Source organism: Rhamphochromis sp. 'chilingali' (assembly GCF_963969265.1).
Source record: "Rhamphochromis sp. 'chilingali' genome assembly, chromosome: 7".
In the NCBI taxonomy this organism is placed as follows: domain Eukaryota; kingdom Metazoa; phylum Chordata; class Actinopteri; order Cichliformes; family Cichlidae; genus Rhamphochromis; species Rhamphochromis sp. 'chilingali'.
The window spans coordinates 35,643,887-35,715,975 of record NC_137934.1 but is presented as its reverse complement, the minus strand read 5'-3'; the positions used below and the strand labels follow the sequence as shown (position 1 = coordinate 35,715,975).

General features: G+C 40.9%; 2 protein-coding genes and 1 pseudogene across 3 annotated transcripts in view; all 3 read left to right on the top strand.

Moving 5' to 3' along the window:
* The first annotated feature begins 24,138 nt into the window (after positions 1-24,138).
* Positions 24,139-28,142, top strand: LOC308399208 (uncharacterized protein). Its single transcript, XM_080886301.1, has 4 exons — positions 24,139-24,980; positions 25,674-25,830; positions 25,992-26,068; positions 26,546-28,142. Exons 2-4 carry the CDS (start codon positions 25,695-25,697, stop codon positions 26,840-26,842), a joined length of 510 nt encoding a protein of 169 aa, XP_080742427.1. The 5' UTR covers positions 24,139-24,980; positions 25,674-25,694; the 3' UTR covers positions 26,843-28,142.
* An 8,247-nt stretch (positions 28,143-36,389) lies between these two features.
* Positions 36,390-47,097, top strand: LOC308399965 (inactive tyrosine-protein kinase transmembrane receptor ROR1-like). Its single transcript, XM_080887419.1, has 6 exons — positions 36,390-36,454; positions 36,807-36,934; positions 38,134-38,451; positions 38,533-38,778; positions 38,883-39,085; positions 46,987-47,097. Exons 1-6 carry the CDS (start codon positions 36,405-36,407, stop codon positions 47,080-47,082), a joined length of 1,041 nt encoding a protein of 346 aa, XP_080743545.1. The 5' UTR covers positions 36,390-36,404; the 3' UTR covers positions 47,083-47,097.
* Positions 47,098-71,383: 24,286 nt separating this feature from the next.
* The window catches only part of LOC308399942 (prestin-like), a 58,669-nt pseudogene continuing 57,963 nt past the window's right edge, over positions 71,384-72,089 (top strand). The window contains exon 1 of the transcript XR_013974813.1: positions 71,384-71,518. The product of XR_013974813.1 is annotated as a prestin-like (transcript). The remainder of the gene's footprint in view (positions 71,519-72,089) is intronic.

The following is a 72,089-nucleotide window of genomic DNA, read 5'->3' as shown; positions in this document are numbered from 1 at the left end:
TTATAAAAAGAAAAGGTTTTCCACATATGCAAAAAGTGCCCTTTTTTCCCCCTGGAGCACTTGCCCCCCAAAATGTCTGTGCACGCCACTGCTAATTGTTATAGTCACTGTGCACGACAAGAAAGCATTTGACATGGTGAACTGCTGCCACGGTTTTAGAGAGACGTCTGTTTGTAATTAGAAGTAGTTGTTCTGTTTAATTTGGGGTTTTTCTCCTTTGCTTCTGCGTAGAAGACGACCAATCTGCACATCGAGAAGCTGTCCTGTCTTCAGCTAGGAGTCCTTCTCCAGCTGCTGCACATGCTAACAGGCAAAACATCAGGGAGTAATACAAGCTTTTAATGCTTATGTGAACCACAGGCGTGCTTATAATGTATCAACCTGCAGTGAGACTGTAAAAGCAAAATCTTTCTTGATTTAATTTTCATTGCACAAATAATAACAGATTCAGGAATGTATTCAAGGAAGAGACTGGCAAAGAAAGAGTGGGATAGTCAGGGAGCTGAAGGAAGGAGTACTAAAAGGCTAGGTGCACAGCAAAGAGAGAGGTGTCACTGGCACAGGAAAAGGCTTGTAGTGAGTTGTATGTGAGGCTGGACACTAAGGAGAAAATGATTTTTAATGAATGGCAAGGCACATAAATTGTCCTGGAAGAGAGTAACCAAGTATAGAGATGGAAATGTGCTAATGTGAAGAATGTGTGTTGAGAAGAGAGAAGGAGTACTTTGGATGAAAATTGAATTAGAGAAGGAAGCGAGGCAACTCTGAAGAGGATGGAGACGGGAGGCATAGAGAGGGTAGGAGTGAAGGCTATGATAAGGTGCGAAGAGAGTAACTGTGGTGCTGGATTTGTGGATGTAGTGAAGGTGGACATGCAGGGGGTTGGTGTGACTGAGGAGGATGCTAGAAATAGAGAGATGGAGGCGGATGATCCACTGTAGCGACCTCTAAAGGGAGCAGCCGAAAGAAGAAGAAGCACAAATAATTCTAATCATGCTTTTCTTTTATTCTCAGTACTAAGCTATGTAAAGGAAGTCAAGGTTGTTTCCTCCTACAATCACTTTGTAGATGGTTTAGACTTGTTTAGATTGGTGCTCTGTCTCCCTTTATCCAAACTAAAACTTTGATGGGTTTTTTTTTATCTTCACTAAACATTTTTTTGCTTTGTGTTTATTATTGTGCTACTGCAAGTATTTCATATATTAGTCAGTTGATTGTTACTGTAGGGCAGCTCTAGGACAATCCCTGATGTGATGTAGCTTGCTTTTATCCAGCAGATACGACATCTCATGAGGAGGTTCGAACCCTGTACCCTGACCTTCCCACTGACGCACAAAGTCTGGACATCCAGAAGCAGGCCCTTCTACGTGAACAACAGCACAACAGTTTCTATTTCTTTTAATATTAGAAGTCAGTTATTCATTAATGAATACAAATGGTGACTGAAGTTATTTAGACAGGACATTAAACAATAAACTTCCAATAAATTATGAACAATGTGTGACTGAATGTGTTCAGTGAAAGACTTTGAAAATATCGCAGCATAAAACCAGTGTAAAAGTACTCAGACTACTTTTGGGGGTATTTATTTGATGATGCAACCAGAAAATGTGCAGGTTGTGAGTTTAACATTTTCAACACTGGAGAAGAAGTACATGTACACAGACTAGCTAATGACAAACTTTTTTTTTAAATTAACCTTTATTTAAACAGGTTGTTCATTTTTCTGAGCTTACCTGGTGTCTAGTTTCGGTGGCAGTAGCATAAGCAGAGAAGACCCAGACCTTACTCTCCCGAGCCAGCTCCTCCATTATTTGGGGGACACTGAGGCATTCTCTGCTGAGTGCTGTGATCTCCCCAACATGTCCTGGGTGTGTCCTGTCTGTCCTGGTGGGACATGCCTGGAACATCTCACCCAGGAGGCGCTCAAGAGGCACCCTTGTCAGATGCCTGAACCTCCTCAACTGGCTCGTTTAGATGTAGAGGAGTAGCAGTTAACTCGGAATGAGACAGACAGCACCTACTGCTGGGGTGGGCCTACAGGAGGGAGAGCTCATGTCGTCTCTTCAGGACACATCACTGGACCCCAAGAAGCTCTCCCCTGAGCTCCCTTTGGCTGCTGGGGTCGGCATACGTTCAACTTTAAAATCACTCTTGGTTCTTGGCTAGCTTTGTGTTAGCATCCTTTGTGTACTGATGCTTGCAAGAAGCTAAAGTTGCTTTGGCAGAATTTTCTTTCTCATATATGCACACATAAGGAGAGAGATGTTTTATAAGCTTTAGTCATCACCGTGCACTTTTCCTGATTCACACAAAATACAGCAATCTGGCACCTTCCCGCAGGGTCTTGCACGAGTATTAAACATGTTCATTTGTGCTTTGGACTGTCACCAGATTTCTTCTAGAAGTTTCTTGCCAGTCATCAACTATCTTGGCAACACCACTTGAGTTTGTGTGTTGCATGCTAACACCATTATCATATGTGTAATAATACTAAAGCTTCATCTTATGCACACACAAAAAACAAATATGGCTCCTTCGTGCAGGGTTTTCTGGTATGTTCATTTATGCTTCCCAATTTAAAAAAAAGAAAAAAAAAAGAAAAAGCAAACTTCTTGCTTCTCAGCCACTGCGGCCACATCCTCACTGTTTTTTAGACAGTTATATAAACATACTGTGAGTGAGTCATAAGCTTAAATACAATAGTTGAAGGAACAAAAACTTAATGTTTAAAAATACCAGTCAAATCTGATTAAAGTAAATAAATAATAAGTATACAATGTAGTTTTAAGACTTATCTCAATGTTTCGTAACATTAATGTTCTATGAACTCGTGAGTCCAGAAATCTGAATGTCATGAAAAGTATTTATTATTCGTGTATTATTATTTTACAATACAAGGTTGTTTTTCTCCTGATACTTCATGCAAACCACATTTCTCCAGGCCGGTCCTAATCAGCTTACTCAGTATCACTAGATCCAATGCTGCTCCTCCAGCACAGCACACAAAAGTAGGAGAGACCGGAGATGCCATGGCTTAGTTAGGAGACTGTTTGCTTCAAGGCCACTAGAAGGTGCTGCCATAAAACTACAATAAATGAATTGACCTTTTGACCTGCTCACACTCTTTTATGCAAAACCCTGCTGATGTTACACACACACACACACACACATAAAGAGATTCTAGGTCTGACCAACCGTCTCCGCCGTGGGCAAAAAGATGACAGTCAATAAAATTCTAAAATTTTATTTATAAACACAATGAATAATAGTTAAAAGTCCAGTGTCCCATTTAGGTACAAAGTAAAAACACACAGTCCAAGGCCAGAGCCAGCTATGCCACAAAGCCAGTTGCACTCCACACGTTGTTCACTTCAACAGGGGTAGCAATTGTCCTCTGAGACCCACCACCCTGTAAGTAGAAAGCCAGTGATCACTCCATCCTCTGCAACTCAGCTGCCTTCAGGCTACAGCATATAATAGGCCCTAGCCTGCACAGAGCGACAAAATAAGACAATTCACTATATAATTCACAGCCCATCCATCCCAAACATATCAGATCATTAGAGGTTTTGTCACATTACATACCTGCACTGAGAGACAAAATAAGACTAATGACGCTAAATTTAATTACGGGTCATGGACAGCCTTCATAAATGCTCATATTACTCACCCACACTGAATTCCAGCACAGGTTCATCTGGGTCCTGACTATTTCCTGCAAAATAACACAAACGTCATCAGAACATTAAGTCAGAGAAACAACATTTGGAGCTTTTGTACATGATAAATTATACTGCAGTAGTAAAACAAAGTCAAGCAGCAGTACATTTATTAAAATCACCTTCAGCTGTAATATTTAAACTGATTTAGTGTCAATTTAGATTATGTTTAGATTAAAATGAAACTAGTACCCTTGTAATGTCTTTTTAAATTAGAGGTAAATATTTGTATATTTTTTTACATAATATAATTATATTTACTGGATTTTCTCTCTATTGTAGTTTAATATTATAGTTATTACTTGTTTTTTATTGACTTGTCTTGGCACAGCGATAGAAGGTCCTGAGGATGCGGGGGCTCATGCCGAATCTTTTCAGTCTCCTGAGAAAGAAGAGGCGCTGCTGCGCCTTCTTCACTGTTTTGTTTGTGTGTACTGACCACGTAAGATCCTCAGCCAGGTGTACGCCAAGGAACCGGAAGCTGCTCACTCTCTCCACAGCAGCGCCGTTGATGGTGATGGGGGTGTGTACTTCTCTGCACCTCCGGAAGTCCACTATCAACTCCTTTGTCTTTGCGACGTTGAGGGTGAGATGGTTGTCTTGACACCAGTGGGTCAGGGCGCTGACCTCCTCCCTGTAAGCGCGAACATCTCCGTTAATCCAGGGTTTTTCCACGTTGGCCTTAGGTGTTGGCGCGGATACGCTGCAGCCCCTGAGCCATTAATGGCCCAGCACACTACAGTAAAAACAAAACAACAGCCATCTCTCCAACTAGGAAAGGAAAATAATAAACTGCCTCCTTGGAGGCAACCTGACTCAAAACAGTTGCAGTCCAACTCAGACCGACTGCAATCACTCTCAGGCAGATTGATGAAGATCTGCAAATAACTGTTGTCTAATTTATAAACGCAGACAGATTGCCAACACGTCTGTTTACAATAGAGGACTGTACTTACATGGTTGCAAACTGGTTGTTGTCTTGCTTATATGAAAACATTGCTTTGGAGCAATGAAACTCAAACACATTCATTTTTAAAATGCCTCAAAATGAAATTTTGAAATATTTGGCTTTATGCTTTGAAAGTGCCGTTGTGAGTGGGAGTGTGAAATCCTTACTTGATGTGTTCCCTTTGCCTTTACTGTTTTCAGTTTTATTTGTCATATGCAAGTTAGCACAGGGTCAACATTGCAATGAAATGTGTTTGACGAGCAGCAGTCACTCAGCAGCATGGTACAGTAGAAATATAATAAAATATAATAAAATAAAAAATAGAAAAATAGTAAAGAGCAAAATATTAGAGAGACGTGGTAAAAGAGAAAAGATGACTAAATATATATGTATCTATAAATATAAATATATGTACACTAGTGATTAAATAAGAAAATCTTGAAAAGAAATATGACGGGAGGCCAAATGGGATGTTGCACAGGAATGAGCAGCAGAAAATTACAGTATTACTCAGACTTTTAATAGTCATATTGTCAGTTTTGGCCGACGGTCATGGGTCACTTCCACTAAAATAGCACGAGACTGGAGTAAAATGTACTTTATTAATGAGAACACATGGTGATACAGCAAAGAATCCAACCCTTCTGAAAAGCAAATGGCTTCCTGTCATACTCTACCTGATTCAGGTGAGCATCTGGAATAGACCAAGTCTGGGGGTCAGCAAACCAAAGGAAAACAAAACCCTCCCCATAAGAAAACCACTACAATATAACCAACACGTTCTCACTCCCAAAGCGTAACATTTTACGCTAGGTGACAAATCGTCACCATATTACGTTACATTTTACGCTAGGTGACAAATCGTCACCATATTACGTTTTTGGCTACCCACCACGTTCCTAAATGACGACCTCGGAAAAAAGAGGAAATATGAGAACCGTCTGGACTGAATCTACACGTTTGCTCTTTTTCTTCAAATCGCTTAGAAACACGCTATTTAACATCATTAAAGTCCTGGTTAAGGTCAGGAATAAGGTTATGGTCAGGGCTAGGGATAAGGTTAGGTTTAGGGCTGGAATACAGGGCTGGAACGTCTATTACCGCGGGAGCGTCATTGCACTGGATTCCAGCCATAGCCCGCCGCGTACCATAAGAACGCCGAAGGTCTCCTTTCGCGTTCCTCAGGAACGCTGCGGGACGTGACAAAACGTCGACATGTTACGCCTCGGGAGTGAGAATGGGCTGATATAGCACATCATAGACATATGAAGATTTGGAACAAGTCCTATAAATAATTCCATAACATATAAACTTCAGTCTCTTCTATATACATTAAAACAGCGGTCCCCAACCTTTTTTGCGCCACGGACCGGTTTATGCCCGACAATATTTTCATGGACCGGCCTTTAAGGTGTCACAGATAAATACAACAAAATAAAACTAGTACCGGTACCGGAAAAAAAGAAGATTTATTCATAACACACGTGAAAGACCCAGGAAAACAGAGTTAACGATAAAAACGATAACAAAATAACGATAAAAACTCTGAAAACCATACATTTCACACCCGAGCCTCATCTCTCGACCAAACGACGGTCCGTGGCCCGGCGGTTGGGGACCGCTGCATTAAAACACCTTAACCACACAGTTAGGTTTCAGCCCTCGCTGACTCAGAACAAAGTAAGACAATCAGAGTTCGATTGGTTTTTACTTGTGCAGGGGAAGCCTGGTCAGATTCTCAGAGTTGCAAGCTCTACACCCAAACTCAGACAACTCCAACTCCAGCCTTTTATTGAATGAAAACAGTTACACAACCGCCCATTGTAAACCCCATATGTTGTGTGGTAAAAGCTAAGGCACTGTGTGTGTGCGCGCGTGTGTGTGTGTGTGAGAGAGAGTGTATGTGTGTCTGTATACGTGACTTCCTGGTTACAAACGTTTTAACCGCATCTCTAGTCATAAAAGGGCATCTCCCCTCAACCTCGTATATGGCTTAACCTCTTTAACAGTCCACCATTTACATGGTGAGCCCATACTGTAAAGGGCAGGAAGTGAACATTCCTTACCAGATAAGGAAACCAGAATCTTACATAGATCGTGCCTGCAGTTGAAAACTATAGCTAGTAACATCCCCAACATCCTACATGTGGGGGAGGAACAGAAAAATATCTGAACATACAGTTCAAGACAAGGTCCAAGCACAATAATGACAACTTTTAACAAAATCACTCCAACACACACTCCCCTAGCCTGGCACATTGGTTTGCTCCAGGAGCTCATAAGCAGGTGATTGAGCTGCTTTTACTCTTTACAAAGTGAGTACTGTTAACACTTCTCTTTTTACATATACAACTAATTTAGGTTACAGACAAATGATTAAATGTGAACAGCTCTAACACGGGTTCTTTTCCTGACACAGGTAGGATGGCCAGTCCCCCTGTCTCTTCACCTTTCACGAGTCACTTAAATAACAACCCAAAAAACCTAATAAAGATCACAATCAACCAGTGTGTTTTTCTTCATTATGGTTTTTAAATACAAATCAGTCAGTCAATTAATAAAAATACAAGTAAGGGTAATGGAACCCCTGGTCTCCATTATACACATAAATACCATAAAGACACTAAGTCGTAGAGCTCTGAACTCCTTGCTTTTATGATATTTACACTTCTTCTTGGCCTTCTCCTTCACTCTGAGTCACTGCAGGATAAACGCATCAGCTCAGACATTCAATAATTAAAATATGTGTAGGTGACCGTTTGGCAGAAGACGATGTCGAGGCGGTACTGCAGTGACACGTCCGTGGCTATCGTCGGGGCGGTGTCCTGCATCAGCAGGAAGTCCATAGACTTCTTGGCTTTGTTGCTCATCGTGGCTCTGTAGTCCGTGGGCGTGGCCTGCAAAAAGTGTAAATAAACCATCAGAGACCAAACACAAATATGCCTTCCAACCACTAGTTTAGACAACATCTTGCAAAGAGTGTGTATTTCAGAGTGCAGTTGTTTTTAAATTTGACAGAAACAGAAAAAAAGACGGAACAGAATGACAACAGGGAAAGCAGAAGCACCGACACACTGAAATCTTTTAGGGTCAAGCTCCAGAACTAGCCACAAATCCTGCTGGAAAGAACCTAAAAATACTTAAAAATACTTGCAGAGATCTAATGGAGCCGTTAACTCAAAAGCCTGGTGTCAGGCATGTTCTTTAATAAATAAGAAACGAGCTGATATGTTACAGACCCCAGTCTTTACGTAAAGAAAAAGCTGACATTTAGAGCGGTCTCGCAGCAGATTTTAAAACAGTGACACTGATTTGTGGGGTTTTTGTGCACAAATTTGAACCTTTTTGTTTTATCCATGTCCTTGAACACAGCTTGTGACTTGGGCGCTTTCATATGTACCGATTCATTTAGGTTTGTGCACTGAGGCCAGATTTAGGTATTAAAAACGAGTCAGTCATAACACTTCTTACATTAGTTAAAAAGCTGAGCTTACACTAAACCAACATTTAAATTTCCCCTTGTGGGACTAATAAAGGTATATCATATCATATCATTACTACAGTATTGCTGCAACATTGTAAAGACAAAGATGACACACGGACCAGACATAAAACACTGAACACTTTTTAAAGAAGAGTCATTTAAGAGTATTTTCTCTAGAATAAAGTCGGCTGATATGGTGAAGGAAAAATCTGCTCACGAATCCTCCAACTTCTTAAAAGTAAGGAGTGACCTGAGCTGGAAATCAACATGAGAGGGATGACTCAAGAAGAAGAAGAAGCAACAAGAAAAGAAAAACAGAGTTCAGAGTCTAGTTAAGATATTAAGCTGTATCCACAATGTGTGCCAAGAAACTAAGCTTGTCTGTTCTCATGCTAAAGAAATAAAAAATCTGGAATCAGAAAACAGCCAATAACTGCTGATCAACTCACCCACTCCTCTTCGTGCCAGTCCACGTGCAGTGACGACTGGCTGTTGTGACTGCTGTACTTTGCTCTCAGCGTATCCTGGTCATTGCGGAGCACTACTTGTTCAGACTCAGCGGAAGGAGAAGCTTTGGTTGCGATGTACTCGCCCCGTACTGCGTTCAGGGCCTAAATAGCTGAAGCTAGCAGCTTGCAGCCGCACACTGTCACCAGCTGACGGGTCTGAAAGGAAGAGGGTATGAATGAAATATGAAGCGTCCCCACGTAACGTCAAACACTTTTAGTACCTTGTCAGCCAGACTGGCGAGCGATTGGTCTTTGGCAGCTTGAGATAGCCTCTGCATAATAGCTGACCTGAGTCTTCTGCGTGTTGACGTGGGCGATGATCTCTTTGGCTCGGACAGTGTCCTGGGGTATGTGGATGATGACTGAGCTGGAGAGGGCACTACTGCAGGGAACAAAGACACACAGACACGTCTTTATCCAAGCTGGGACTGAGGATACTCTTACACTCACCAGCCACTTTATTAGGTACATGTGTTCAAAAGCTTGTGGCAGCAATTTAGTGCATTTAGTCAAATAAAGACAATAGAGTGGCCTGCAGGTGTATATTTTTGTAATGTTTCTGTCTTATGCCTGAAATATGCTTCAGCAGGAAATATACGCTGTAACTGGAAACAACAGTGTGGAATGGACCGGTTTAGTGTTAAGAGGTGTTACATCTGAAGTTAGAACGTAAATTTCCTGCAGAAATCTAAATCAAGCTTCAGAGGTACTGTTCCAAAAATATAGGGAGGGACGTTACCCACCAGATGTAAAAACAAACACTGTCTGCATGCACATGCCTGCTCTCAACGAGCCTAATCGTGGCTTAGAAAAAACAAGGAGGAGCCGACTGCCGGGGACGGAGAGCGATACCACTCGCTTCACAAATTCAGACCATCTGTGTAGAAGAATTTTAGAAACGTCTCATTAATATTGTCAGGATTTGACTTGTTTTTGATAGACTTTAAAATGACTGAATTTATACAATGAGCAGTATTCATATACAACTTTGTGACAAAGGATTTGCTCATTTTAAGGTAACACACATTTTAGTTCTATATTAGTGAACACATCACCGATGCGCTACGTGCCCTTTTTTCCTTGCATTAACATGATAAGCTGTGCAAAACCCCATTCTTCCAGCTTAAAACTGAAAATACTTTGTTGTACAAATCTTAAGGATAAGATAAGAACTTTATTTATCCCGAGGGAAATTCTTTAGTCATACACATACTCAATGCAGCAAGAGAGACAGAGGAACAGAGGAATAAGATATACCATATATACAATAAGAATACTACTATTACAGTAATATACAGTAGGATAGTGCAAAATACAATATCAAATAACTCTAATAAAGTTAGTTCAGTCAAATGAAAACAAGCAAAGCAGTGCAAGGACTCACCATTCCTCCTCATTTACGCTGATTGGAAAAGTAACAAAAGCAAAATTAAGAGGAAGCCATAAAATGGGAACTGAAGTATTAATGCAGAAATTGAAGAAACAAGATGACCAAAAACGACTGTTTAAATACAAATCACAAGACGAATAAAGCAAAATATAAAAACCCAAAACAGGAGCAGAGGTCATCGCTATGCCATTGCATTTGTCCCTAACCACCAGAATCCCTCACGTTAACTTTTATCAAGTGGAAAAAAGTGAAGCTGGCGTTCATCCTCCAGCTTCACTGTGCTAATGTTATGCTAACAAACCTGTGTCGCTAGCAATCACGTAGCACAACATTATATACCAGGTAGTCCAACTTCAGTAACCCTGCAAACGCCACTGCTGTTTACTTTTCTGTCTTCATTTATGTTGGAAGTGGTAGCAGAGCTGTACGTTTTAATTAGTTTAAAAAATCTCTCAGTCAGAACATGGTATGAAATGTTTAGGTGGAAACTAGCAAGCTAACTTCCTGTTAACTTGTAACTCCGTTAAATTTAATAAATTCTGTTTTCATTGATGCATGGATGTTAAACTTAATTGTTACACCTGGTAAAGCAGCAAGGTTGATGATTTTATTAAAGATGAAAGAATTTAGACCGTTTTTAACTCTCAGTGTTCATCCAACTTTGGGAGCTGAAGCCCACGGAGTTTTGGACCCAGATTACTCCATGAAGCTCCTCACTACGGCAGCCGTAATGCTCTGACAATCCATCAAGCAGTGCAGCTTACCAAAGTAGTACTAAAACATTTTTTAACAGATGTCTGCACGCCAAAATCGGTTCGAGGTCAGTAAGCACAACCAGAATTCATACATAGGCACTCTTTCGATTTTTGAGAAAATTAATTAAGTGTGCCATATAGTGTGGAAAATATGTTATACAGAAGAAAAGAATATTTCCCGATATATATCATTACCGCACGTGCTTCAAATTATACAGCGATATGGATTTTAGGCCATATCGCCCAGCCCTAATGTGACGCCCGACTTTACTCTCAACTTACTGTTTCTTTGCTTCCTCAAACTTCTGGATGAGCTTCCTCAGAACGCCATTTTTAGAAACCCTGGCAGTGAGAGGCCGGTGCTCCGACAGTTACGACATCATATGTCTGTTCTGGAAAGACAAACGAGGATGTTTTAGAGGCACAAAAAGAAGTATGTGTGATCACAAGAAGCGGATAGATTTGAAAACACAGTTTTTGTGTCACATTGTGGCCATCGAACCGGAGCCTTGAAAACGATGACACATTTTAGTCATGTGATGCAGTCATGTGACCAATTAAACTAAGGTAGCGGAGGGCATTAAACAGCAGTTGTTTTCTTTGCTCTCAAATTTTTTCAGCCCTATTAAAGATTAATATCAGTGCGGTGGATTTCTAACATGCAACACTTCTGAGCTTCACTAAATGCTACAGGTTTGATGACTTCACAGTAGTAAACAGTGAGACACAAGGCTACCTCTATGCTACCCCTCCTAACCCAAAATATATTTGATCTGAAATACTTCAAGCCAATCCGTCAGTGATGCCTGTTCAGTGTCCCACTTTATGTTGGTGCAGGATACAAGTACTGTATATTGATATATCTATATATATATCTACACCTTAATGTAGAGTAGTGAATGTACAATGAATTGAAGGCCAATGCATTTTCAAAGCTGCCCTAAGGGATTGTGCAGATGTCCATCCTTGTGTGTGAAATGGAACAGTCCACCTCCTCCTACCTTACATCATTCAGTTTCCCATTTCATCCTCCCATGCCGTTTAAATCTAGACTATTTTCTATACACAAGAGTTGAACTGAAACTGCCAAAAACAAAGAAGAAAAACAAACAAGAATGTATGCAAAACATTCTGATGCTTTCTGTACAATTCTCGGCCAGACCGCCATCTGCACCTACAGTAAACTGATGAACACCTTTTTCCTATTTACGAACCACTTCCTCAGACATTGCTTCTCTTCATTTTGAGTGACTGTTGCTCTTTTTGTACTTTGTCCATTTGTAAAATTGTTTTTAAATGTTTATACTTGATTTTCAGACTGCCTTTTTTGTACATTTAAATTTATAATCAAACAGTTTAAGCTTTCCCTATGGTGTCTTGAAGACCATATTGTTTAAAAGTCTGCAACTGTGTGCTAGCTTTATGATAAGAATTATCAGCCTATATTGATGGTTACAAATTATTGTGTGGGTGTGCATGTGCAATCTTTTATATAAAAAAAAAATTGATATTTTGTAATGTAATATTGGACTGACTTGCTTTGAAATGCCAGGAATTACAAACTCAGATTTATTGATTTGTGAGTAAATGATTATAGATACTCAACAAATACAGACATTTCCCATCACTTAAACCCAAACAGATCCTCAAAGTATAACTGATCAAACTATTGCATTCAATTTGCCTCAGAAACAACAACAACTAAGCTCGAACAACAACTAAGCTCAAACAACAAAAATGAGTAAATAAGATTTTCTATGCAAACTGGGCCTTTTTATCTTTAAAGAAACACCAGTTTTTGGGACAGTGCCCAGCTACATTATAATACACTTATTTTTCCTTTTTTTAAATGAAAATATAATTGGTACCAGGAGTTCTTTGCTATGGATATGAGCAGTTGCTCTAAGAAAAGGCTGGATAGAAAACATACAACTAAAACTATTGCTAAACAGCACACAGGATTCAGTGCCATGGTCCTAGAGTTTTGAGTTGTGTTTGAGTTTCAAATTTGTGTTCTGAAGATCTTCCTTAGCTTCTATTTTTATTATTTATTACCTGTTTTTACTGTTCATCTTATTTTGAATTTTTCCTCTGTCAAAAGAAAAGAAATCCAAAATATTGAAAGGAATCTATGCTCTTTATTTTGTTCTCATTTTTATGATGATGGGTATGTTGACAGTTGAGGTCAGGCAGGAGTCTCTGGTCTATTATGTTTGTGGACAACATTAAGAAACAGGTGAAAGACGGCCTGTAGCGGTGGAGGAGTGTTCTGGAGAGATGTTGTGTGAATGAGAGGGAGACAGATTTAACAGAGATGCTGCAGGAAGTAGAAGTAATATAGGTGGAGAAATTCAAATACCTGAGGTCAATGAGCCAAAGCAACATTTATGATGTTATTATCATTGTGTAACCACATCATTTCTTTAGGGATTAATACATTTTTCTGATTCTGATTATGTTTTGTTTTTGTCGTCCAGCCACTGATCAGCAACATCAACTCAGCAGAGAAAACTGCTGTTATATTATCAATGTCATCTCATCTGGTTTTATAGGTAAATATAAACTAGATGAGAACTTTAAAGCAATGTTAACAGTTTTTGATATTCACGCTGTTGTTATTTTAAATAAATATGTAGGCCAATAAGTACAAAATCCAGAGAGCTACACAACATGGGACGGTTCATTTACAAAGAAGTGGACAATTTTACAGAGCTTCATTAACTCTTCCAGTCACATATCCTGAAAAGGTTGAGTTAAATTGATTGTCCCCGGTGAATGGGAGGTGTCTGTTTACCTCGGAGATTGAGTGGCAGTCCACAGAGAAAAACGTTGGTCAGATCTGTCTTCATCTAATCCCAGCTAACTGAATTTTGTGTTTCTTCAGTGTTTGGCGGCATGATGTCGAGGATGTGCCGCTTCCCAACCACTGATGGGAACCACCTACGAGTGCTGGAGCAGATGGCTGAGAGTGTCCTGTCTCTAAACATTCCCAGACAGCCTTAGATGTAAACTGGGATGGTTTGCATCAAAGAGTGAAGTTGCAGGAAGGACAGTGAGCACCTTCAAGTCAAGGGCCGTGGTCTTCAGCAAAGAAAGAGCAGAGTCCTGTCTCCAGGTCAGGGATGACTCGCTGCATCAAATGGAGAATTTTGGTACCTCAAGGTCTTATTCACAAATGAAGGGAGAACAGAGCGGGAGGTTGACAGACAGATTGGGGCTCTGTTGTTTTGAAGTAAGAGTTAAGCATAAAAGTGAAGCTGTTGATTTATCTGTCAATCTACCTCCCCACCATCAACTATGGTCGTGAGCTTTAGATAGTGACAGAAAGAATGAGATGGCAGATATAAGTGACAAAATAACCCTTCTCTGAAGGGTAGGCAGCCTTTGCCTTTGTGATAGGATGAAGAGTTCAGTCATTGGGGAGGCATTTGGATTAGAGACACTGCTCCTTCACATCGAAAGGAGGCAGCTGATGTGATTCTGGCATGTGATTTGGATGCCTTCTGGACACCACCTGCATGAGGTGTTTTAGGCATGTCCTGGAGGTAGGAGGCCCCAGGGCAAACTGAGGGCTCGGTGGAGAGATTACATTTCACAGTTGGCTTGGAAATAATTCAGTTTTCCCCCAGATGAGCTGGAAGAGGTGGCTGGCAAAAGGGAGGTCTAAGTTTCTCTCCTTAGATTGACCAAACCCATGACTTTGAACGTGGATATATAGGACAGGGAGGATAAATAAAAGGATGTTACATTAAACCAGTGGTTTCCAAACCTTTTTTTTTTTTTTTTGCTAGGCCCCTGTTTGTTTTACAAGAAAATCTTCGCAGCCCCCCGGCACAAACACATTCTCAAACCACACACAGCCATTTATTGTTTTCAAACTCCACTGCAGTTTCTTTCACACCTCAAACCTTTAAAAAACCAAAAGCAAACAAATAAAAGTAAACTACAATAAATTACAGGTTGGAACAAAATAAACTAATACCATCTTTATTTTAAGCGTAGTTGTTTCATTCCCCGTTTGTAAGAATAATTTTTCAAAACATGCCTCTCTGTGCAAAGTGGGTTTAAAAACATAAAACGTGATTTGGACAGGGGAAATGGGTTTTGGTTTAGACACAAATACATATGATTTTAAAAAAATCTTCTTGTGATCACACATACTTCTTTTTGTGCCTCTAAAACATCCTCGTTTGTCTTTCCAGAACAGACATATGATGTCGTAACTGTCGGAGCACCGGCCTCTCACTGCCAGGGTTTCTAAAAATGGCGTTCTGAGGAAGCTCATCCAGAAGTTTGAGGAAGCAAAGAAACAGTAAGTTGAGAGTAAAGTCGGGCGTCACATTAGGGCTGGGCGATATGGCCTAAAATCCATATCGCTGTATAATTTGAAGCACGTGCGGTAATGATATATATCGGGAAATATTCTTTTCTTCTGTATAACATATTTTCCACACTATATGGCACACTTAATTAATTTTCTCAAAAATCGAAAGAGTGCCTATGTATGAATTCTGGTTGTGCTTACTGACCTCGAACCGATTTTGGCGTGCAGACATCTGTTAAAAAATGTTTTAGTACTACTTTGGTAAGCTGCACTGCTTGATGGATTGTCATTACGGCTGCCGTAGTGAGGAGCTTCATGGAGTAATCTGGGTCCAAAACTCCGTGGGCTTCAGCTCCCAAAGTTGGATGAACACTGAGAGTTAAAAACGGTCTAAATTCTTTCATCTTTAATAAAATCATCAACCTTGCTGCTTTACCAGGTGTAACAATTAAGTTTAACATCCATGCATCAATGAAAACAGAATTTATTAAATTTAACGGAGTTACAAGTTAACAGGAAGTTAGCTTGCTAGTTTCCACCTAAACATTTCATACCATGTTCTGACTGAGAGAAATAATTGAGGACTAGCTAAGTAATTTAGCTTTGCTAGTTTTGCTAACACTGCTATCAACCCGTCCAAAATGCTATACAATAAACTTACCAAGTGCTGCGGCGTTTGTGAGGTCGAGGGTGCATTACCGCTGAATCGTTGGATGGCCGACAAAACGGCTCTTCCAATGTTTTCAGCTAAATCGCTGGACATGCTGGTAGGGAATAGTCGAAGCAGCTCATGGCAGTCAAAAGTGACCGTAAGAGGAGCACAAACACAGAACCTGACCGCGACCGGCACACTTTAGCGCGGGAGGTTTTCTTGAAGCTTTTATTTTGGTATTTCCGTTGACCCGTACAATAAATTTGCATATTAGCTAAATATTTAGTTTCCCGTAACATTTAGATTTAACATTTAACATTTAGATTTATATATAACATTTAGATTTAACATTTAACATTTAGATTTATATATAACATTTAGATTTAACATTTAACATTTAGATTTATATATAACATTTAGATTTAACATTTAACATTTAGATTTATATATAACATTTAGATTTAACATTTAACATTTAGATTTATATATAATATTTAGATTTAACATTTAGATTTATATATAACATTTAGATTTAACATTTAACATTTAGATTTATATATAACATTTACATTTAACATTTAACATTTAGATTTATATATAACATTTAGATTTAACATTTAACATTTAGATTTATATATAATATTTAGATTTAACATTTAACATTTAGATTTATATATAACATTTAGATTTAACATTTAACATTTAGATTTATATATAATATTTACATTTAACATTTAACATTTACATTTAAATATAATATTTACATTTAACATTTACATTTAAATATAATATTTACATTTAACATTTAGCATTTAGATTTAACATTTAAAATCCTGTTTTAAATATGAAAAGTTACAAATATTTTACTAAATGTTGTAAAAAATGACTCGAAAAAACATGTTTTTGTAAGATTTAGAGCTAAATGTGGAAAAATGTTGCTGTTAATTTCGGCATGTTTCAGTTTACAAACGGCGCGCCATAGCCTGCTGCTGTCCAAAGTAAACAAAATCCAAACTGTTTGTTTAGTCCATTGAAAACACTGAAATGTATCAACTGCCTTCAGGACTCCCAGAAAGCACCACACATAACCTCCTGCAACCCTACAATCTGGTTTTTGTTTTTAAATCACTTTAGCAGTTTTACAGATAACACAATCAACATATAAAATGTGAATCTGTGGTGTTGGACAAAGCCGAGGTAGCTGCTTCCTTTATTTATGTCATCATGCTAGCAACCCCTGGCGATAGAGTCGCATTCAGCATACAAACGTTATTTCTTAACTTCAGGAAGAAGGTGAACATGCTGTTTGGCTAACCGGTTGCCTTATTTGATATTAACAAAACCCCAAATGCATGCTAACTCTGAAACGAGGTGCAAAAAAGTGTCCTGTTAGTTCAGAGAGATATGCAGGCCCGCCATTTCAAAACCACTCGCCCATTAAACCCCCCAGCCCGCAGCATAGTGCATGTGCTGTTTTTGGTCACAATAGACTCTTACTGAGACTGTGAACTTGTGTGCTGTATTGAGAAACCCTGGATTTTGGTTTCACTTCTTCGCACCTCGGTGCCAGTGTCAACACGGCTGCGGTTCTCTGATGCTGGCCAGGACTGATTATGATTTGCTCTACACCACAAGCATCGCACCCATTCAGACTGAGGGGATGACAGGCCCTCTCAATTTTTGGATGCATTTCTTCTCGACCACATGCTGATTTTCTTCAGCGCTTCAGACTAACACATGGGGCTCTTCTCTCTCTTTTAATTTTAGGAGTAGGGGGAACACATCTGTCACACTGAAAGTCTTTTTTCTTGCCATTCGGACTTGCACGCAAATGGCTCTGTGAGTTTTCTCAACCTGCTTGCAGTTTAATTGGGGTAAGAGCAGTAGCTGGTGGACAGTCCCCTATTTGCTTATGTTTATCCTCAAAACGTGGAACATGAAGCGGGGAAACTTTCTTGGCGAAATTTATAAAAAGGTATTCTGTCCATGTTTGGGTCATTCAATGAAAGCCAATCAAATCCTCCAGCCTGACCCCATTAAAATAAGCTGGGGTGTGTATCAAATAATTTACTGGTGAAATTTTCAAAAAAGGGCATTATAGTTAAAGGTTCAGTGGTCACCTCACCAGGTGAAAAAGCAAGTTATAGCATATTAAAGGTCTCCTTTTTACCTGCATTTGCATATCAGACTCAGCTTCTAGTCTAGTCGTCAAAACATAATCAGTAGGCGCTCTGATGCTTCGTGTTCAAATATGAGTGTGTTTACTGTTCCACTTTGAAAAACAAAGGTTGTTCTGCAGGGACATTTTGAACCTCTGTACTTTGCATAGATTGGGGCCTTTTTCCCCGCAAAAATGCACACTCACAAACCGAGTCAAAGAAGTGCCCACAGAGTTACTCTTACAAAGCCTATCTCTCTCACATGTTTAGTTAAGTCCTCGGCGGGGCTTAATTGCCGTCTTGTTTGGGATTCTTTTTAGCGTGGTGCTGATTGATTGGGGATCAGGGCCCTAATATGGCTCATCGGGGACGGGTCCTTTTGACATGCCCTGGTCCCAGAGCACCAGCGGCTGTTTGAAATCAGAGATACCACCACAGCCTCCCTCCCACAAGCCCCACCTAAATGCTGCCCCACACACTCGGGGGGGGGGCATAAATTGTAGACGGCCTTAGCCATTAAAGCAATTTACATTATTAGGCATTAGACGTGACACACGTCTGTCTTTACACACATTATGAGTTTTCATACACCACTCTTTATTAACGGAGCTTTCGCACACATGCTTGGACAAGGCCGACTTCCTGTTTCCCAGGTTTCCTTGTGTATGTGTGTTGGTGATCCCGTTGGCAGGTCTGGTCAAGGTCAGATCTGGTAAAGTCTGTGTTTTAAGGTGTGTGTGTGTGTGTGTGTGTGTGTGTGTGTGTGTGTGTGTGTGTGTGTGTGTGTGTGAGAGAGAGAGAGAGAGAGAGATATTTTGTGAATCACAGTTTCTCCCTGAGGGTTAGAAGGTCTACACAGGGTATTTGGGTTTTCCCTGAACTCTGCCCTAAACCTCCCATGAACACACACACACATATACACTTTTGCACAGGAAAAAAGGGAACTGTATGCAGAGAAAGTGCTCTTTCTTTGCCCTTGGTGGTGTGTGAGAGAAACAAATGGGCACAGTGTACGTTGTGTCTATTTCGAGGTTATATAGACGCTTTTGTTAGCAGTTTAGATCGCTGTCCTGCCAGCGAAAGCCAGATGGCATGCAGCACTTAATGTGATCAATGCAGTTTGCGCTGAGAGTGTTATTATCTTCCATCAGTTCAGGTCAGTTTATCAATCAGTTTAGCATTTATTAGTCCTGGCGCCCACCAAATTGCATGCATGTGACCAAAGGCCATTCAGGGTTTTGATAAAGTCTCCTTTTCTGGATTTTCTTGAAAAGCTAGATGAATGCAACCTCACTGGACCAATTATACAGTTTTATTAGTGTCATTGTGAGGCAGAGAGCCCAGATTACGTATGTTTTTCTGTTTTGATCAGATTCATTCACTTCTGTGAAATGATGTCAAACTCATCTTAGGTGGGCCAGGATAGGGTGAGGTCAAGTATGAGCAAATTTGGGCTGCTGGAGCCTGGTGACAAAACTGATTAAATTATGTTTCTTTTTCCAGCCTGGGTTCAGCTCTTTTTTTGTAAAGACTGTAAGAGATATATTGTATGCCTAGAGTTTACACTGCTCCTGCACTTTAGCAATTTTAAAGTGGACTTTATAAAATGCTGCTGACCCAGTCTTAGCATGAAAACTCTTAGTCTGTGTGGTGAAAAATGACACACAGACACCCATGTTCATAACTGAGTCTTATGAGTCACAAATGAATTTGCCAAATGCATTACAACTGGGATCGCATACCTTTTTGATTTCACCCTTCCCCATAGCCATTGCTTTGTCTGACCACTGATAATGCTTTCTGTAGCACTTTGATACATTCTAACGATACACTTTGACACTTTCACATCATCGTCAGTCCAAAAAAATAAAAATAAACAAAGCCTCCAAAAGTTAACCCACTCAATACATTTATTTTAAGTGTGTTAAGTGATTTTTTTTATATACACCATGTAGTACTATGTGGAAAAGCAGAGATATATCAGGATATCCATTTTTTTTATAAAATGTTAGAATCTAAAAAAAAGTTGCATTTGCATTTGTTAATCAGAAAATCTTGAGGACTCGACCGCCTCAATAAGAGCTAAAGTGAAATTATTTGCTATTAGGAGATCATTTTGACTTCATGTCTCTTGGTATAAACACAGAACTCAAAGAATTCCTATTTTAAATTGATGGGGAAATCCCCCAAACAGCAAGGAGGGTTGTTTTTGCAGCCAAGCCAGCAAACACTTTAAACAGTTTTCATCTGATTTGACCTGTGATTCCATACATGCCATTTCCATGTCTAAGTAAACAATCAAATTAAAGTTAATTTAGCTAATGCTTCAGAATAACTCCCCAAATATGTGTCTAGTGGTGTTTTGCGCTGGCTTGCTTCTAGAGGGACTTTGACTTTGTTATAATGCAGCTTCGGCTGATAAGCAGTTCGTGTGAGTCGGCGAGGTTCGTGCATGCACAGAAACCTTTTGGTTTGTTGAAATACTATAATGTTTCCTCCATCACAAAAAGGTTCTGTGAACATACACAAAGTTGCACATACGTACACATATATCAAGCACATTGTAAATATATACGACAGCTGTGAGAGGGTTTGCCTGGCGCTTTCACCAAATGAATAGTTGTGTTTGTTTCCACGAGTGCAGGAGCCTTAACTTATCTTATTATTGGAAGGTTGGACCTTGAAGACAAGTCATATCCCTTAAAATACCTTCAGCAAAACCATTTTTGAGTATGCCTGTAAGTTCTTATGTCCGTGTCAAGATTTGTGCTTTACACCGGTTGTCACACAGCAGGTGAATATTGTACTATTATGGCTGGAGCATTCCAATAAATATTTTCTGTTGTACTCACATTCCTTAAGCTTGGTTGTGTGCTTCAGTTTCATCAACATATTACTACTTGCCTGTAGTTCCCAGGAACTCCAGACAAAATGCCTGGATACTCTGAATGTAAAATGTGTTGAGAAACAGCAACACGACTGATGTGTATAGCAAAGGAAAGGGGGTTCCACCTGATCACATTGGGTAATAATTGTTCATTCATCCTAAAAAGAAATTTATAAAGTGAACCAAAGATATATTTTCAGTGACTGGGATCAAAATCCAGTATTTTGCATATTGATTTCTGACACTTTTTACTGTTGTTTCCTTTTAACTGCTCTTACTGCAAACTTTAGCACAGAGGATCTGGTCTTCATTGTTAATCAAACATGCTGCACCTTTGTTCACTCTATCACCTCCTACAAGGACAAAGAGCCAAATTCAACACCGCACCCGGACTGAATATATCCAGCAGTAAATTAAAAAGAGGCTGTAAAAGAAAAGAAAGAAAAAATCTACATGTATTTTATGACATCTGTTATCAACATGCAGTTGAAGAGTATCCCTTTTCTCAAATGTATTTCTTAGACTATCTTTCTAACTCCCAGAACAGTGTTTAAAGTCACAGGCTCAGGTATAGCTCCCTGACATTTTCATTTCGCTAGTGCGAATTTTGAAAGGGTTAATGATGTTAGGGTTTGTTTGGTTTTTTTTACATTGCAGTAGATATAATTTTAAGTTTCACCTTCCTTTTCACCTGAAACCTTTCTACCTTTCTAAAGTGCTTTGCACTTTTGGCAAATCACTTTGTAAACTGCTTTTAAAGGTGCTATATAAATAAAGTGTGTTATCATTTGTAATGCTTTTTTTTCCGTGGGAATTGCAGAAAATGTATCCAGTGGACAAAGGCATACAGAACATACTGTCAGCAGTTCATTAGAAGCTTTGTTTAGTTACAGGAATGTCGTTTAAGGTGGATGTCCTTAAACTGAACATAAGTCTTTTTGTGTGTTTTCTCTGTCATACAGTCCCCAGTGTGTTTAAAGACGGATTATTTATGAGCTTCACAACAGTGTTACCTTTCTCCGTGTCTTTTGTGATTCTTACTCGCTCTCATCAAGGATTATTTCAGTTTCCTCAGGAAGCCGTGCTTGTGTTCAAACATGCACATTCTTGTTCCTTAAGCACCGTCAGTAGCCAGTTAGCCAAAACATGTGTCCTCCTGTCTTTTTTAAGTGTCTGTCTCTGTGTGTTCAGATTGGGATCTGTGATCTAGGCTATAAGCTGTCGTAAATCATGCACAAAAGTGTGTGTGTATATATCTGTGTGTGTGTGTGTGTGTGTGTATATCTGTGTGTCGGGGGGTAGAAGCAGGTTTGCTCCTGGCAGTCTTGTTTCACTCTTCTTTATTTTCTGCTTTCCTTTCTTCTCTCGTCATTATTGTTTCCACACGGATGTTTGCTGGCAGCCTGGAGTCAATTCAAGGAATGCTATTAAGAAAAAAGATAAAGTCAGGAATCTATTTGCAACAGAGATATGGAAAACAAGAATAAAATTTGTAATAGCTCTCCGGGGGGAGAAGACCTCTTACGAAAATAAATTACGAACTGATGTATTTGTTATACTCGACTGACAGTTTGGAATTCAGAGCCCTAATTTTTTGTTACATGGAAGTCAAACATTATAAGGCTGTTTTCCCATTTTGCTGGTCCTTCCTGCTTAAACGACTTTAGATGTTCTGAAAATTATCAACATTTCTATTTTTCAGATATCAGAGCTGCCAGGTTCTTTGTATTTTGTATTTTATTAATCTTTGACCCTCCTTTTAATGTTCTTCATCACACTTTTTCCTTTACTTTCCTTTGCTTTGGGTTATAGTTTTTGCTAAGGCATTCATGTGGCTATTCAAGCGAAAACCCTCCAGCCCTCTCCTCCTCAGGCAGCAAATTCGACTCTGTGACCCCTGAGCTCTGTTTGTTTGTATGTATGCGTCTGCCGAAAAACCACTGGGTTTATGTCAGGCTTAAGCAGACATATTGCCTCCTATACTCCTAATTGACAGACAGATTGACACCTTCACTGCCCAAACCCTCCACCCTCCAGGACCTCTGAGTCCCTTCTGCCCTCTGGGAAAGTGATGTCACCAGGTCAGGAGTTTTGTGAGGAGTGATGGGATTGATGTCGGTTCCTTTCCTGCATGTTGAACTCTTGTATTAAACTTTTCTGGGTCTTATAGCAGAGCGCAGTGCAACACCAGCATCTATATCTGGAAGTCATTTTTGCGTTATTATAGATAAGTATCTAAGTTGCATTCAGTGAAGTGTTTTACAAAAATAATTTTCTAGGTTTTATCTCAATTCAAGAGTTATTCAAACAGACAGTTTAATGAAAGCTTTAGCTTTTATTTTTCAAAGTCACTAATCACTGCACTGGCTTTTCAGTAAAAATCAGTTGAAGTATGTGCAAGAATTCTATATTTGGCATTAGCAGAGAAACAAAGACTGCGACTGTAGACTATGTTCAGACCAAGTGATAAGCAATGAGACTGAAAAATGAAGCCAGAGTAAAAATATTCAAAGGGTCAAAGCCACTGAGTAACTAACTTTGTTTCGGAATAATTCTCTATTTTGTTGTCTTATTTCATTGTTTTATGTAAACAACACTCTTCTTCCATATTTATTGATACAAAGTTGCTCTTGTAAAAGAGGAAATTTTTTTAAAGTGAAGTTGTTCACAGTTTTCCAAAATGTCTGGTTTTGATTCTTTGGCACCTGGTCTCTTCAGAAGTGTACCCTTTCTGCTGGTCAGTGGAGCACAGATGCTACACCTTAAATATGACTCATTAGGAGAGAATTCTAATGTCTAAACCCCGGTTACAGTCGCAGTGAGATAAATATCTAGAGAGAGAGATTTTTTTTTATATTAGCACATAATTAGCTGGTTTCCACTGCATCATCCTTTTTAACCTAGCTAGCATTAGCTCACAGCTTATATGGTCACTCCAGTGTTTGGTTACTTGTCTCTTAAAAGGCCATAGAGGCTCCAAAACAGTAGTCCACAAACCAAACCAGTGACACATCCATGTTTTATACACTTTGCCTTAGACCCACTGTCTGTGTGCTTAAAAGTGCAGCCTCCCCATTTATTTAAATGATACCAGACTGAGTGGGTAGCCAGGCAGGCAGTAAAATAACAGCTGGATCATCTGTAAACGGCAGACACTGAATTCCCCATTTGTACTGTTTACCCCGTTACTGTTTATATTAATACTGTGATACAAAACCACACTCTCAGAAATAGAGGTACGAGAGAAGAACATTTTTGTACCTATAGGTACATTTTAAAAAAATGTTCCCTTAAAAGTACAATACTGGTCTTTAAAAGTCCAGAAATGCCCCTTTAAAGGTACAATTTGAAATAAAGTACAAATCTGTACCATTTTGACCTGTACTGCAGTGACAGTGGCAGAATGTGGTAATGGGTCAGCATGGGAAAATCTGGATGGGCCTGGTTAATTGTAAAATTCATATGAGATGTGAGTGTGCTCATAAAAGCTACATGTTATAATCAAATCTGTTGGTCCTCTCCTCTGTACATAAATTATCCTATGATGCAAAGAATATCTGTAACCTACCTTTGTGTAAGTTATGTTAAATTATATTTTAAAAACACACACAATGACATGCAGGCACAACCAAATGATGTTAAAAAAAACTGGTCCATTTCCATTTTATTAAGTTTCAGTTATAATTTTTAATGTTTTAAATCTTGGTTGTAGCCTTCAAAAACGTGAAATCATATTACTGTTATGTTTGGCCATTTACTTTTTCGCTTTTACTACATCCTAGAATTGTTCATTAATTGGGAGGTTTTTATGGAATTTGCAACATCAAGTTAAACCGAGGTTCTTTGGAAGTTAAAATGTCAAGCAGATTTTTATGTTACGGTGACTACATTTTGTAAGTTACAAATATAGTTCGCCAAGACAGCATAACGGTTTCCAAACGCATTAATACCACAATGTCCATGTATCAAGTTCGCAACGCGCATTAATCCCAAAGGCTGAAAAGCCAGCAGCGATGAGTGCTCCGCCTCCGCGCTGACTAGCGTTGACGCAGAAAATGACTCTCAGGGGGTTATCGACACGGAGGAGCTCCTTAAAAAGTTGATGGAAGAAGGCATTGATGTCAGACGACGAGGCGCAAAGGTTTAGAGGTAAGTCGGGTGTGATTTTGTGTTTTTATAAAAATTACAACGTGTAATTTTACAGTAGAGTTAGCAAAAGTCCGAAGAGCTAGCTTTAACATGGGTGAATGCTAGCAGTTAGCTAAGTTTTAAACAAAGAAAGGTACAAATGTGGACTATTTAGACTGTTGGTGGAATGTTCAACGTCTGTCTGCCCGCCGTATTCCAGTGTTTTATCAATAAATAGTCACTAACCGTGTACAACAATGTAAAAAAATCAATAATTTCTCAAAACATGCTAGTATGTAAATATAGGTATTAACAAAATCGTTCTCTAAGCAAAATTCATCCCATCTAACGTGTTTCCCGCTCAAAGGGATTTTAAACAATGGAAGGTACACATTTGTACCATTCCACCTACTTAGTGGGATTTGGGATTTTCGAATATGAGAACTGTAAGCTCTGCGCAGGGACACTGTCTGCAACCCAAGAATTGTTAAGATGATTGGGGAAACAGCTAATGATTTTTTTTGTCTCTAAATCTGATTATTATTATTTTCTGTACTAACTGATTAATCAATCTGTTTATTAGCTTTAGAATTTTTGTTCAAGGGTTAAAGCACTTTACATTTATCTCCAGTCTGTGTCTTTAAACATGTCAAAAGTTTAAATCCTCAATGTAAAATGTCATTCTTTTGTCTATTCTGCTCTTTTCATTTCCAGTTGTGTGATGAGGTTGATTTAATGCATCCCTGCCAAGACAACATCTGTCGCCGCTTTAGCAAAAACTTCACTGCTGTTCTTCAAATGACCAAGGATTTGCCACTGAAGAAGGTCTACATGGAGGCAAGAGAGAATGCACTGGCTGAAGACATTACAGGTGCTAATTTGACCTCATACAAATAGTAAATTTTGTGACAATTCATTTGCTCTCTCTTCCAAAGATAATTGATGTACCATAGTGTCATGTGAAGAGCATGTTAATGGGAATTTGCATGCTATCAAAATCTAATGAAGTGCATTTGCATCTGTATGACCTAGGAATTGACTTCAAGGGGGCACTTCTCTTGCCATCCATCTTCAAGGAGAAGATAGAAGATTTCATCATCCTTGGAGAGGTAAATGCATGATGCAATGCATAGCCTTTGGCCACAAGTTTCATTCTTGGTGTTTTGTTGGCATGGAGCTGAATTCAGCTGCGGTTCAGCATCACAGCTAAGCTAATGTAGGGGAAACACTGCTGTTAATCCACAGTGCTGCTGTGCTCTTGGGTTTTGTCTGGTGTTTATATAGATAGATAGACCTTTATTGTCCCCTTAGGGAAATTCTTCTTCACAGGTACTGTCACTGTCAGGGGTGATTGCTTTTGCCCTTGAATATTATGTCAAACTTTAGCAGCTTATCAAACACTACCACAACAGTCATTGGTCAAGAAGCTTTTTGTTTGGAGTATGGGCCATGTTTACAGGTTATCAGAATAGACAGTTTTGTTTTCTAGCAAATAAAGAAGGTAATTTGAGGAATCTGTTGAAAATCCACTTGGCACATATTGCTTAAACATACTGTATACTAATGTTTTTCTTCCTCTTCTGCAGAATACTCCCACGAGTCCATACCCAACCATTCGAATGAAGGATAAGAGTTGGACAACTGCCCTCTTAAGACAGTGTCGCCGTGTTGTGACAGTTGAAGGAGTGGATGTTTGCTCGTGCCGCTCGCTGGATGAGGCCTACATCTCAGCATTCTCCACCTTCTTCGTGTTCAACATGACCTACCCTGCATACTTCAAGAAAACACTTGTCTTTCTTCAGAACTGCATTGTCAACATAGGAGACCAGGGAGACAAACCCCTGCCAGTAAGTGTCGCCAGGGTACTTAACCAACTCTATTAAATACGCCCCCACCCAAGTGTCACTACCTTATTGACTACCCAATGCTGATTTTGATGTATGGTCCTCTTCGCCCTTTGTGGTGTATGAGATATGAAAGCAAGCATCAATATTTCAAAAATCTAGCGAGTAAATGCAAAAACTTTGTAAACATCACTGCAACTCTTAGCAATCGTCATCAAATGAAACAGTGCTGGGAGTTTTCTTCAGATAAGTTGCTTGTTGACTTTGAACATTCACTCAGCACAAGTGTCAGTGTGCCATTTTCATCTCTGCCAGGTGACTTACAGAATGCTCTGGAAATGAACAAAAGTTTTACAGATGTGCATTTTCAGGATAAAGTGCTTCAGCGTGTGTCTGCTATATCTGTCAGCAGTGTCAAATATGAACTTGAGGATGTTTTTGTAGTTGGCCATGTACACACTGAAGCCATACCTCAATTCTTTAAAATCAAGTATATTTTGAATGTTGATACTTGTTGGGTATTGTGTGGGAAACTGTTACTTCCTTGCACTTGTGAATGTCATTTCCATGCTTACCAAGTGGCAGTTGACAATGACTGGATCCTGTTCAATCCAGGAAATGAATTAGACTTTCAAGCTCTAGACACCTATTAAGTTGATGATAGGCGGTTTGTGTCCTTGAGGTATTCTGTGTGACGTGATTGCAAGAACATTTTTATGTATGTATGTATGTGTGCGTGCGTGCGTGCGTATGTATGTGCGTGCTTGTTGAAGTAGAGCAAAACATTTGTGTGGACAGTTTTTTAAATACATGCCATCTCTGTGATCCGTCAAAACATTGTGTTCAGGTGTTTAATGTCTTTATGTGATTGTTTACTTTTTTTCTTCTTTTTTTTTTTTTTTTTTTTTTTTTTTTTTTTAAATGAATGTATTTTTCTTGACATGTCCTATGGCAGGGGTGTCAAACTCAAATACACAGTGGGCCAAAATTCAAATCTAGAACAAGGTCGCGGGCTAACATTAATATTTATTGAAAAATATCTTCCTCCAGATATAAGAATGAATCTCTTCTTATGGACTCAAACAAGTTTTGGTGAAAAACTGAATGTGGAACAAGCAAAGCTTAATACTAAACAATATATATATTAGCTGTATAATACCAGTAGGCCAGCTCTAATAGTAATCTGGTATGGCTTCGCGGGCCAAATGTAATTAGGCTGCGGGCCAAATTTGGCCCGCGGGCCAGAGTTTGACACCTATGTCCTATGGCAATATACGAATGTAATCAAGGATGTATTCCTGTGGTTGTTTAAGTGCTTTGATGTGATTCTATTATTGAAAATAAATGGTTAAATAACCAAATATTTTGGACTATTGGGGGTACATTTTTGTCTCTTTAGGTACGAAATAGGTTGTCGCTGGGGGGGTACCCTCATAGGTACCCTATTGTACCCTTTTCAAGGGAACATTTCTGTACTATAGTTTCAAGGTACATTTATGTCTTAGGAAAGTACATGATTGTACTTCAGATGGTACAACTTCATAAGGTACAAAAATGTACCAAGCCTAAAGGGTACAGAAATGTCCTTCAAAAAGGAACACCCCCAGCGACAAGCATTTGTACCCTTTTTGGTACACTTTGGTACCCCTATTTCTGAGAGTGCACAGAAGAAGAAACCTTCTTCCTCCTAGTATTATAAAGCTTCATTCATGGTTTTGGCACCCAATAAACCCTCATACTGATGGCTATATTAATCAAGCTTAGCATTCAGGCAGTTTCGACCATACTACCAAAGTTTTGCTATGCTGGATGGAAAAAAACTGTGATTTTGATTTTGTTTTCAGAGAAGCCTCCTTATTTTTTTCCCTTTTAAAAAAAAAAAATGCACACCAGCTCAAATTAATCCCTCATGTTTGTTCTTACATCCTTCTTCTCTTAGCGCTCTGTTAGTTTCCTTCTCTCTGACAGAAGCCTCTATTGTTGCAGTCAGCGAGCAGCAGTAACATGATGACCAAGAGGGCCTTCTCTCTCCATTGTATCCTGATGCAGTGCCTCAGTTTGCCCTCACTTGCTGTTCATTCCCAGTGTGGTCACGGGCCACTGGCAGCCACAGATCCCAGTCAGCCTCAGCCTCTGGTGGCCATTTTGGCTCCCTGTCAGTAAGAGATCATTACACAGCCCTACTGTGATAATGAAATCACGAGTGCACACCAATGGAGAGAGCCCAACATGCTGACGAATGCGTGTAGATTTCACCTGCTGCACAGACAAATTGAAAAACGGAGACTTAGATGCACTTGTGCATCTCCAGATGCACAAGTGCCGTCTGATTTGTTGTTGGGCATCTTTAATCTGTTGCAAACATACATAGCGTCTAACACATAAATTTGCAAACAGTTGTATTCAAGTGATACAATACAACTCATGAGCTTTACTGGGCATATCCAACCAGTCACCTTCTTTTCTGACTCTCTTTAGATGATTTGCACATCATTGCACTTTGGCTTCTTTTACATGACAATTATGAATTTATACAACGTAATATGTATAATGGGTTGGTAACAAAAAGGTACATTATCAACTAAATTTGCAGGTTTAGAGCAGCAAAAAGTTATTGGTCATGTTAGACCTCCTGATTCTGTCAAAGCATTTATTATTCCTGTCAAACCAGGATGAGAGTGATTAAATAAAAACTAGTTTAGGGGCATCCCTAATCAGGATACAACAGCTGTGACCTCATGTTGCTAGCAGCTCATCTCCTCTTCACTCAGCACCCAGAGCAGCTAATGGAAACAAAACCCTAAAATCTAAAGTGTCATCACGATTTCCCTCCCCCTTCTCATCATCCTCAAATCCTTTCCTTTCCATAGCATGCTCCAACAAAGAGCATTGAGATTCACATCCCTTTACCCCACAACTCAGCACAAACCCATCATCACAGACTTCTTATGGGGAAACACTCGAGCTTATATCCTCAAGGCTTAAAGGTTTCTTTCATTATCAGAACCCTACACCAAAGTTTAATCCTCAAATGAGACCAGGACGAGGCCGCTTGTCATATTCTGTCACACCACCTCCTCCCACCACAACTCTTCATATTCATGAAGCAGATGTGAGGAAGCAGTTTAAGAACCTGAATGCTCGGAAAGCTCCCGGCCCAGACGGTGTGTCTCCTGCCACCCTCAGACACTGTGCAAACGAGCTGGCCCCAGTGTTTTCTGGCATTTTCAACTCCTCACTGCAGGCATGTCATGTGCCTGCCTGCTTCAAGTCCTCCACCATAATCCCTGTCCCCAAGAAATCTAGGATCACTGGACTAAATGACTACAGACCCGTGGCTCTGACATCTGTGGTCATGAAGTCTTTTGAGCGCCTAGTTCTCTCCCATCTCAGGACCCTCACGGCCCCCCTCCTTGACCCCCTGCAGTTTGCATATAGAGCCAACAGGTCTGTAGACGACGCCATCAACATGGCCCTACACTTCATCCTGCAGCATCTGGACTCCCCAGGAACCTACGCCAGGATCCTGTTTGTGGACTTCAGCTCTGCCTTCAACACCATCCTTCCAGACCATCTCCGAGACAAGCTTTCCCAGATGAATGTGCCTGATCCCATCTGCCGGTGGATCACTGACTTCCTGACGGACAGGAAGCAGCATGTGAGGCTGGGAAAGAATGTCTCGGACTCCCGGACCATCAGCACCGGCTCCCCTCAGGGCTGTGTTCTTTCTCCTCTGCTCTTCTCCCTGTACACCAACTGCTGCACCTCCACCCACCAGTCTGTCAAGCTAATCAAGTTTGCAGATGACACCACCGTTATTGGACTCATCTCGGACGGGGACGAGTCTGCCTACAGGAGGGAGGTTGAACGTCTGGTGTCCTGGTGCAGCCACAACAACCTGGTGCTGAATGCCCAGAAGACAGTGGAGATTATTGTGGACTTCAGGAAGCACACAGCCCCATTCCCCCCCATCATCCTGTCTGACACCCCCATCACCTCTGTGGACTCATTCCGCTTCCTGGGTACCACCATCACCCAGGACCTGAAGTGGGAGCCCACCATCACCTCCGTCATCAAGAAAGCCCAGCAGAGGATGTACTTCCTGAGGCAGCTGAAGAAATTCAACCTGCCAACACGGACGATGATGCAGTTCTACACTGCAATCATCGAGTCCATCCTCACCTCCTCCATCACCGTGTGGTACGCTGGAGCCACTATCAGGGACAAACAGAGACTGCAGCGTGTTGTGCGCTCTGCTGAGAAGGTGATTGGCTGCAGACTCCCATCTTTGCAGGACCTGTACACCTCCAGGACATTGCGGCGTGCAGCTCGGATCTCAGCTGACCCTTCTCACCCTGGACACAGTCTGTTTGACCTGCTCCCCTCAGGCAGAAGGCTCCGGTCCATTCGCACCAGAACCTCTCGCCATAAGAACAGTTTCTTCCCCTCTGCTGTTGGACACATGAACAATAACCATATGACTGTACCCGCCACTAACACATGACCCTACGCTGTGTTCACTGCATCATTCTATGTTTGGCACTGATCACCACCTGCACTCATGTATATATCTTTCAACGTAGCACTCTTAATTCTTATTCTCATGTATATATCTCATGTATATCTCATGCACATATCTTTCCACGTAGCACTTTTAATTCTTATCCCTACTTTTATTTTTTTCCATGTCTATTTAAGTGCTATTTATGACAGCATGTTTGCACTGAAGCACCGCAGCAATTTCCTAATGTTGTAAACCTGCTCAACATTTGGCAATAAACCCCTTTCTGATTCTGATTCTGATTCTGATTCTGGAGTAAAGAAAGTGTGTGCTCATTCGTGTCACAGCCTTTTTGAGCTGTGTTCATGTTCTGTGTTCATTGGTCGGACAGTTATCTTCACTGCCATGTGTCCCACTAATGAATAAAAATCGTCACGGAAAAGTTAAAGCAGATAAGAGTGAAGACGAGTCATCACATTGGAAAGTGGAACTGGGAGAGTTTGCGGAATCTGTGGAAATCCTGAGAACTTTGGACGTTTTGATGAATATGGTTTAAAAAATCCAGATTGAACAACTTATTAGAGATATTCAGAGTTGACTCAACATTTTTTAACATTCTTCCTTAACTGAAAACTCTCCCTTTCCTGATAATTCTATGTTTGTGTTAAACCACAGCCCTTAAATCCCGGAACGTGTCTGTGTCATTGTACTGATGTTCTGACACAGTATTAGTCAAGAGATCAGAGAGAAGACATCAAAACGAGCCCACTCCATCCTATCATCAGTTTGTGGTTTATATGTTTCATTGTCCAAGCACGTGTGTTTCTGCCTATGAAAAACTGAAAATGTACAGTGCAAAGGTTTTGAGCCACTCCTAATTTCTTTAGAATTTGCTTCTAGGAGCCAGACTTTCTTGTGATGTTTATTAAAATGGTCTTGAGCAACGATTCTCGGTGCTTTTTCACAGTTGTTTGGACATTGGCTGCTTTTTCACAGTGTAGTCCGTGCACCTGACCAGTTCAAGCAACTGACTGCTGACCTATGGCTTGTTCAAGCATAAAAAGGCACCTTACTCAAATGATGAATCAGTGTTGTGTCAAAACATAATCGAAAACTTCGCAAGGTACCAATTTGAAATTGCAACTTTGGGCTAGCAGCCTGTAGCAATTGTTCCCATTTATCTAGCTGAAGAAACATCAAACAAAAAACTTAAATGGCCTTCAAGGAAAACTATTCCTGAAGACTACTTAAAGAAATTATAAGAAAGATGCCAAAGGGAATTCAGGCAGTGATGAAAAATAAAGGTGGCCAAATACCAAATACTGACTCTCACACTACAATTGTACAAACTCTGTTTTTGCTTTCTATACTTTATTTCCATGTAGGCTTGCACATGTTTTAATATATCCCTGCACCTATTTCCAATTTTGCTAGCAAAACATAAAGAAATTTGAAGTGGCTCAAGACACAATATTGTAAATATGTCCATGTTCTTTTCCTTGTAATCCTAATTTTAGTTTACAGAATGACTCCAGAGCTGCTGTTTGAGTCTGATGGTTTACCACATTGGTTCAAATTAAAACATCTCAACACCTATTAGATGGATTACCATGCAATAATATGCAGATGTTGGATTATGTTACCTTATGTATTTGCCAATCTCCTAGCACCACCGTGTGGATTTACATTTGGGATTTCGAGTGAGACTGAAAACATAAAGCAGTGTTAGCTTGGTTTTTATAACAGTGCCAAAATAGTTAGTATGGATAGGATCAGTCTTGTTCTCTTATTGGATGCTTTCAAATTTATATAAAACTCACCTCCCACTTTATTAGGTACACTTGCTCAACCGGTCATTAACAAATAACTAATCAGCTAATGACATGACAGTAACCCTTTAGCCATGCAGACATGGTCAAGATGAGCTGCAGAAATTCAAACCAAGCATTGGAATGGAAAAGAAAGCTGAACAAAGACTGTGGCATGGTTGTTGGTGCTAGATGTGCTGAAACTGCTGATATACTGGGATTTTGACACACAACACTGTCAGATCTCAGTCCAATTTGGCATGCGGTGGAAGGGGAGAAAAATGTGCACCAACTGCTTCATGCTCTCACGCTAGTATGGATAAAATCTTGTGCCACCAAGAATTAAAGCTGTTTTGAAAGGACGGTTATAATGGGGTCCAACCAGGTAATAACAACATGTACGTAGGTGTTTTTGTACTTCCATTCTTCAACAACCATCCACCCATCCAACGTCTTCCATTTGTCCAATTCAGGGTTGCTTCATGTGGCTCACATGAGCTAGATGTTCCATTTATATCCATCTCCCTATTTATTTATTTCGAGCGTGAAAAAAGTAAATAAATACTTGAATTACATATGAATCGAATGAGTTGAACTCTATATCTTTTCTACACACCTATTGTGCAAATGTATTTACCACACAGGTCTGGTAAATACTAGTCTCTATTTAATACTGTGGATGTTAACCTGGGTGTTGGGTGGAAAAAGACCATGGCTGCTCAGCAAGCACTTCCCTGAATAAATAATGAGGTCGGAAAAAATGTAATTGGACAATGCATCAGTGTCTTCAGCACCTTGTTTAGGCTCTGTGGTGAGGCTCGTCTTTCTGTTTATATCTGGATTATAGATCGAGTCTGGAACGGAGAAGGCTCCCTTTGTAATTAACTGTTATAAAACATTATACAGAGGGCCCGTGGCGTTAGTGTGTAAAATCAAAGGCCTGAACAGTTATTCACTGTTTACACAAATAGCAACCGCGCTTAGCTTTCCCCTGCTCGGGATAGCTTACACTGACACACACAAACACATGAGAAAATAAATGGACAAGAAAACACCGAGAGAGGTTTTCGGAAAACCTCAGATGTCTCACAGTGATTAGGTTTTCGTAGATGTGTCTATCGCTCTTCGAACATGCTGTTATCCATTCCTTCCCTACCAGACGAGATGCTTTAATCATCTTCTTAGACATGGTCTTGGAAGCTCCGTTGATTTGGAAACCAGTGAAAGAAGCTAAAATACAGGAAGCCCAGTGAGGGCGACTTGGGATTCAAGCTGAGCCGCTTTGGTTTAGGGCGTTCTGACTTGCAGTAGTTATAATTTGCCCGCGGGGATCTGGCTGCACTGCGGTGGATCGTCTCCTCTCCCTTGTCATTTGCTTGTCTGTGTGTGGCTTCATGCTAGTGTGGATGTTTGTGTCCACCGTTCTCTGTGACGCACAACCAAACTAACCTCTGGGTTGCCTGGACACACTCCAGCCCTCGCTCTTTATCCCGTTTGTGTATGTTTTCTCATGCCAGAGCTACCTTTTTTTATGTTCCGCTTCATTACGTTCAAAAATGGCAGGAACCTAACCAATTGTAAGTCTCTCAAATTATTCAATTATTACTGCTTACAATTACCAGACACTCCCTTTATTGCTTTCACCTAAACACAGGCGGCTCTTCCCCAAAAGGGTGAAAAACATCCAAAGGAGTATCAGTTTATGCATTTGCGGCTTGTTGAAGGGGTGCTAAGCCCTCTGCAGGCCCACCGCAACATGAAGTCATTATTACTGCATATTTTAGTAGGAAATTACATATTCCGGGGATAAAATCTGTTTAAACCTGCATTAAGTTGTAAAGTTACCCTATCTCTGAGGAATCGGCAGTATGCAGACCGCTGCCCTGGTAGTCATGTGTGTGAGTGTGGGTGGGTGTGTGTGTGCATGAGTGTGTGTGTGTGAGTGTGTGTCCATGTCTGGAAAGCCCATTTAAGATCTGCACAGACAGGGAAAGGGGGTTAACTGACCTTGGCCCTTCAGTCACTTAACACTCCACAGAGAGAGGTAACCTACTGACCTCACACTCACACCAAACCAGGATGGGGGAATGTGTGTGCAATTTTTACAGCTTGTGGAGTAAAATTAGTGCTTTTCGCACTTTGTACCATCTCTTGTAAACCATCCAACTCTCATTAGCAAAAGTGACGTTTCTGTAAAGCTGTAATAAAAGAATGATGTGCAAAAGAAGTAGAGAAGCAGTTAAATTCTCACTAGGCTGCTACACAATAGTGTTTTTTAAACCCCCATATATGGTGGCCCTGAAAGGTCAAACAGACTGCAAGTTAAGGAAACACTAAGTAAATAGAAAAATGCAGCAAAAGCGTAGAAAACACAACAGAAGTTGAATAAAACAGAAGTAGAAAAAACAAAATCCAGAAATGTTTCTGGGGACACAATAATGTGATGGACCAGCCACAGAACGGACAGAAATCAAAAAATACGGAGGCGTCATTAAAAGCAGTTGAGGATTCATCAATGTTATGTGTTATATTGTTGTTTTAATTGCACACTTTCATATAATACTGTAGGTAGTTTGCTATTGGCCATCTACTGTTGGCTTGTCATTTGTGCAACTCTTCCGTCACATTATTGTCTCCCCAAAAACATTTGTGTGTTGTTTTGTGATTATTAGCAACTTTTTTTCTATTTCTATTGGGGTTTTTATTCAGTTTTATTTTGTGTGCTTTTTCAGCATTTTTCTATTTGCTGGTGTTTTCATAAGCTGCGGTCCAATCGACCTCTCGGGGCCACCTTACCTATCAGAGTCGAAATGTTTGACTATTGGTGTTATTGTTCAGCCAATCACAGCTGAGGCCTGTGTCTTAGCTGTGATTGGCTGCACTTTAAGTTAAATATATTAAAAATGTCATAGTCTAGCTGCTTCTGTTCGCCATTACTCAGGCAGCAGGTCTGCACCATGAGGATATACTTCATATATGCAGTGGCATCGTGGACTCGCCTATACCACATATTGCAGTTGTGCCTGGTCTTAACGTCCCATATGATATGACTTAAAGCGCATGACAAAGTGATCTCACACTGAGCGAGTGGTCTGCCGGTGAGCGTGGGCTTTGTGTGTGTGTGTGTGTGTGTGTGTGTGTGTGTGTGTGTGTGTGTGTGTGTGTGTGTGTGTGTGTGTGTGTATGGAGAAAGAATAAAAAAGCACAGAGAGTGAGACAGGAAGGGGAGAGGATGATGATGACTGTGTTAAGCGGGATAAGAATCGTTACATTAACGAGGAAATTAAAAGAAATGCCCCAAAAGAAGCTCACTGAGTGGAGTTGCATAGCTGTAGAAACAAGGTTGCTCTCTTTCTCCTTTCATATGTTTTAAATTGTGGCTCAGAGTGACGACTCTCTGACGCAACACGAATAAAGTCCGACGTGAGATATTAATTCTTAAAGCAGTTTACTGTAAATAAGGACATTTATGTGTATTAGATATCTGCCTTTGAGTTTGCCTGATCTGTAGCCAAGCAAAGGCAGCAAGGAGCAGCCTTTCCCTCCACAGAAGTGGAACTAGTTGGTCTTGTGGGATATGCTAATGTAGACTGACCTCTAGTGGTTTTCCTGTGAAAGAGTCGATGAAATTGATTCATGTTGTTCAGACGAACTTTAAAAGCACCCTCTCTTTCTCGCCCCTCTGACCTCTCAGCAACGGGTTTCCTGAAGATGGATTCTGCCAGCCGTACAGAGGCATAGCCTGCGCCCGCTTTATCGGCAACCGCAGCATTTTTGTCGACTCGCTGCAGATGCAGGGGGAGATTGAGACCCAGATCACAGGTGAGTTTGAGCGGGCTAAACCTCCTTCGAGCCAACACAAATCGAATTAATGTTTTGAGAATAGATTAAATTTACTTCTACATCCATCATAAATACATATTCATTCATAAGAAACGTTTGATTAGTTTGTGTGTACAGGCTTAACTTGATGAAGATGATTCCATGTTACTAAATATTTAGTTCCTGCAGATTCAAGAAAGACAACTGAACACAATCAATGACCAAAGGGCATACAGTACTGTGCAAAAGTCTTGAGCCAAAAGTCATTTCTTTATGCTTTGTTTGAAAAATTGGAATAAGTGCCGCTTCTTCTGTCCTTGCTCTTGATGGCAGATGGCACCTGCATTTTTGGTAGATTCAATTAAATGGGAGGAAATTATGTCTTTCAGAGACATAATTTGTCTCTAAAAGACAAATAATACTGATAATACTGATAATACTGAAGAGACTGAAACTGCCAAACTCTTTTAGAGACATAATTTGCTGCTAAAAATAAAAAAGATGTAGTAATTCAATAAAAACTTTGTGTAAATTCAGATTTTTCAGAAGGTAATCATAATTAATATGCTCCAGGAAGGAAGCAGAACGTCACTTAGAGAGTTCAAAGGGAGTTCACCACTCAGTATGAATCACATGTGGCCAACACACTGTTTCCAGTGTTGTTACACGTCTGTGTCTCAGCGTGTGTGCTTTTTGTTTTATGCGTATGCGTGCGTTTGTCCTCAGAGGTCATTATTGATTATATCCGTGCAACAGTTCAGGGAATGACGCAGGCCATGAATCCAGAGCCTGATCTGAAACATCAAGGACGAGTGATAATTGAGATTTATGGCGCCACAGAGTCGTAACAGGCCAACAGTAGGACTGTAAATCATATCAGAGTCCAGATTCAGCAGCTTGAATTTAATGTCACACTTACTGATCTCTATGTTCCTTTTTACTCAAGCAACATGTGCTGGAGAAACATTTGGATGGTTGTCAGGTTCACTTGGCCGCTTTTTATTCGCGTCTCCTCTTCATCGTAGTCGCCGTAGTGATAATGACAGCCGCAGCAATGCACATGTTTGCAATAAGTGAACAGCATCGCTGTGCGCGAGTCGTGCATTTAAAGTATGAAATTCTCTGTTTTTATTCAGTCTCCTAATTCTTCGTTATTTAGAAACTTTCAAGCAACTGAAATTGAATCCTCTCGTTCCCAGCGGCCTTCACCATGATCGGGACGTCCAACCATTTGTCTGACCGCTGCTCGCAGTTCGCCATCCCTTCCCTCTGCCACTTTGCCTTCCCAACGTGCGACCGCAGCTCGGGGTCCGACAAACCCCGTGACCTCTGTAAGGACGAATGCGAGATCCTGGAGAACGACTTGTGTAAAACCGAGTACATCATCGCCCGCTCCAACCCGATAATACTGAAGAGACTGAAACTGCCAAACTGCGATGACCTGGCTACTTCCGACAGCCCCGAGGCCGCCAACTGTCTGAGGATCGGGATCCCTATGACAGAGCCTATTAACAAGAGTGAGACATGTTCATGTGGCAATTGTAATGATTTACTGTGTTGACGCTGCTAAAACATCATTGTCTGTTATATTCCACCAGATCACAAATGTTATAACAACAGTGGGGTAGACTACAGAGGGACGGTAAGCATAACCAAGTCAGGGCGTCAGTGTCAGCCGTGGAACTCCCAGTATCCTCACAGCCACAACTACCAGGCTGTGCGCTACCCGGAGCTTAACGGAGGACACTCGTACTGCCGCAACCCAGGGAACAAACACGAGGCCCCCTGGTGCTTCACACTAGATGAGGGGGTCAGAATGGAGCTCTGCGACATACCCCTCTGTGGTGAGACACTAGTTTTAAATCGTAGTTTGCGATGTTGCCTTTGTGACACATGTATGACGTGTGAAATGACATGATTCCCCTCTCTCGATGTCCCATCTGTTTAGACCATAAGGAGTCTGGCATTGAGATCTTGTACATCCTGGTTCCCAGCGTGGTAATCCCCTTAGCCATCGCATTGGTCTTCTTCTTCATCTGCGTGTGCCGCAACAACCAGAAGTCCTCCAGGCCTCCCGTGACGCGCCAACCCAAACCCGTCCGCGGCCAGAACGTTGAGATGTCCATGCTCGCGACTGCATACAAGCCTAAGGTAGGGAGCGTTACAGTCACAGCAGATGGCACTCAGGGTGGGGAATAAATGACGGAGGGCCTTCCTGGTAATCCTGCAGATTACCGTTTATTTCTGCAGATATAGAACACTTTTTACATGTAATATCAACGCAAAAATTAAACACTGTAAACTTCACGATTTTGAAGTGGACACTAAGTGCATCATCACGCTGTTGTGTAATGACTGTAAAGAGGCTGTCGTTTGGCATGCAAACAGACTGCAGAAGGAGTCAAAACACTGGCACAGCCTTCTGTGTGTCATTAGGGATATGTCACGGCATGCCGGGGTTACTGGCTTGAGTGTGTGTGGAAACGACCTGTCTCAGACAAAGCATCAGATCCGTCATCAGAGCTCAGCAGGTTCAGGAATGTTCAACTGCAGCCCACCACCTCCCTCCTGTTTATTTCTCACTGTCTCTTTTTCCACACCCTTCCCTTACACTTCTCCTTATCCTTGGTCCTCTCACTTAATTCATCTTTTTAAGTGTGCCTATACCAAGAGGCACACTTATTACTATTCGTCGGCTTTATTATTCTTATCCGGTTGTTCAGTGATGACGCGACGAATCTTACTTCCGGGTCTAAAGTAGTCTGCGTTTAATATGGCTTTTGTGTTGTTAACATGTTTAATGTTATGTATTTTCTTCTATTTGATCTCAAAAAGCTCCTAAAACAGTCAGTGATCACTGTTGACCTCCCTCGGCTTTTATTACCGCTAATCATTTATTTAAGCTCAGTTTTTAAAACCTTAGGATGTAACTACAGCCCAGCCCATGCAGCAGTATATGAATGACTAACCTCGTATTGTGGATGGATTATCTCAGTTGTTCTCCTGGCTGAAGTTTGGTCCTTTTACAGCATCCTGCCATGCGATTACATTTGTTCCTGACCACCGAGAACACTCACGGTAACTTTTATCGAGTGGAAAAAAAAGTTAGCTTGTTTATATTATGCTAACATAGCTGTGTCGCTAGCGGTCACGTAGCACATCATTATATACCAGCTAGCCCAACTTCAGTAACCCTACAAACGTCACTGCTGTTTAGTTTTCTGTCTTCATTTATGCTGGAAGTGATAACAGAGCTGTACATTTTAATTTGTTTCCAAAACCCCGCAGTCAGGACATGCTATATTGTATTTAGATAGAAGCTAGGGTTACTGACCTGGCAACCTGGCTGCCCCTGGGTGGGTCCGGGATGGGCGTGAGGTTTTGGGGGCGCTCCGTCTCTGGGCTGGGGCCCGGGCCGGGCCTCGGGGGCTCGGGTCCTGGTTGGTGTGTTGCCGGGGTTGTGGGCGGGTGGGTGCATGGGGGCCCGGCCCTGGAGCAGGGTGCCGCCGGTGCATCGAGCCGCCTGGGGGGCTCTTCAACTGGTGGGGGGGATGGTCACATCTTGCAGGAGCTTTCTTCTCTCAGGAACTCTCTGCAGGAGGGGGAGATACAGGAGAGGTGGAGGAAGATCTCAGCCTGGGCGTTTACCGTCTTATGTAGTCTGGAAGATGTGTGGTTGGTGGGGTGGGTGCAGTTTTCTCTGTGGTGGGGTTGGGTGGACTGTCCAGGGCTCTGTGGAGCCGGGGGGCGCTACTGCACTGGGCCCCGGTCTGATGGGCCTGGGCCCCCCCTCCCTGGCGGGTCGCGGAGGGTGGGAGTGCCTACTGGGGTCAGCGGGGGAGCTGGCCCCAGGGAGGGGTTACCTGCCCCTCCCTTCCTTCCCTCCCCATCTCCAGCTGCCTCCCTCTTCCCGCTCCTCCACAACCACCCACACATGCAGGGCCTTGGAGTGGGGGTGTGTCACCAGGGTGCAGAGGAGGCTACCCCCCCCCCCCCCCCCGTCCCCTTCTGGCTGCCTCTGCCTCAATTTTATCCCACAACTTAGACATTCACATTATTCACACTCTCATTACACATACATATAGGATCTTGGGGGTGGGCACAATCACGGAGTCCAAATCACCATCAGGGTGTATACCTCACCCCTGACGTCGTTGCCCACCTCTCAATTTTAAATACACTTAGTCATTGAGGGTTAGCAGGAGGGACTATGCGCTTACCTGCTGCTCCTTGGCAGGTAGCTCCATGCCCTCCTGGGTTTTAATTGCACCTTAGAACACATATGCATCAACACTACAATGAGCGGGTGGAGGGAGGTTTGGAGTCTTCTCCCACCCCCATTCTCTGCGGCCTGCTGGAGCGGGAGGGCTAGTAGGAGGAGTTGGCCGTCCGACTGCGGTCTGGGGTGTGGGGCCTCCCTGCTGCTGCGGAGTCGGGGTGGTCTGCCTCTCCCCACCGCAGGGAAAAGGGTAACACCACCTGGGTCTGGGTGCAATTCCCCCCTCCAGGGGCAAGGGTACCTAGACCCGGTTTGTAGAGTACGCTTGGGGAGTGTGATTGTGTGTACAGCGTCTCTTTATGTCTGTCTCCACGTTGGTTGAGTGTGGAGTGAGTGCATATGAGAGCATGAGGGTGGGAATGGATGTTTGTGTCTGTGTGTGCCTGTATGTCTGTGTCTATATGTCAGGTTGGGTATCAGACGCCACCTCTCTGGGGACACCTCAGGCCCTCCAAGGTTTGGAGGCCTATCTCCACCCACCACCACTTCCCCTGCCGGTGGCGGACTCCCTCAGGTGTCGGTGTGTTGGTGGTTCTTTGTGTCTGGGGGTGGGCGTCCGGGTGCACACCGGCTCACTCCTTGGCGGCCGCTTGTCGGGGCCTGGGGCCTGGGGCTCGCTCGGGCCCCTTTGGAGGTGGGGTGCCCCCGGCCTCTCGGCCTAGGGCTCGGTCACTCAGGCGCAGCTGGGGGCCGGCGGAGCTCACGGGCGCGTCACTGCAACTCCCCCTGACTTCTGCTCCGCGGCTGCTGGGCGAGCCCTCATCTGGGACTCTCCTCAGCTCTTACTGGGACAGTGGCGCGGCTGCCCCTCTGTTGGTCTTCCATGGTCTCTTGTGTTCTGGGGGCCTCTGGATGTCTGGAGTTTTGATCTCCTCCATACCCGCTTCACACCCTGGAGGACGGGGCTGTGGCCCCCCCACACTCCCTAGCAGATCATTACATGGAGAAACCTTTGGAATGCAAGCATGCTGATCCACACAGGTATGCACACATGGGTATTCACAGACGCGGACTAAAGCTTTCTTGGCTGCTGCCTCAAAGCACACTGTGCGCTGTCTATCTTGCGTGCTGCACAATATCGTTTATTACTTAGTAAATACTGATATCTATGACTAGCTAGTTTATTGTGATGGTGCTTTGTTTTCTCTATTATTATGTTGCTCTTTGTTGTTTGCTGTCTCCTCTGTTTGTTTTTGTTTGTTTGTTTTTTTTTTTTGTTTTTTTTCTCCATACAGGTGACCCAGGAGTTTTTTTTTTTTTCTCTCTCTCTTCCCCCCCCTTCTCACCGTCTCTTCTCCCCTTTGGTTTTCTTTCTTTCTCTCCCCCTCTCTCTCTCATTCATTCCCCCTGTCCTATTTATTAAAAAAAAAAAAAAAAAAAATGACAAAGGATGAACTGAAGCTCTGCCATCACGTAATGTCGCATACTGCTGTTTCTGATGTCATTTAAAAAAAAAAAAAAAGAAAAAAAAAAAAAAGATAGAAGCTAGCGAGCTAACTCCCTGCTAACTTCTAACTCCGTTAAATGTCATAAATTCCGTTTTCATGGATGCCTGGATGTTAAACTCAATTGTTACACCTGGTAGAGCAGTATGGAACGCCAGGACTGCCATAATGAATTAATTAAATACACCATTAAATAATTAATTAAATGTGGCAATAATTAATTAAAACTGGAATTAATTAATTAAATAAATAGTTATGACACATGTAATTAATTAATTATTGACACATTTAATTAATTATTTATGTATTTCACATTTTAATTAATTATTGACACATTTAATTAATTAATTATTGACACATTTAATTAATTATTTATGTATTTCACATTTTTATTAATTATTGACACATTTAATTAATTATTGACACATTTAATTAATTATTTAATGATATATTTATTTATTTCATTTTGGCAGTCCTGGCGCCTGGCTCTCATCATGAAATAATTTTATCTGTCAGCCTCACCCATCAAACTCAGGGGGCGGGGTTAACGCTGATCGAGTCAAAACCATTGCTTTGGCCTGGTGGCCATTGTTTCTAGCACACAACAACCGGCATGTGGAAGCTAACAGAACTGAGCTTTGAAAAACCCTGTTTGTGTGTCACCAAATACCGTTTTAATATTTTTTTAGCCGAGAATGTAGTGGTTTAATCTTCTAGTGATGGGTCGTTCGCGAACGAAATGGCTCTTAGAGCCGGCTCTTTGACGTGAACGACGCGAGCCGGCTCCTTATCGCGAGCCGTCACGTGGGTTTTTTTTTTTTTTTTTTTTTCTTTCTCTCAGCCTCTCTCTCGCACTTTTTTTCCGCTTCACTCTGCACGCGAGCCTTGTGCTTTACGCTGGGCAGAGGGGGGAGGGGCGGTAGTTACACTCAGTAGCACAGGAACAGAGCCAGAGAGAGAGAAAGAGAGGCAGGGACAACAACATTAGAAAGGTATAGTAATCATCCACAACTATTTTCGGTTGCAGATGATAAAGGATTGAGAAAGTTTATTCATGCAGGTCCATATGACAGAGAATATGCATGTTCTTTTAGTTTTCATATTATAATTTATATTTAATTGCGTTGTGGTTTGCAGTGTTTTGTGTTCTTTTCACTTTAAATTTGTGAAAGGAAAAAGCTGAAAATTTAAATAGTTAAAACTTGAAATGTGAATAGTTGATTTTTGTATTATATGATTTATTTATTACATTTTATGTGGAGTGAATAAATAAAAGTATATTTACGGTGGCCCCTAGAGACAAAGCACATACAAACTTCAAATCACGTACGAACTCTGAAGCATGTACAAACTCCAAAACACGTAAAAACTCCAAAAACACGTAAAAACACGTACAAACTCCGAAGCACGTAAAAACTCAGAAGCATATAAAAACTCAGAAGCACATAAAAACTCAAAACACGTACAAAAGACAACAGAAGTGCTCCAGGATGCTGGGCGCAGTGTTGAGCCTTTGTTATCTTGTGGCTACACAAGCCAGCAAGTACCAACGACCGGATTTGGTGTGTGGTAATAACAGGTAAATGAACTTTTTTTTAAATTATTTGAATATATATATGAGTGCCTGTGTATAAATATACAAACAATACACACATGCTTTCAATTGTGTAATTTAAGTGATCTAGTAGCTCTGCTTTGGAAGTTCAGTTCATGCTAGAAATGTGTTTTGGAGTTTGTACGTGTTTTGTCTCTAGGGGCCACCGCATATATTTATATATAAACATATATAAATAAAACCACTTGTTTTTACGTTAGTAATTCCTTTTGTGCATAATTTTATATTATTGTTAATAATAAATTAATTAAAGCAACAAAACAACCTGAAGAGCCGGTTCGGAGCCGAAAGAGCCGGATCTCTAAAAAGAGCCGGAAATCCCATCACTATAATCTTCATGTGTCTGGTCGGTTTGTCAAGATACAGCCTCTTTGCAAAAGTGTTTCGATGATTTCGGAGATGTCTGCCCAGTCTCACGGCAAAGCGTGGGATAGACCCGCTCGCCTCGCAAGCAATCCCACCGACAAAGCGCAGGCCCCGGTACACAGCTGTAGTAACCCCCGCTGACTTCTTTTACTGAGGTTATATTTATCGGTGTTTTATTTCCTGATGTTCCTATGTGTCTTACGTGTTTCAGTTGCCAATTCTGAATCATAACTAACATTAAAAACATGTTTAAGGAGGAGAGAGAGCAAATAAATCTGTTTAACATCTGATCTTTGGGTTTTTGTTCAGTAATCAGCGTGACCTGTGTATAAACGCATAAAAGAGATAACGTTGGTGTTTCTGTCATGTAGTAACTGCTGGCTTTAACTGTACAAAGGTTGTTCGACACTATGAAACACATACAGACTTCATGATGTTCGGCTAATATTTTTATTGTGAATATTAATCATGCTGACCTCGCTCTGTACACCACGCAGCGAGGTCAGCATGTCCACGATATCCACGATATCCTCAGCTCCATGAGTTAACACAAAGTTTCCCACCTGACTATCTAACTTCCAACTATTCCAGAGACGTGAAAATATACAGCATAAAGAAAAGTGTAAGAGACTCAGCAGCAGATTAGAATAACAGTTATAGATTTAATAAATCACCAAATGAATCCAAGAAATGTGCAATGACAATAAAGTTGAATTCTATTCTATTCTATTCTAAACTACACTGATTAGCATAGACACACTTAAAATTTCTTCTGAAATTTTCGCTTTCTAGTATTTATTTAATATTTCTTTATGTTATAAAAATGACTTTGAATCCTGATAAAAATGCAAAATCATGGGTTAAAAACGAAAACAAGAGAACTAAGAATGTATTAATATTTGTTGACAGAAAAACAGAAACTGTATATGTGCCAACCAAAGTGCCATTTTAATTCACATGAAAAAAAAAGGGATTTATTCATTCATTGTCCATTCAGGATCTTAAAAATGTGATAATAATAATGAAATAATACAAATAATGTAATAATAAGAATGATGTAATAATAATTAATGTAAATCTAAATAATATTGTCCTTCAGAGAAATAGTTTGTAGTCCTGAAGATGGAGAAGTTTACTCCTGCAGAGCGACTGGGACTGTCTGTGGTCATGATGGTTGAACCTCCAACCACTTTCCCAGCTTAGCCTCAGAGTGCTGCTGCTACTGTAGCTCTTCTCCTCTGTACTCGTCAGGACTTGCATTGTCACATCTGGGGATCCCAGGCCCTGCTGGAGAGGAGAGCCTAGTCTGAATGCTGACCTGCTGCCTGTAATTATTAGCCTTTTTCAGGCTCTTCTCCACAGGACGCCTGTCTTTTTCAGGGACAATCTTCATCCACAAATTCATAAAGTCCTTGTGAAGGGTCAGTTTCTTGATGATTGTTCGCCCATGGTACCTGTGGAAGATTACAGTTGTCATTAATTGTGTAAACTCACAGAAAATAAAACATTGATGCACTTCAAACCCATTTAAAAGTACCCACCTGGCTTCAGGTGCAGCATCCCCTGCCATTCTAGAGGCAGCAATTAGAAACCTTTCAGTGAAGCTTCCTGCTTTCAGGATGACGGCTGCTCCAACTTTGTCAGCCAGCTGGTGCAGGTGTTGAGCTGTGCTATTCCTCACTGCGGCACAGCGATGGCTGAGCAAGGACAATATTAGACACACAACTCAGTGAACATCATCTCTCTTTCATGTCTTCTAATAAAATCACTACAGCTTCTTCTCTCCTCTTACGTCAGTCCTGTGTTAAACAGAGCGCTCAGAATCCGTCCATGGCTGCAATTTTCCACCATGGCATCAAGTGCCAGATTGACCTCCTGATGAAGAAAGTTGTTGTTGGTCTGTGCAAGCTTCAGCAATAGAGCTCGGCCTGTTGTTTCAACTTCTGGGTCCATTGTTCTCTGGAGCTGAATGTAGAGCTCATCGATGGTATGTATGGCCTCACAGGCTACTGCTGAGCGTTGGTTTTTCACCTAAAATGTGAGTGAAAATCATCAGTTGAGGCTGTAGTATGCACTTGAAGGGAAACTAGCTGCATGAAACACATATAAGAAACATAAAGTGTGCAATACCTCCTCAGTGAGGACCAGACACACTTCATGCAGTTTAGTCTTCAGGATGTCCGAGTGGTGCTTTGCCAGAGACTGAATAGTTTGCAACCCCTGTCTTTTCTTATTTACACAACACAACATTGAACACGACTTCAGGAACACCACAAATAACACAGCCACATTATGCAGCACTGTTTCTGTGCAGTATTTAATGTCTCCTTACTACGTTTCTTACCAGTCGTCTGAAGACAGCAGACTAAAGCTGTGGGACAGGCTCTCTACAGGTGTAGCTAGAGGCGGGAGTTTGACCCTGCCCTCTCTTGGATTATTCTGACTGCACTGACTGTCTGCTTTCTTGTCTGATAATCAACGAGGTTAGTAAAGAGAAAATGTAATTTCTTCTAATTTGAAGCATTGTACATGATGCAGTGATTAATTGTTCATTAAAATCTTTTTTAAAAATCTCTTAATTTAAAGTTTGATTATTCAGCATCTTCTACAGTTACTGAGGAAAACCACTTACCCTAACACAGGTTTTGGGGTTGAGAGAACTTTCCAGAGGTTTTTCATGACATTAAGACCAATGTTTTTCCTGCACATTAAACTCTTAGGTGGCCCTCCAGATAGTTTTTTTTTTTTTACTGACCAGCTTAAGGGGAAAAATACGGTTCTGGAGGGAATCACGATTTAGTTCATCTTTGTATTGCAGTGTGTTCTAATAGCATTACCCTTCATGAATTGGTTTCGATGGCGAGGCACTTTTTGCTCGCTGTAATCATTCCTCTCATTCATAACAGTAATCAAGAGCTGTTTGTTTTGACTGTTTGAAAACAGGCACGAAACACTGGGAACCAGTCATTTTAAATTTGATTCTTCTTTTTTTCGAAGACCGCAACACAGGTGATATTGCCTCATGAGCTCATACACATAAATCTGAGGGGGAAACCCTCTGGCATCATACAGCCATGATGAAAAGAGAAATTAGGTGTCACAACAGTGGCAACAGCAAAATAACTTGTGAAACCAGGCTCTGAATATGTGTGTCTGAAAACACGGAGTTTGTTTTACCGCGTTTCTTTTTCACACAGCAGCATGTTTTATTTAATATCTGGCTCTGAGGTAGTACAGTAAGTGTTGTTTGATTTAGGTCATCGTTCTTGGCTGTGTAGTACAATTTTCTTGATTTTCTTCATTCATGGTCTTGTTCGTACATACATATATACATATACACACACACACATACATATATATATGTATGTGTATATGTGTGTGCGTGTGTGTATCAGGTATAATAAATTGGCTTTGGCTTCAACAGGGCAAAAAATCAAAAACCTGCACTTTGCAGTTGTTTTTACTGCACTACAAACATCTTTAAGTACATTTAAAAAGAACAAAGAAAATACATACATTTCATAATCTGTAAAGAATGCATGCAAAGGGCATTTTTCTTCTAGTCACCTCCACATGATCACCATCTGTCTCTTCTTTCTCTCTCTCGTATTCTTTTCTTTTATCCTACCTACACTGCCTACCAGGACCTCACTTCATCCGCCTCGACGCTCCCATGAACAACATAACCACCTCCGTGGGCCAGACGGCCGAGCTTTTGTGTCGTGTCTCCGGAAACCCACCACCCACTGTGCGCTGGCTTAAGAACGACGCTCCTGTGGTACAGGAGCCGCGGCGGGTCTCCTACAGGTCCACGCTGTTTGGATCACGGCTCCGCATCCGCAGCCTGGACACTACTGACACGGGATACTTCCAGTGTGTGGCCACCAACATCCAGGGCTCTGTTTCCACTACGGGCGTGCTGTTTGTCAAGTTCGGTGAGAAGACTTTGTTACTAGTAGCATCTAAGCATCTGTGCATCTCAAACTGATAAAACAGCCAAACTTTTAAAAACTTACTGCCGTCCATTTCCCCCCCACCTATTTCTATTTCTTTTCCTAGAGATCTGGCTCCTCATAGCAGCACTCATCTCAGCTGATTCTTCTTGTAGCTGGCAGCTTGCACAGAGAAAAATCTGGAAACAATATTGTTTATCCTGTAGTAAAAAAATCCCCTTGTCTTCTTTTCCAGATCCAGATCCGCTCCCTACGTCTCTGCCAAAAGAGCCCATGTAAGTCGCTTTTCCTCTAACCATTTTTCTCTCTGTCAGTCTATTCATTACCACAATACAAGGGACAGCTTCAGATAAGTTCGTTTGTGAGCAGATCCCACAGACAACTTGCAGATTATGAGAGAATTGCATTTTACATATTGCTGGAACTTTAAAACTAAAGAAAGACCTGCTCGTGCATGTGTCACAAGCACCTCATCGGTTTAGGTTAGTAAAACATGCAACTTGCAGGTCTTATGAACCAAAAAGATAATATACACTGTAATTTTGTTTAATATTTACTCTGATAATTATTTTAACTAAAGACACATATTAGTGTATGGAGCATTCCTACTTCATACTGAAGTCTGCACATGCAGTTTTGAAAGTGGAAAACACAGCGATGATTTGTTTGTCCAGCTACAGCAATTCAATGCTGGTTTGCAAAGAGCTACCCTAAGACGTCCTATAAAGCATATTCATTGAGTAATCACTCACTTTATAACATGGCCTGGTCTGTAATTTTCCATTTTATTGGTACAGGTCTCATGGGGAACTAAATGAATATTTAATATGAGCCTTTAAAGCTCAGATCTCTCTTGTTCTAGAAAGCTTTTCCACCCAACTGTAGACACGCACATGGTCCATATTTGAATATTTCAGTCCACGGTTTGGAATGTGGACTGTTGGGCCGTCACACACACACACACACACACACACACACACACACACACACACACACACTTGCGCGCAGAGTTTGGGGCCCAAAGCAGACACTGACACACACAGTGCTTTGTCTCTATATAGCATCTAATACACTGATGCTCATATTGGAGAAAGTGGGTTACTTCACTTACACACACAACAACTTTAATGAGCAAACAGGGTTTGGTTCATAATGTTAACAAATGCGAAACCTGTGCCATTCATTCAGTTTTAGAGGAAAACGAATAAAAATGATCCAGATCCATAACAGAATGCCCACAGTGCATCACTCCACCAAGTTTCATGAAATTGGACCTGCTGTTTTTTTGTGTTGACAGACAAAATGCATTGAAAGCATTGATCTGATTTCTAGTCTATAATTAAGTTAGAAAGACGAAGTTTGACAACCTCCCCCCTCAGTATATACATCAATAACAATAGTGTTTGACAACTATTAGAATAGTGAAGGAAATCTCTGTCCGTAGATAGAGCTTTTCCTCCTAAGGCATGGGCACCAATAAGCAGAGTTCATCCTTTAACATATAACAAAATTAAAATATTCTCATGCATGATCAACGGGCAATCACGGTACCGGCCGGAGTACCGGGAGTAGTTTGGAAGAACAAGAAGACACGGAGACTGTTCTAGGTTGTCATCCCAAACCAACTCAAAGGTTTATTAAGTATACAACAGCTTATATAGAGGAAAAAGGTTCGTGTGTCAGCAGATTCTCAGTTCAAACCGGTACAGACCAAATAAGGAAACGTCTTCCTGCCTTGTGAGCAGAGAAGTATCCTTTGTGTAGTTTATCAGTTCAGCTACAATTTATGATCATTCCAGCAAAATACACTCCTAGACATAGAATACAGAGTTCTTTCATTAGTGAATTCTGAAACAAACCACCTGGCCTTTAACGAGCCTTTTTCTAAGAGATAAAGAAGGGAGGATGGGAGTAAGGAAGTGGTCTCGTCTCTGTGGTATTTTCGACCTTGGGGTACCAGCCTGTGAGTCTTACACATCAATTCTTGGGTCAGAGAGAAAGAGAAAAACAACTAGTAAATGGGCCTTATTGAATAACAGTTTTCCTGTATAATATCACTATAAAACAATATCCTGTAAATGCTACCATGGTATCAAAATATCACAACAAATAGTTTCCAAAGGTAGCTGCATAATCAGAGCCCACCTTCACTAACTTCTGATTACAGTCATTCTGCCCTGTAAGTGGGCCTTAAAATTTGACAGAAACAGCTGAGTTCAGAAAAGAGCAGATCCAGGAGTATAAAGCGAGAATGAATTCTGTCTTCTGGTGACCTTGGTCGATTACTTGAACTCTCCCTTAAATAATGCTGTCTAAAAAGACTTGCATATTTTGTAAGTGGTTTTTGTTAAATGATACTTTAAAGTCACCTAATTCGATACCAGCAGCAAACGCACCCACAATGCCAATCCTCTAATATGAACATGCAAATAAAATTAAAGGAGGCCTTAAGTGGCAAATAAAAACCAAGTTCTACAAAATTCTTTTAGACAGCATCAAAATACGTTCCATAAAACATTTTCATGTTCTTGGCACTCTAACGCTGCCCAAATCAAAATTTTCTTTGTGTCTGGCATGCTTCCTTCGTTTTGTTTTAACGTCTCCCCGGTTATTGGATAAAACCTCTATGAATTTTTTTCAGTTCGTTTGATTCTTGCAGGATCAAAAGAGACGAAGCTGGATGATTTTCCCCAATGACATTATGGCGAGGCTCGCTGCCATGTTCCATGCGGCGTCCTGTGAATCAAAACTGCTGGCACAAAACGCATGTCAGACACTTAGTATATCCAGTCACACGCTGGCATGAGCGCGGCCTCATGCACGGCCTCGTGCACACGCGCCCCGCTCCCTCTTAAAACATCTGTTTCTGCCGTTTCTTTTTGTTTACATGTTTTTTTGGTGTCTTCCTGTGCAGCCAAATTACAGCTTTCACAGATGATGCAGTTGGTTCACAAAAGAATCACAATGCACTTTCTCAAGGGAAACATCAATAAAAAGAAGAAATTTCAAAGAGACTTTTGGCTTCGCAGTACGGTCGTGCTGGAAATAAACTGAAATGGAAAATTGAATGAGATTTCAAGTAGGAGGAAGTGATTTTAGCCTCCTTCTGCTACATACTGACATTCACTCACCAGCCACTTCATTAGATACACCTTACTAGAGTTTGATCGGACTCTCTTTTGCTTTCAGAACTGCTTTAATTCTTGATGAGCAAAGTATGGTCGATTATACGATGCTGTCACGTCAATATGGACAAAAATGGGAGGAGGAATGTTTCCATGGCCTTCCTGAAACTATGCTATGAGGGGAAAACTAAGGCAGGCTGAGATATTTAAACAATACTTAATTGGTGGTACCCAATTTGTGCCAAGAAAAACCAGAACACCACCAGCAGTTTGAACCATTAGTACAAGGCAGGATAGAAAATTCTGACCATGCAGTGTGAGTGTTGTATTGGATTTGTACCTATTTTGGATTTTGCGCGTGTTTTGGATTTTGCATGTGTTTTGGATTTTGTAGATGTTTTGGATTTTGTACCTGTCTCGGTGTTTGCACGTGTTTTGGATTTTGTACGTGTTGAGGAGTTTGTGCGTGCTATTTGGAATTTGTAAGTGTTTTGGAGTTTGTACGTGCTTTGTCTCTAGGGGCCACCGTAGAGGGATCAGGCCGTGGAAGGTCGAACAGACGGACACCGTCCCCCCTGCGCAGCGATCACACAACCTACGGCCCGTTTTCCAGGAGGGGCAGACATGGAGATGAGGGAGACTTTTTCCGCCCGCGGCAGCGAAAATGGAACGGAGAGCCACGGATCGTGGACCGCCACGCTTCCCACCAGAGAAAACGACCCGAACGGGACCGGGAACCAACTCGGCATAAACGGTATGCCAATTCCTCCCGAACGGTCCGGACCGAACCTCCAAAGAAGAAAATACAGTCAGATGATCCTGACTTCTCAGTAAAGGTTCGCATTATTTATAAACTCATTAAGATAGTGCACCATTTAAAGAATGTTTCGGGGGACATTCCTCCTCCCTCTCTGAACAGAATAACTAATAATTTAATGACTGTTATTAAGCCAGCTATCCCCAATAGAGAAGTGCAGACTCTAATTGAGGGCAATGCTAAGAACTGGGCTCGCACAACTATCATAACCCTTCGTAACCATTATAATGAATGTATGGAGGAGATAGTTAAGACTCTTTTTGAGTTTCCTGAACAGTACTGGAGAGGCCCGTTCGAGATAGCGGCTTCCTGGGCCAAAAGGAATCTGGGCCGCCGTCTGCAGCCTGAATCTTTGGTGCAAGCTGAGGCTGTCATTGTGGCGAAGCTGGCAGATGTGCAGACACCTATTGGGTCGACGGAACCACATCATCAGCCACAAGCACATGAAGAGGTGAGACGGAAGCATCACAATCAGCTTCTCTGCACACACAACCCACAGCACTGCAGGCCACTACTGGCCGGACCGTTTCTGTCACAGCACAAGTCCATGCTCCACCCACAACTTACACCGCACCCAAAACTACGACTGCTACGACGTCTGACCCGATTGGAGGTGAACAGCCACTCTTCAGCAGGACGGAGGAGGGAAGAGACGGCGATCTGAGACCTGCCACTCCCCCTGTACATCTACAGGAAGTGAGATTTATTGCTAATTAACTTCAAACTCTATCATCAAACTGAGAGCAGCGTCATCTCCCAAAGTTGTGAAAATTATGTCTAGATGTAAACTTTTTTTTATTTTATTTTACTGTTATGTTGATTTTGGCGATGATAGTTGAAAGACATGGTGGAGTATAAAGTTTGTAGCTGGTTAGTTGATTAGCAAGCTTCATCTCTAAGCAGTGCAGTGCAATGAACAAATACAGTTACCTTGTAATTACTGCAAAGTAACCAACAAGGGAAGTCTGTGAGGACTAGTGGTCATTAGAGAAACTGCAGCTATTAGCCCCAAATGTTGTGTTGTGATTCATCTCCTTAGGTTTATGAAATAAACTAAATCTAGAACTACAAAACGAGAAAACAGCCACGACTCAAAACCAGAACCGAAGTTAAACACGTTTAAAATGGAGCACCGAAAGCAGGAATCAGTGGCCTCTGCAAAACTTCTGGGCTTTCCTTTGTAGCCCTTTTACTGGTGCATTGTTTTGATGACAGTATGACCTGAAGCAGCTTTCTGTCTTTTGTTTTTTTTTTCTCCTTATTTTGTCAGGATGGAGGAAAAATTTCGCACTTGCATCGTAACTGGTCTGCCTGTCCAGGAGTACAGTTGTTGGATTTGCATGTGTGCAAACACTGCGCTCATGATCAAGAAATCAGCAAATATAACTGCTGCCCGCTGTGCCACACTCCTATACTGTAAAAGGAGAACAAAAGATGAGAAAATATAAGTTATTTTCATAGAAAACAGAGAAATGTTAAATCATTTTAACTACTTTCAGGCTTAAAGTTTAAAGTTAAAGTTCCTGAACAGGCAGCTACAGAGGAGCTACCAAAACAAGATTCACCCTAATCTTTGACTTTTACTATAAGAAGTGTAAAATACTTAGGTTCTTTGTATCTGTTTTCACGTAAATAAATAATTCTGTTAATAAAACAGCGTAAACTTTTTCTTTGTTCAGCCGGGAGGAGACGCCAATGCTGAACCATGTTGAAGAGATTATCTCTTGGCTGGGCCGGTGTCTTCACAGAAGAGCAGGAGAAGCTGGCCGGGGAATGGGAAGTGTGGGCATCTCCTGTGTTAAACTGCTGACTTCATGACCTGGAAGAGCTGGAAAAGAGAGCGACAAGCTCTTCACCTGCGTGAGTATGAGGACGTGATCCCTCCTGTGGACATCTATTCTCTGCTTGCTGTCTGCTCTGCAGCCAACCGCGCCTTTGGCACCTGCTCACAGGCCTTTATTAAGCTGGAATCCCTGGAGAGTCTTGATCCTGAACAGCAGCAGGCCTATGAGGATCTGGCCTTGGAGATCTTTACAAAGCACAGCCCAAAGGACAGTCGCATGATCGAGTGGAACGCATCATCAGAGGGCCGGGGCCCAATCAAGTGACTCCGAGAGACCAGAGGGTGAGGAGATTCCCCACAGCACTTCATGGGGCTTCTTCTGAGGGGGCATCTTCCCCCGCCATTCAGCTACAACGGTGCATGGAGGCGACAGACCTCATACAGGGGGAACCCACCCCCCAGAAGACCAACACAGCTTTAGTTGGACAACAGGTATGCACCCCGACGAGTCATCCAAGCGCGAAGAAAAAATCCAGAACGTGGAGACTGCACACAAGAGAGGCATCGGTGATCATTGGAGACACCAATGTGGGCTTGATTCCTCCTCATGTTGCAGAGGGTGTCCAAATTGACAGCTTTCCAGGAGCCAAATGGGCCCATGCAGAGATCCTTCTGGATAATGCGGAAGTGGACACAGCGGTGGAGAAACTTATTCTATCCTTCGGCCTGAATAACAGGCGTCAGAGGGATAAAAATGCACCATTAACGGAGCTGAGAAGGGCACTGAGGGTAGCACGAGTAAAATTCCCCCAAGCTGACATTTGTGTTCCAGTTATTAACTTTTCTTCTGCCCTTCCCGAGACAGAACAAGACACATTATTGCACATAAACACTTTCATTACAGGTTTAAAGGGGCACATTCCTGCTCTACCTGCTGATAAGTTCAGCACAGACCTAGACAATTTCTGCTGGACTGATAAGACTGCAGAGCACACACACTCCTGGCCCTGAAGCTTTCCCTAACCTTAACCTCTTTTAAACTGCTTTTAGTTTTCAATCAACTGGTTTTTAATTTTGCTTTCAATAAAATTTATATTTTTCCAATGAATTTCAGTCTCCGTGTTGTTTTTCATGAATTCCAAATTTTAGGTTTTAAATGAGTTTTTTAGGCCGTACATAAAGAAGAAAATCAAAAAACAGCAAATAAACCTCCCCCAAAAATAACAAACTAAAATAACAAACAAAACATTTTTATTGATGATGCATGGCTTGCGCTAGCTTTCGGCGGTGTTGTGCCTTCTTCAGGCTGTGCTCATGCATCGGTGGCCAAATTCAAATAAAGGAGACTCCTCTCTGCCCCCTCCTTTTATAGCTTTTGGCTCCTCCCCACTGCATAGCATCCAAAGTGCCGGATATATGTGACTTTCCGTTTTTCCTTTTTTCCACTGCTTTCTTTTGCTTAACACTATCCATTTCCTTTCCTTTCTCCTTTCCTACCCTTACTTTGCCTTCTGTTTCCTTTTGGTCCTAATTCCTGCTTCCTTTCCTTTGGCTTACATACCCTCCTTTCCTAATTATACACATGACCTTCATTTTTGTTTATTTCTTTGTGTCTATGGCCGTTATTTTGAGTTTTACTTGGGGTTCCTTTCACTGGGGTTAAGGTTAGGGCTTCACCATGGATGGGGCTAGGGTTAGGGCCAGGATTGTGGCTGGTTAGGGGAAATCAAGTTGGGAGTCCGGTCCCCGGATTAGGTTTTTATTGTAATTTTGTTTTATTTTTAAATTGTGCACTTGGGCCGTCGCGACGTTTCGGCCGGTTATAGGCCTTCCTCAGGCTGGCCCAACGTGTCTGTCTATGTGTGTTTTTTGTGTGCCTCTTTTGGCTTTTATAGTGTGCTGTCTCCTCCCACTCTTGGGTTTTCCGTTTCATTATTTTTCTGTTTAATATTCTTAATGTTTTGTCCTGTCTTTTCTTTGGCTTTCTTTGTTTTTATTATTTTAATGGCACCCCCTTCTTTAGTTTCCTTTCCAGTATTTGTCTTACGTTTTTTTGATATATTTATGGCACCCCCTTCCTATTTGTCCTTTCCTTTGGTTTTTACGTGACTTTATGATTTTATTCCTGTCTGTGTAACCATCCTGTCCCACATTCCTTTGTCTTTGTTATATCCTCCTCTGTGATTTTTTTGTGTGATGCCCAATTGTTTTGTGTCCTCCAAGTCCTCCTTTTATTTTTCTGTCCCGATTATGTGTTTCTCATTTTGGCTTTAGTGTTATGTCCAATTGTTTTGTATCCTCCAAATCCTCCTTTTATTTTTTTGTCCTAATTATATGTATGTCTTTATTGACTTTTGTGTTTTGTCCAATTGTTTTGTGTCCTCCAAGTCCTCCTTTTATTGTTTTGTCCTAATTACGTGTTTGTCTTATTGACCTTTGTATTATGTCCAATTGTTTTGTGTCCTCCAATTCCTCCTTTTATTGTTTTGTCCTAATTATGTGTTTGTCTTTTTTGACTTTTGTATAATGTATAATGTTGACTTTTGTATAATGTCCAATTGTTTTTATTCAGATTGTACGTGGTTAGGGTCAGGATGTGTTGTGTCCAATTGTTTTTGTATGTCCCGTGTGGTTAGGGTTAGGATTGGTGAGGGGGTCGGGATACCCCCAGCCCAGTGGCCAAAGACCCTCCTGAGGCAGCCGTCAGGGAACCCTACGCTACCCAAGCGGGCGGACAGGCGGCGCTGGCCGGTTAGGGGAAATCAAGTTGGGAGTCCGGTCCCCGAAGGTGCTTGCTAGTGATGTGCGATACCACTGATTTCCCATCCGATACCAAGTAATATTCAAGGTGGTATCAACGATACTGATCCGATACTTTGTACAAAAACGGATTTTATTTATTGTATCTCAAATTATAGCGTCATAATGATTACAGGACATCAGATTACTTGTTCTTATCACTTAATAATGCAGAGTTCATCATATAGAAATAAAAAACCTGAAGTTGTGGCTATTTGAACACCTTGCCTGCCTGCAGCACTAAAGGACTCCGTGAGAGACGTCTGTCTCGCCCTAGCAGCACCTGTCCCTCTCCTCCTCTTCAGTCTCAACATACGCTCCTCATATTCTGTCATATGATTTACTCTGAGGTGTTTGACAAGGTTAGTGATGTTGCCACAACCATACATGCCAACCCTCCTGATTTTTCCGGGAGAATCCCACCTTTCTCCAGATTTTCCACCCGGACAACAAAATTGAAAAACCATATCGCAGAATTCATAGCGCAGCCCAGCCAATTCCAGTCTCCAACAATGACGGCAGCTGCTTAGTTTTAATATTACTCTTATTTCTCTTTCTGGGTCGCAAAAACTTTTAACATATTTTCAGGTGAGAATGTAGCTGTGTGAACTTCAAATATCTGAGCCGACCGACACATCGTCTTCAAACCCCCGCGGTCTTTCACCACTCGGGTTAAACATGATATATAAGTCACTTTGATAACCTAAAAATGTTCTTGTTTGGCTTTTTCAGTGTTTTATTTGTTTGTGAGTAAATCGGTTTGGCTGAGATTAAAGTTATTAGATTAAATTAAATGTAACTTTATTAATCCCTCGGGTGGGTTCCTCCGGGGTTTTCCCACAGCTGAATAAACGTCAAACAGAAAACTGATTAAACAGAAGTGTGAGACGGTCGAGAGTTTACGTCAGCGCCCGGTTATATTTTAGACAGCAAGGAGCAGACGGCAGTTTGACTCCACCGAGGGAGCTCGTGACGTACTACCCGGCTTTCTTTAGACCGCGAAGGCCGGGTCCTCAGGTGGAAGCAGCCTCTGAATTTGGACACCCCCGCTGTTTCCGGGCCGGCCAATAATAACGGTGACATTTAACGTATTTTATCCGATAAATAAACACTGTAAAATGTATTTATAAACCTGAGCTTCCTCCTGCACTTGTGTCAAATATGGACACGTCTTTGTCCTCATGAAAGTTTGCCTTCACTCAGACTCATGCCCTGGTGTTCCTACCATGCCAAAATATAGAAAACTGTCAGGTAATGAGTTGGAATAAAGTTGAATAAAAACTTGAAACACAGAGATGGATGATATTTTATACTTGTTGCTTTATAAACAGTCAAAGCAAACGGGGTCATTTTTGAGCCCAGAGGACAACAGATGTGATTATTTGCTGCCAGTTAAAAGCTTGAAGTAGTTTAAAAACAGCTTTCTAAATTAACTTTGACATAAACCCGTCTGTGATCATCTGTTAAAGCAACCGACTCTGGTTGTGAAACGATCCTCACGATAACTGATGATTTATTTTATTTTTTACCCAAAAACAAAGAAAAAATTAATTTTTATGAGGTTTTTATCAGATTTAAATTTGAAATGGAATAAAAAAAATGTTTAAAAATGTTTGAATTAAGTTGTAATTAAAAGTGGGGGAAAATCCACTTCATATTAATTAACAACAGTAATAACACCTCTATGTGAGTGCACTATCATGACATCAAGAACACTGGACAAGCTGTACTGTCTTCAGTAGACAAGTTGGGAAATTGCAACGTTGGAAGACGATGTCAGAAAATATGAGTCCTCCTGCTACTGTTATTGTTATTTTTAGGGGTGTTTTGATGAAATTTAAGGATGCTTTAAAAAGCCCCCAAAAATGCACTAAACCCAACCAAGTGGGAGAACAAGTGCAATAGTGATGGTGGAACCACCATCAAAGCATACAACTATTGATCTGCTGCTCCCCCTCCTTCCGACCAGCTCTGGAGCCTCCTTCCTCCTGAAAGAGAAGCAATCTCTTTGCATGAAGTTTCCCCTTGTGGGACTAATAAAGGTATATCAAAATCAATCAAAACCTACCAAATTTGTCAAATTTGATTTACTCACCGCAGGAATCATACAACCATCTTTTTGTTTCTCTTTGTTGAAATAAAGGCCAAAACACAACCTCAATCGGGATTTTTTTCTCAAGTATTTTTATTAATGTTTAGGCATAAAAAAAAAAGATTTTTGAACTTCATTTTTTTAAAAATCCACTTTAACCATCCACTTAGGTGGACAAATGATGTGTATGGAGTGACACATCAGTGTCCAATGTAGTGGTTTATGTGCAAGTATACCATCAACACTGGCACAAATACAAGAAAACAGCCTTTGAGTTGCTGTGCACTATAGTGACCATTATGTGTCAAAGAGTTAAGTGATGCCTTTTGGGCTAACCAATGCATCAACAGTCTGTCAAGTTTCAGTAAATGATATACTGAAGCACTTTTTGAATTCAACTATGTATCTAGATGGCATAGTTTTCTCCAGAGACCTCCAACAATGCATCGAAGACAGAAGTAAGGAAAGTGTTACAGCATTTATTGGAAAATATGCTTCATGTGAAGGCAGAAAATGATGAATTCCATGTTACGTGTCTGTCCGGGGCTATATTCTAGACCGCAGACGGACCAAGAGTGACCTGGTGGCTGATAAATCTCCGGTCTGCAGATGAGTTTCCTCTCCATAACCGCCTTGGCTAACATGTGTGATGTAGAGGAGATGGTGTTTGAAAAGTAATAACATATTAATACATTAGCAAGGAAAGTGCAAATGATGACAAAAAGGGGAAAGCAGCTCTGACAATGTTCGGACTGATAAAGAAGCAAATTGATCAAGTGCAGGCTCAGGAGCGCTTTCAAATCATTATCTGTGAGAATGTCTGAATCTAATACGTTTCACAGGCTGCTTTGTCAACACTCCACCTGCATTTTTCAGGTGACTTCTAAATCCAAGGAAGTCAGCAGCCATGTAAATTACTCACAGCTGACTCAGGATTCTTTTGAGGGCAATTTTGGTGACACCCAGCACGTTAACGTCATGGTCCAGGGAAGTGTTGTGCTTCTGGTCCTTTTGGCCTGTGTTGGGCAAAGTCGGCCACCAGCGCTGGCCCAGCCTCACCTGCAAGCCATCGGCAGCAATCCTGCTTTTAAGGCCACTCCATCCACTCTTCACCAGAGACATGACTGAGGAGACAGACTGGCCAAAACACATGGACACAAGACTGACTTTACAGGGAGATGCTGAGGGAAAGACACAGAGACAAGACAGAGACATGAAAGGGACCAAAAAACAACCAAGACCACCTAAACTAGATGTACTGATAAACTCACCACAAGACACTTAACTAGGAAACACAAGTAGACAGTAAACAATAAATATAATATAATATATATTATATTTATATATAGAATAAACACCAGTCAAAAATCCATAAACACAAAAACACTGTATCAACGACCCAAGTACTTCAAGCCAAAGGTCATAAAAGGGGGCTAAGCAAATCACTTCAAGACCCCAGCTGTGACGCTTGGTACAGTCAAAAGTCCACCAGGAACTGATCTTGATGAAATAACAATTAAGCTGCATTTTTTTCTGCTTGTTTTAAATCATTTTCGTTAATTGCATTTACTTTCGCTTTTTAAGTTCTTATTTTCATGGCTATGTAATTACCAAACAAGTGCTCATGTTGTAACGTGCAATGGAGGTGAAGCCAGCCGCGGAGGTGTGCAGGTGGATAGCGAATGAGCAACAGCTTCCGACTTTCCAAAAAGTACTCATTTATTTACAATATCAAAAATAAAAGTGTCTGACAATGGAGGAGAAAGATGGCGGAATAAGCGGTTGTACAATCTGCGGGTCTGATTAAGAAACGTGATTTTGATGTCCTAAAAAATACTTTACTGACAAACTGTTACTCCAAAAGGAAGTAGAACGCAAGCGAAACCCCCTGGAAGTTACTTTGACAGACCTTCAGGCAGATACAAAGATAAACTTAGAGCGATAAAAATGGCTAACCCCAAGCTAACAGGTAGCCTTTCCGACCACGATTACAACCTTGCTGCTATGCAAGAAGCATGTGAGGACGAAGATATAGAAGAGATGGAACTTCAGAAAGAGATCGGAAGACCCATAGGTGACCACACCCCGTTACCAAGTCCCAATCCCAAAAAAATGAAAAGCAAAACTACTGAGAAGCAGGTGAGCATCGAGAATGTGTATGAAATTTTACTTGGCTTCACAAAGAGATGCGAGGAAAGGTTTGATTCGCTTGAAAAGAAGTTGGAAGCCTTCGAACAACGCATTGAAGTAAATACACAGGCGACCCAAAAAAACAGAGAGGAAATTGACAAGCTGAAGACGAAGGTGGAGTCGCTGATGAAGGAAAACAAAGAATTAAAGGAGAGCTGTCTGGAGAGTGCACGTTACCGCAGAAGATGGGACCTCAGAATTTTGGGTCTGACAGAGAAGAACAACGAGAATACACGTGAAACAGTGATCGGCATTCTAACAAGAGTGGTTCCTGTATCAGTGGAAAAACTGCAGCTCATGGTTGATACAGTACACCGATTGGGGAAGAAAGACAATGCAGTGAGCAACAAGGTGCCAAGACCAATCATCATACAGTTCGGCATGAGGACGGCAAGGGATGAAGTATGGAGGAAATCCAAAGAGGCCAGGGTCTGCAAAGAACTGAACATAAAATTTAAAGAAGACTTCTCCAAAGAAGACCGTGAAGCTCGGATCAAGCTGTGGCCCAAGGTGCAGGAAGCTCGAAACAACGGCAAAAGAGCATTCCTAAAGGAGGGTTATGCAATAATAGACGGTAAAAGGATCGATCTGTGAGATGCACTTGAAGAAGTCACTACAAGTTAACCAAAAAATGTGGGTATGTATGTGTGTATATAAATGTTTATATATACATATCTGTTGAAAATACACAAATAAAAACTAGGAGAGGGTCAAAAAGCAAAGTCGTAGTTAAATGTGAGCTATGCAGAGCTGAAATTGCCGCATATATAAAGGGGTAGTACTGTGATAGGGTCGGAGTACTGTTATGATTACATAGGTAGGACACTAGGCTTATTCCTGCTTCAAGCACTTTTTTTTTCTTCTAGTAAGTGCCAAGGAAGCCGTTACTGTTCTTGTTTTGTATTTTGTTCTTGCGTTTTTGTTTTTTCTTTATCTTATAGATGACTGTTCTATTAAGTTCCTTAAATGTTCGAGGCTTAAAAAACAATGTCAAACGTAAGGCCATGTTTTTATTCTGCAAGGAAATTAAGGCAAACATTTTGTTTTTACAAGAAACACATTCTGGTAAGGAAGAGGAAACATTTTGGAAACATCAATGGGGAGATAGTATTCTTTATTCACATGGTACTACTCACTCAGCAGGAGTAATGATCTTATTCAACAAATTTGCAGGGAGAGTTATTGATCATAAAAGCGACGGAATGGGGCATTGGATCATGGTGTTGGTAGAAGTCTGTGAACAGAAAATTATTCTTATTAACGTGTATGGATACAACAACAGGTCTCTAAATAGAAATATGATGTCTAACTTAAGTAAATTAATTGCAAATTGGAGTACTACATATGGTTCTACCCAGGTAATAACTGGAGGCGATTTTAACCTGGCTCCTAACTCATGGCTTGACAGACAACCACAAAGAGGAAATCAACCAGAACACGATAGCATTATTTGTGACTTTTGTGCGACAACTAATATGATCGATTATTGGAGGATGACAAACCCAAATACGAAGAAATATACTTGGTTTAGTCCATCAAATAAAAACGTATGTTCAAGATTAGATTATTGGCTTGTCTCCCAAACAGTATCATCACATGTTACGAAATGTGAGACCCAGCCAACCCCACTTACTGATCATTGTCTGATAAGTCTCTTATTATCTCTACGTAAACAACAAAGATCTGAAAACATATGGAAATTTAACAATAGTTTATTACAAAACGAAGACTTTTGTAAACAAGTTAAAAAACTTAAATCAGAAATTAACTATATGAGCATGACTAATGTCAGTAAATGGGAATGGTTTAAATATAGTGTGAAACAATTAGCTATAGAAACGGGAAAGAAAGTGTCTGCCCTACGCGTACGTGAACAGAAAAATCTAATTGAACAAATTCATTTATTATGTGGTAAACCCTGTATGACTGCGGAAGAGTCAGAACGCTTACAATCTTTACAAAATAAGCTAGATGAGGTGTACTTGATTAAAGCTAAAGGAGCATATGTAAGGTCTAGAGCCAAGTGGATTGAGCATGGAGAAAAGAATTCATCTTATTTCTATAGTCTAGAGAAGCGTAGACAAACAAAGAAAAAAAATAACTAAATTGAGTAAGGATGGCACTATAATTGAGGAACCAAACATAATAAGTGAGGAAATTAACATGTTCTATAGTAATCTGTATAAATCAAGAACTGAAAAAGAAAATGCAGATATCTTTTTTGATATGATTAAAGACCAGGTAAGAAAATTGGAAGAGGATGATAAAACATGGTTAGAAGAAGATTTGAATATATCCGAATTAGATACAGCTCTAAAACAAATGGAAAATGGAAAATCGCCTGGAATTGATGGTCTAACGATTGAATTTTATAAAACCTTTTGGCAAGACATTAAAGATTTGTTATTTAATGGCTTTTTGGATTGTTTAAAAAATGAAGAACTATCCCCAACAATGAAAACAGGATTAATAACCTTATTACCCAAACCAAACAAAGATCTACAAATGCTAGACAATTGGAGACCCATAACACTTTTATGTAACGACTACAAATTATTAGCCTTAGTATATGCAAATAGGCTTAAAAGCGTCTTAACCAAATTGATTGATGAGTGCCAATCAGCATTTATTAAAGGAAGGCAGATTCATAATAACATAAGATTAATATTAGATATGATTGACTATCGATCCTTTATTAATTCAGAAAGTTTAATACTATTTATTGACTTTTTTAAAGCATTTGATTCAATAGACCATAATTTTTTATTTAGATCTTTAGAACTTTTTGGATTTGGAAACAAATTTTGCAAAATGATCAAACTGTTCTACAAGCAAATTTATAGTTATGTTTCGCTCAATCCAGGCATAACATCTAGGATAGACATATTCTGTGGAATTCGACAGGGTTGCCCAATTTCTCCAAAATTATTTATTCTTTGCACTCAATTAATGGCTTACCTCATTGTGAACCATTCAGACATCGAAGGAATAAACATTTTTGATATTGAACTGAAAATAAGTCAGTTTGCAGATGACACAGTAATATTTTTAAAGGATAAATCAATACTCGAGAAAGCATTGAATGTCATTTCAATTTTTTCTAAAGCTTCAGGCTTGTGTCTGAACCTAAAGAAGTGTGAACTTTTGCCACTTTATGATTGTTTGGAAAATAGCATGAGGACGATTCCAGTGAAAAATGAAGTCAAGTATCTAGGCATCTATTTAAACAAAGACATCAACACTAGAGAATCAAAAAACCTAAAAGACAAAATTGATGGCATGTCCAAAACACTAAATCATTGGTTGACGAGAGATATTACAATTTTTGGACGCAATCTATTATCTAAATCAGAGGGCGTCTCAAAGATGGTTTATCCAGCATACTCACTATACATTACCCCGAAAAGTATTAAAAAGGCTAACTCTATAATCTATCAATTCATTTGGCGCAATAAAACACATTACATTAAAAAATCACAACTTGTCAAAGATTATGCCAAAGGTGGTATAAAGTCAATTGATTTTCAATCAATGGTTGGAGTATTTAAAATAAACTGGATAAAAGCCTTCCTCTTAAAACCTGATTCCATATGGTTCCATATCCCAAAAAATATTTTCAAAAAGGTGGGAGGGTTGGATTTTCTCCTGAAATGTGATTTTGATATATTGAAGTTGCCTGTGAAACTGTCAGAATATCATAAGCAGGTCTTGTCTTATTGGAAGATGGTGTTTGCCCATAACTTTTCACCACATTGCTCCACCTTGTGGAATAACAGAACAATTACAATTAATAAGAAGTCGTTGTTTATTAAAGAGTGGTATGAAAAAAACATAATCTTTATAACAGACTTACTTGATGAAAGGGGTCAGTTTCTCTCAATGGGTGTTTTTAATGCTAAGTTTAACATCCAGTGTTCCCTTAGAGAATATGACAAGGTTTGTAAGGCAATCCCCTTACCTCTGTTGAGTTTGATTCAAGGTTATTTGTATTACTCTAAGGCACAAATTAGTCTACCTTCTTTACAGCTAAACCAGATTCCTTTGACGGATAAAAACTGTAATAATAAAACCATGAACAAGATATTTAAAAACAAATTATTTCACGACTTTAACTGTAACACAAAACTAAAAGGGAGTACTGTTAAAATAACGAACAAATATACGCACTTTTTAAAATGGCCTATCCCCCCCAAAGTCAAAGAAATGCAATTTAAAATAATTAATGGATATTACCCAGCAGCTGAAATGCTTAAAAAAAGGTTTGGGTTTGAGGTAGAGCCATGTGGATTTTGTTCACAAAATGTGGAAAGTATTGATCATTTGTTTTTTTCCTGCTCAGTAACGACTGACTTTTGGCAAGATTTAGTAGACTGGTTGAGTGTAAGAATAGACGGGATGACCCCACTGACTCTAACACAAGTTTTATATAATAATGGTGATCCATCTAAGGAACTATCCATGCTACACAAGGTGGTGATAATTATGGGCAAATACCACATACACAAATGTAAATGGCAAAGTAAAAGACCTTCCCTAACTGTATTGAAAATTGAATTAAAATCTTTTTTGTCATCTTTAGAATTACTGAGGGATTCATGTAATGAGGCTGCTTTGATATGCGACAATGGGACTCAATCTCTATCCTTTTAATGATTGTGTTTTTGGTGTACTAAGTAAGCCACATGTATGTTAAAGTTTTCACAGAAAGGAAACTGTTATATGTCATAAGAATGGCCTTCATATATTTATGTATGTTGGTTTTTTGTTTTTTTTGTTTTGTTTTTTTTGCTTTTAGTTTTCTCCTATTTCGTTTGGTTTCAACCTTTTCAACATGTTGTTGCACTAATGTTGTCTCCCAACGAGAGATTGTAATATGTGCATACATTTAAATAAAGTATGAAAAAAATAAATAAATAAAAGTGCCACCTCTACCACACATTACTAAAGAGCACCCTAGTCCGCGTACACACGGGAGCATCCATTACAGGAGGAGTGCGAAGAAGAACAAAAAGGGGGTGACACCAGTCGTGAGACAGGAGGCGCCGCCATGTGGTGATACACTGCATTACAATAGCAACTGTTACAATGTGAGATCATTTGGTTGTTCACTTGACTGGTTGGTTCTTATATCTTTATACTCTAGCTAGCCCATGGTCGAGAAATGGCCCGCCTGCTATTGCTTGTAATCTCCTTCCATCACCAACAGGGGATCACAATCTCAAAAAATTCCACATATTGATGCAGTTGAGAGACGTGTAGTCTTTTCTAAGGTAATTACAAGGTAGGGCACACTAGCGCCACCAAGGGAGGAGGGTGGGCGGCTTTAAGTGTAAAGCAAGGGTTGTGAAAAAGTGGACTGAATGTCATGGACATTCCCCATCTTTCAGTACCCAGTGAGAAAATATTGTATAATCTCTTCTATAATGTGGTTGCACATCATTCTTGCATCTAATGCTTAGTTTTCTTATCTCAGCTGTAGTTCTGTTACAATTTGGAGAACCATCCATGGAACCAGTTGGGTCAGCAGCCACGTCCCCTTTATGTTGTTTGTCCAGAAGAATAAAAAATAAGTAAACAAAAATAAATAACATTTTCTATGCACACTGTGTTTAATCTGTGTGATGATGCTGCGCTGAATTTTTAGACATTCCTGTGAACAACACTATATAACCTTAACGTGAGGAAAATGAAGGGCTGGCTCAGAGTCAGCGATCTGAGAGCCAGACCAGCCAAAAGCACTCCTGCACCGTGAGTAGGTGGGTTAAACCATACTGACTTGTTTCAGGTGTCAACGTCTTGAATCTTTCTTTGGCACAATGAAGATGATTTGGTTCAAGTTTTACAGAGTTAATCTTGGGTTTCATTCTTTTGGGGTCTTTTTGGGTGTTTCTGGTCTCTTGTCAGTTAGGTTCCTCTGTGTCATCCCCATGTCTCCGGTGAGAGTCTGTCGCGTCCTCTGTGTTTGTTTCAGGCTTTGCTTCTCCTTTCTCTGTCTTTGTCAAGGTCTCTCTGTCATGTCTGCTTGAATCAAGTCCACACATCATAGTCATAGTTTCAGTGTTAGTACTTCTGTTTTATTTTGACTGTCTCTTGAGTTCGGTGTGTTCAGTTTTGCTTCCCCCGTCTCGTTACGTCTAATCTGTTCCTGCCATGTTCCCATGTGTTTCCACTTCGCTCTTCACCCCACAGTGTCGTCTCTGTCTTCCTCAGTCCTTGGTCAGAGCATGTATTTCCGTGCACCAAGTTTTCTAGTGTCTTTCCAGTTTAGGTTTTTTTCATTGGTTCATTGGTTTGGTTTTCTTGTTTCGTCTATGTTTGGTAATCAGCCTTTGTTATTGTTACTCCCTGCCTCTGTCTCTCTGTATTTGGGTTCTCCCTCTTTCCGCAGTTGATTTCTCATATAAGAGTTGAACATGATCCAAGTTCACATTTTTTGGTTCTCAGCCGGGGTCTGCCTGTCTTTGTTTTGTTGTCAGAAACTTTACATTTAATTCAGTAATCTGATATCACGTTTTCATGTACAAGATGCAAACAAGTATGGTTTCAGTGTCATACTGGAACCACTGAAAGCCAAGAGGTAAATGGTCTGTAAATGGTAAATGGCCTGTATTTGTATAGCGCTTTACTAGTCCCTAAGGACCCCAAAGCACTTTACACATGCAGTCATCCACCCATCCACACACTGGTGATGGCAGCTACATTGTACCCACAGCTGGGGCGCACTGACAGAGGCGAGGCTGCCGGACACTGGCGCCACCGGGCCCTCTGACCACCACCAGTAGGCAATGGGTGAACTGTCTTGCCCAAGGACACAACGACCGAGACTGTCCAAGCCGGGCTCAAACCGGCAACCTTCCGATTACAAGGCGAACTCCCAACTCTCAAAGTAGCTGAAGATAAAACAGAAAAACATGAAGGTGATTTTCCTGGATTACAAGGCGACCTCCCAACTCTTGAGCCACGGTCGCCTCGTAGGTTTTTACTGTATGATGGGCAGGTGTGTGGTTCAGTGGCTCACTGGAGATTATCTCGGAATGAACACAGTTCTTTGTGTTAATGAGTCATTCAGCAGCTGCCATGTCCGTCGCCTGTGCTCGATTGAGAAGAATGATTCTCAAATCGTACACAGTGATCCTAAGTGGATCCTTTGTGAAGAAGATGGGTTTGAATTACATTGCTAGTCTCTCCAGAAAACCCATACTTGTAGTCCACATATGGTTAGAAAAAACAAAACAAAAACCCCACACTGCACTGCAACTGACTGAAATGAAAGGCTTGGGTGGAGCTCTGACTGAGCTGTCTGTGAGGTGGAGATGGGAAGGCGGTGGGTTGCACGAATGAGAGTCTAAGTGGGAGAATGAGGAGACTGATTGGCTCAAAGAAGGCAGGCAAGAAGAAGATTGGACTAGAGCAGAGGTGTCCAACTCCAGGCCTCGAGGGCTGGTGTCCTGCAGGTTTTAGATCTCACCCTGGGTCAACACACCTGAATCACATGACTAGTTCATTACCAGCCTCTGGAAAACTTCAGGACATGTTGAGGAGGTCATTTAGCCATTTAAATTGGCTCGATCCTGCAGGACAATGGCCCTTGAGGCCTGGAGTTACGGTTGAGAATGAAAACGTGGGAAAGTGGTAGTGATGTGAAGAACAGATAAGCAGGCATATGAGTCATTACAGACCTTCCTTATTGAACTTACACATAAACTTCATTTGATTTTTCGTGTCTGCTAAACATTTAAGAACTTGTATAGAAATTTGACACCTAATCATTGCAGGGAACGTTGACCTCTTTCAGGTTAAACAAATATGCTGCCACAAAGCATCAAACTGATATTTATTGTCACTACGAAACCTTTACCTCAAACAAAATGAGTGTAGGCCGATTACATCGTTTTCTTTTGTGGATGGGAATGAGGGCAACCATGAAATGCTGGAAATGATCTTGTCAGAACAGGTTTTCAGAAGTAGTTAAAGTTGATTGGCGATTTTCATGACAGGTGAGGGTTATGCATGATTATTTATCTGTTGTTTGTTTTCTTCCCATATGCACCCCTCCCACAAATGCACACAAAAGTACCCACATTCAGTTGTATACACACTTACATGCAGTGTGTACGTTTCTGTGTATACATGTACATGTCATGTAGGACTTCCAGTGTGCCTTGTCTTGCGCTGTCTTATCTCTGATTTAATCTTGTTGTGTATCTGTCTCTGTTGTCTCGGTCAAACAAAAGTATAGCACAGAATACACTCACAGGCCACTTTATTAGGTACACCTGTTCAACTGCTCACTCATGTGTATGTGTCAATCACATGGTAGCAACTCGGTATGCTTAGGCATGCAGACATGATCAGTCTGCTAAGTTTGAGAGGAATACAGCCAGACTCCTTTGAGCTGATAGGAAGGCAACAGTAATTCAAGTAAAAACTACAGTTACAACCAAAGTAGTGTCTCTGAACACACAACACATGGACCCTTGAAGCAGATGGGCTGCAGCAGCAGAAGACTGCACCTGGTGGCAACAAGCTGAGACTACGGTTTATATGGGCTCAGCAAAATAGCAAAAAATTAGAAAAATGTTGCAAAGTCTGGTGAGTGTCAACTTGTGCTGCAACATTCACAGTTATAATTATGCACAAATGACATGAAAATATGATCAGGGTGCTGCTGCTGTGGTATCAGGGATATTTGCTTGTTGCACTTCAGGTCCCTGAGCTTCTATACATATATATGCAACAATATTAATATGCATTACTTTTATTGTTCATAATTATACATTTAAATATAAAAATACACTTTTAAACATGAGTTAGTTCCATAATCCAGGAGGGGAAAGTGGAAGCCAAACCAGCCACTTAAACTCAGCTGAGAGCACCACTGCAGCACCCTCGGTCTCTGCTTCAGCAACTTAACTGACTATTAGCAGAGTTTTCTCTGGTTTTATTTTCACTTAGTTCAAAATAAAATACTAAAAAAATAATACTAAAAAAAGTTCTATCTAGCCATTTCACGTTGACCAATACCTGTTAAACCTGAGCAAGCACACCCCTGTGCAGAGGTTGTGCAGCAGAGGACAAACAAACTTTGCTTAACCTACTTTTTTTGTATGACTCTGTTGGAGCTGGGATATTTGGTTAGACTCACACTGCTGTGTGACTTTCTGCTGTTGTTCATGAGATGTTTACCACCCAGAGTTTTTTCAGTGCAAAAAAGACACATTTGTCCACACAGCTGTTAAGGCATAGTTCACCTGTAATAAACTGGACGTGGCTTTTCTTTAGGCATACGAACAGTTTGCGGCTGCGCAGAGTACAGCTGACGGTCAGAGTGTGGACGGATTCATCCTTAGTAACTTCACACAAGACGGGAAAAGTCTCCCTGGAAGCACGGCAGCTTTCTCTGAGCGCTCTTTCTCTCTGACTGCATTCTTGTGACTTCACACAGACCATAAATAAACTTAAACTAAAGTCATTTTTCCTCATTTACAGTTACGCGAGTGCTCACTCCAAAGCCGAATCCTGGCTTGCAGCACGTGTTGGTGACCAACACGGCACCGGGAGGAGGGGGCCAGGCCTGCCATACGTCAAACACTTTCTGCTTTCATCATCCACCCCCTGTCCCCAAACACGAGAGCTCCCACTCTGACTCCAGTAGATGAGTGTCTACAGCGGTGTTGTGTGTCTGTAATAAATGTGCCTGCCATATTTGGTATTTATCTTGAGAGAGAACAGGAAATGCCAGATTTGGAAAACCTTTTAGACAAAAACTGCTAAAATGTAAAGGTCCCCTTTCCTTTCTGTCTTCTAGCACTGATAATAAAGCATAGCAAGAACATAAAGTAGGCCTGCCCTTTGTTTTAGGACTACAAAGTGGGATGATAAAGACAACAACGCATGCGTGCAGAGCTACTCCCGTTCTTGCGGACCGGAAGTTGCAAGAAAGTTTTAAGCAGAGGGACTCATCCTGTCCGCACATCCTATCTGTGGTTTATCGTCAGCGTTTGGTGCTCGAAAGGACGTTGCCCTTGTTAAACTTCAACCGAAGAGGTCAGTGTATGTACTTGTGTTCTCCTTGAGCCGACAGCATCTTAGCGGCTGGAGGGAAACAAGGAGGATGGAGGTGAGCGAAGTGTCTTTGCTAGTATCTTTGAGTTAGCTTGTTTCCCTGTGAGGAGGTGAAAGCTTCTGTCACAGCCACGGGAGCTGCTGTAGCTACGCTCGCCGTCGTACCTGTAGTACATATTGGCCCTTTAATTAAAATTTCGTGTCTCCGCTTTGAATTTATCAAAGCTGCTTTTTACAATGTGATGTGAGCGAGCTAGCACAGGAGAAGAAATGGGAAGAAGCGCGAGGCGTTCAACTGTCGGCGCGAGAATGACTGAACAGGAGACTTTATTCTGCATGATATATAAAACCTCTGACATAAGTCTGTTAATGTTCAGGACCTGTTCCACACACGGGGAAAAACAAGCAAGTGTTACTCATTTGCATATTATTATATATAAAATAATAAATATAGATTTAATAAATAATTAATGTAAATATCAAATACAGAACTGTATTCTAACCTTTCTAACAGTCGCCTGCTATTCTCACAGTATCACAGTAGTTTCATTCACTATTTATCTGCATAGCCAGAGATTTGATTTTTTTTGTTTTTTTGGATTGACTTTGAAGGCACCATGTCGAGG

Bases quoted from the DNA above. Each gene is read 5' to 3' on its own strand.
- LOC308399965 (XM_080887419.1), top strand. From the start codon at position 36,405: ATGCCCCAAAAGAAGCTCACTGAGTGGAGTTGCATAGCTGTAGAAACA. The intron at 36,455-36,806 runs GTTGCTCTCTTT...CTGACCTCTCAG, and splicing joins TGCATAGCTGTAGAAACAAG to CAACGGGTTTCCTGAAGATG. The intron at 38,452-38,532 runs GTGAGACATGTT...ATATTCCACCAG, and splicing joins GACAGAGCCTATTAACAAGA to ATCACAAATGTTATAACAAC.
- LOC308399208 (XM_080886301.1), top strand. From the start codon at position 25,695: ATGCATCCCTGCCAAGACAACATCTGTCGCCGCTTTAGCAAAAACTTC. The intron at 25,831-25,991 runs GTGCTAATTTGA...TGTATGACCTAG, and splicing joins ACTGGCTGAAGACATTACAG to GAATTGACTTCAAGGGGGCA. The intron at 26,069-26,545 runs GTAAATGCATGA...CCTCTTCTGCAG, and splicing joins ATTTCATCATCCTTGGAGAG to AATACTCCCACGAGTCCATA.